Source organism: Parasteatoda tepidariorum, chromosome 1, assembly GCF_043381705.1.
Source record: "Parasteatoda tepidariorum isolate YZ-2023 chromosome 1, CAS_Ptep_4.0, whole genome shotgun sequence".
Taxonomy (NCBI): domain Eukaryota; kingdom Metazoa; phylum Arthropoda; class Arachnida; order Araneae; family Theridiidae; genus Parasteatoda; species Parasteatoda tepidariorum.
The window spans coordinates 25,910,550-25,982,638 of NC_092204.1; the positions used below are offsets into that span (position 1 = coordinate 25,910,550).

Below are 72,089 nucleotides of genomic sequence, written 5' to 3' on the forward strand. Positions count from 1 at the left end.
TGTCAATACGGCGGGATTCATTCCTTGTAGGACAATTCGTGGTGCACTTATTTGTCGTTGGACAATTCACTGCGTACAATTCGCTAGTGCGACAGCTCATCGTGGAGAGTGGACGCAATTCATTGTGGGCCCAATTCTTCGCGAATTTATTGCAGTGGCATGTGTATGTGACGTCAGTTTATTTACTCTTTTCGGTTTTGCTGATGTTTTTATTCTTTTGCAGTCTCAAAAATACTTACAGAATATCCCCTTTGACGTCATCGTGAAGCTTTTCTTAAAGTTTTTGTTCGCTCAACATGTCACAGAGCCCCCTAAAAACGCTGAAAAGTAACGGTTAGTTGATACTATAAATTAGAATAGTTGAATTTCTTCAACTTATAATTTAGAGTTTCTATCATATTTTTGCTCTCTTCATTACGATTATATAGAGATAAATAAATAAGGGGATTCCACGCTATCTTCCATGTTTGTAAAAAGTCGATGCATTTTTTTCCCCCTTCAATTATGCGCAGCCAAATAGTATCACTATTCCAAACGGTCTTAGCACCACGGTTCGGCAACGAGCTAAACTACTATTTAGATTTATGAGTTTATTGTTTCATTTTATTACTTGGGTGATAAGCCCCCTTTTTGCAGTCGTTCTGCCGCTTACCACACCAGATGGCTGCTTCGCAATAATTGTTGGTCTTTTTTGGAGGGGTGGGGGGACATAAAACTGTTTTTCTTTGGCATAAAACTTGTCTTTTTTTCAATTGAAATTATAAACTTAAGTATATGTACTAAAAATAATTCCGTTTGTTTACGCTTGTTCCACTCCCACTTTCCATGTCAAAACATTTTCCTGGTAATTCTATTAAGATCTGTTAGTAAACATAAATAATTTTGCTTGTGAATAAATTTTTAAAATTACATTTAAAGTTAAAGGTGCATTGTTCTTACAAAGTAAGTGCACAACTATAATTTAATAATTTTGGTTCAAGAAATAGGCTGATAAATTAAATACTACTTGTGCATGCACTGCATTGAACATGAATCTTTTAACCATTTAAAGAATATTTTTAACTGTAATTTTTAATTCTATATTAACGTAATTTGCACCAAGAAATAATAGATGTAAAACGGTTAGTAAATTTAGACGCCGTTTTAAATAAATTTATCTTTTAAAAAAATCTCTTTTAGTTTTAAATTCGTTATTTAGAAAACAATCGAAATCAAAAACGTAAAAATAGCTGTGTATAATGAAAAAAAATATTAAAAAAAATAAAACGTCTTTAAATTAGGGATACAGAAATATTTGATAAGAAAATTATACCTTTATCAGATCCCGCGCTAAAGATTTCAAATTATATAGTATTCGCTAATTTTCGAAAGTCTTCGCCAAATGCAAATCTTAAAAAAAATTTTACCATTGAAAACTATTTTATGGCTGATTGTTTCAGGCTTACATTATTTGTACCCAATTCTAATTATTTATGCTTTCCATCTACCAAAAATTACTGTGATCGAATTAAAAATTCTGATAGAAAAAATCATTTTGACGCAATTTTGAGGATCCAGTTAAATATTTATTTCTCCTTTCAGTGGAAAAATCATTCGCCAAAACACAATTATATTCGCCAAATTTACGATTTTATCGCATTTGGCGAGGTGGCGAATGCTTAGCGCGGGCTCTGCTTTATGATTTACAATAATTTTATTTTTGATGACAAGGCCGGCCAGCCAGGTGGCCTAGTGGTTAGCGTGCCTGACTGCGAAGCCAATGGCTGCGGGTTCGANCAGAAATATTTGATAAGAAAATTATACCTTTATCAGATCCTGCGCTAAGGATTTCAAATTATATAGTATTCGCTAATTTTCGAAAGTCTTCGCCAAATGCAAATCTTAAAAAAAATTTTACCATTGAAAACTATTTTATGGCTGATTGTTTCAGGCTTACATTATTTGTACCCAATTCTAATTATTTATGCTTTCCATCTACCAAAAATTACTGTGATCGAATTAAAAATTCTGATAGAAAAAATCATTTTGACGCAATTTTGAGGATCCAGTTAAATATTTATTCCTCCTTTCAGTGGAAAAATCATTCGCCAAAACACAATTATTTTCGCCAAATTTACGATTTTATCGCATTTGGGGAGGTAGCGAATGCTTAGCGCGGGCTCTGCTTTATGATTTGCAATAATTTTATTTTTGATGACAAGGCCGGCCAGCCAGGTGGCCTAGTGGTTAGCGTGCCTGACTGCGAAGCCAATGGCTGCGGGTTCGAATCCCGCTCTGGGCATGGATATTTCTCTCTATGTGTTGTGCGTGATGTGTGAATGTGGCCCGCCATACAAACGGTTATCTGTGGCAGTGTAGCGTGGGTAATGTTGCTCTCCTCCATGACATAGGTTCACAGGTGCCCACTGGGTAACATTAAATGAGTAACACTACCGGCATCTTCCGAGGTGAGGAACTAACAGTTCAGAACCTGCAATAAGAAAAAAAATAATAATTTTGATGACAATCAAATATGTAAGGAAATTAAAGCTGAGAAAATTGGATCCTACCAGGTGATTTTCCGGCTAATACAATTGCACAAACAACAATAGAAAACTGTTTTAGACTATTTTGTTGTTATGTTATACAGAAATTTATACCTCGTATTTAAAACGATTCAAAATCAACAATTTTATTAAGTAACAAAAATAATAAATAAAAGATTTGGAGCAGATTATGAAATTTCATGTCTGTATATAAAAACATACTGTAAGAAATTTTTTTTAAAAGCTAACATTAATTCACACAATCCTATCTTCATTCAATAATTTTTACTAGAAAGAAACGGAAACATAATTTTAAAACTAATCACATTTAACGAAGTATTTTATTTCTTTTATGCTATAAATATAATTATAGTTCATAAGATAATATGTCCCCAAATATGTCTAAAGGGGCCGTTCAAAAAGTACTTACATCCGAAAGGGGGGGGAAAGGGGTTTGCTATTTTGTACGGTTTTGTACGAAGGGGAGGGGGCGGTATTATACAAAGTACGTACATTATAAGCATACACCAAATTTTTGACTTTTTCCTACACACTCCTTAAATAAATATTTAATTTTATTTAAAACACAATTATTTTAATTTTTATGAAAAAGGGGGTAGACTAATAAAATGTACGTACTCTAAACGGGGGGAATAAGACCTTAGGTACGGTAATGTACGAAGGGGGGGAGGGGTTAAAATTTCTCCATTTTTGTGTACGTACTTTTTGAACGGCCCCTGAGACACAAAATTATAACCGTAGAATAAGAATATCCCATTTAAATCTCAACTTGAAATGCAACGTTGTGGCGACTAAAGTTGACAACGTTGTGGCGACTCGTCAGGATCGACCCGTCGAGTCACTTCATTTCATATTCGCCAAGAGTTTTAGATTTTACAACTTCTTATACCGTCGCGAGGGATACCGTCCTGCTGACCAATTTGCGACTTTTATTAAAAGAGGTTCAAATACTGTGGATGGAAACAGACCGCTATATGTAATTGGACCCTCTCCCCGTATGCCTTATACAGAAAGGTATTGTAAGCCGGATGTATGGAATGTTTAGCAAATGCAATTTTTCAGAAATGGTATATAAGTTGGATAGGATATATGTTGCAGAGTTCAAACTATCATCCACTACAATTGGGTGAGGATGGGCAAGGAGTTGATTGAAACAATTTATATATAATTCAACAAAATCAATCTGTGGACACTTTTTACATTGCAATGCATGGTTACAAGAGACTAAGACATGCTCGTATTGTAGAGAAATTCTGATTTGAGTTGGAAAAAATTGCTCAGTTTTTGCTCATTTTATTAACTTGTGCTTTTTATTGACGATCGCAGCTCTCGAATATGGGGAGAGACCGGTTTCATGCCTTTAGCCCTTCTCCGTTCCCTCTCCTCCTCTTTTCATTTGTATAGGAATGTACTACGCTATTTTCCCTTTTCTTAATATTTTTCCTTTTTATTTAATAAAAATATTTTTCAAAACTTCCGTGATACTTTTCTTTAGAGCTATGTTTAATGTAGTTTTCAGTTCCATATAGTTTTTCAAGTTAAAAGATTTTAATCTATATGAAAATCAAGAGAGAAACTAATGTACTTCCTTCCTCTATGACTTTCCACACGCTTATGGTGAAAGCATGTGAAGTGTTGCCATGTTCTGCTCTACGCCACCTGCAGCCCATTTCGATCACCAGATTAGCGATCGAAATGGCTAAATTAGCTTCATCTCCCTCAGAATCGTTGAGGGCAATTAGGATCATTTACCTCTTTGAGTGAGACGACCGGTCTGTGTAGGGGTTAGGGAACTGCCCTTGCATCAGAAAGGTACTGGGCTCAAATCCCGGGTAAGGCATGAATGTTCTTTCCTTCTCTGTTGTACTGTCTGTCCTTACTGTGGGAGCAACGCTGGCCCACCTAATATGGTGCCCCTGAAAGAGTGGCCAACAAATCTCCTTCAGATACCTGTATGACCTAGGTCATTCTCCAGGTGGGCACTGGAAGAAAAAAACCTCTTTGAGTGACACACGAACTTCTTATGGTGGGTTATTCAATTTAAGCCAGTCAATTTTGGGAAGGTCAATTTCAGTTTTGTGAAAATTTTTACAAGAGGCCCAATGCTCAACTATTAAATCGAGGGACTCTACTACAATATTGTCCCCTTTCTTATTGAATTGTAAAAACTATTTTTTTAAATTTCCACAACGCTTCCTTTTAGAACTTTGTTAAATGCAGTTTTCAGTTCCATATAAGCCTAACTTAAAAGTTTCTTAATCTATTTAAAAATAGAGATAGAAACTAACGAAGCTAATGGTGAAAGCACGCGAAGTGTCATAGGTAAAGAGTTCTGCTCTACTTCACCTTTAGTCCATTTCGATCGCCAAATTAAACATTCGGAATTAAACTTAAATTTCAACAAGAAACTAAAGAGTCATATAAATTTATAAGAAAATAGAATTTATAAAAAGATATGGAAAACAATTTAATTGCTTAGGTGTAAACTATGTCATATAGTTGAATTACACTATCGAAATCTGAAAGCTTTATTCAAGAAGTAACAATAAGCAGACGAGAACGTACTAAACAAATATTGAGGTTTAATTTCAATGGCGGTAATTTCTATGGATAATCAAGGGATATCAACTTTGGTAATATTATGTAATTTTATTACTTTTTCATGCTTGATTGCTTAAAATATATTCTAACCCCTTTTCTGTTTTCAGTTGTGCTGATTTTATATCCTTTTATTCTTCACTTCACATATTATACCACATTTTAATAGCCAGTGTGTTTATTTATTTATTTTTTAGGTTATTCCTGATAGCGGTCTTTGTCAGGGTTTACATGCTCAATTTTCATCTAGAAACAGTTTTTTAGTGTATGGCACGGGTAAAATAGCAGGTAAAATTATGTTTATTATGTAATTTAATAATAACAGCAATATCATTAACACATGTTTATCGTTAAACCGTCTTTCTCATTTATTCATATCTTCAAGGATATTCTGATTGACCTCTATTAATTTTATTTTGCATATGCATCGTTCTTTTTCGCTGCCAAAGTTTACTAAGTTGTATTATATAATACCCCAACTTAAACAAAATGAAAAACTTTCTGCAAGCAATTTATTTACTCTTATAAATAGTTTCAACCCTTTCGCCATTTAATGCAAACAAAATTCGTTTGAAAATCACAGATTTCTTTTTCAATGTTTTAATTTTTATCAAACTCTATATTTATTTTTACATATGCCAGCTTATATTTCTTTAAATTTTGCTGTTTTTTAAAGATTTAAAACTAGTTATTTGTTTACCAAATTTTCTATTGTATCCAAATTCTATAAAGTTGACTGCAGGTTTCTATTTCTATTCTTTTTTTCATTTTTTTGAAATAATGATTTGTTTAAAAAAAGTTTCGTCGATGGTGACAAATTTTACTAATTACTAGTTACTACTTGACCATAGTATGGCATAACACCATATTATGGATATGCCGCTCAGGACAGATAGTAATATGGGTACTTATCCAGTTATAGAACCATGTGTTTGTGACTGTTTTTCTGAGTCGTCAGTACAGACAATTGGTTCTTATAACAAATTTTATAATAAATTTTAATATCTCATTGTATTATCAAATATATCAACATTTAGTATAAATCATAATATTTTTCCACTTTTGCTAATTTTTGTTAGTTTTACATTGGTCAAGATTTTCTTTACATAAATGAAAATCATCAAGACTCACAATAATATTGTATAAAAGGTAAATAATATGACTACTCATAACTTTATAAACTTATGATAAATTGATGTTTGTTTTCCATCTTTTATCTCTTGATTTTTGTAGTTGTTATGTAACTCTAACTTTTATTGAGAATGATTGTTCAATAAATTTTTCTATGCATTTAAAATTCAAACATCAGGTTTTTTTTTTTCTAGTTAGTTGTTTCCTGATTACATTTTACTTCATCTAAGAATTTTTTTTTTTTAAAAACTAGCAATTCCCAGCGATATAAGTTCCCTATTTCTGTATTGAAGCTAAAAATGAATGAAAATCTCTTCCGTTTTGCTATTTTTTATGTAATATTGTTTATCTATATAGCCTAAATTTTTTTTTCAGAAAAAAAAAAATTAACAACTGGTAACTGGCTGGTAATTTTCAGCTTAATGTTCAGATTTTTTTCCTTTCTTATTTTTCAGATGTCAATGCAACTCAATATCTTCATGAAGTTACTCCCATACCATCTGTATTTAATGATTACGTTCGTAAACTTGTAAACGAAACTCACAGTAAGTATTTGTTCTTGTATAAACTTAAGGTAAAGTTGATCATTCTTTCTGGAGAAAGGACACAATACCCAAAATAACCATTAAAAAATTCCTTAAAATTTATAATATTTGTCCGAACAAAATTCTAAAACAAGTTAAATTACAACATACAGTAAAATCTTTTTTTTTTTAACAGTGAATTTTCCCCCCCTCTAAAATCCTGTTCTTTTCTTACATATTATTACGATTTTAATACCGCATTTGATAACTGACTTTTTAAAGTTACAATTCCACCGTTTTTATGTTAGATTTTTCGATATGAATGTTGATTTGCATGTGATGTTTAAAATGCTGATTTATTTCATATGATGTCAATATGACACATAAAATATGAATTATACATTTAAGTAATCACTTTTTGCCTCAGTTACTGGTTTTATTTGCACCAATTCCAAGAAAAACCCATGTGGTGATTTGATGTTTTTTTTCAGCTGTTTTTGATTTTTCTATTGATTTTTATTTTGGATTCTTTCTTATTGATTTTTTCGAGCTGTTAGTGATTGTTAAATTTTCATTCGCAAGCAGAACTATTTAACCACTAAGTTTTTAAAAGAAATTTCAGATTTTCTGTTTCTAAAAATTGCATGTCTGCACAATCGGAATGTCCAGTTCTCCAGATTATTCCATGTTCCTTCAATTCATAAAGCTTCAAACCTTTTAAAACATTATAAAAATATCATTTTACTAGGATTTCACCAGGATCTCATTTACTATAAGAACTTCTTTTGTCATTGCAGAAGGAGGAAGAAAAATTGTCATTTATGGCTTATAAATCTACATTTATTTTAAACTACTTGTGAATGAATGCATAACCAGAATGTTCAGTTCCATAGATAGTTCTGTGACAGTGAACGTCCAATTTATAAATCTTTTGTTGATCAGAAATTGTTATTCAAAAGTTGCCTCTAATGTAAATATTATGGAAAATGCTCTGTTCGTAGTATTTTCCTGATAAAAAATATTTTGTCTTGATTTTAAGCTTTTTGTCCTGTTTTTACCTGTTTTTTTTTCTGTTTAGAAGATCCAATTTTCTACTAATACATATAGGTTTTAAATTAATAGATTTAAAGATTTGGATTTCAGATCCATCTTTTTATTTTAATTAATGTTTGTAAAATCGCAAAATGCAATAGTTCAGCGATACGATAGGGATCATCTACTAATTATTTAAATGGTTCAGGGGTATAGCATTGTGGGTAGGATTCGTTATTGTACACTTTAGCTGTGTTTTGTCATTTAATGAAAACAATATTCATTTAACAATTTTACTTAATAAATGATGATGATGATAATATTAACTGGTTGTTTTATTAATGTAACTGTACTATTAAAAATTTTCTATATATTGATAGCTAACTATTATGAGTGCTCCATTAGTAAAATTACTAGAACAAACAGAACTAAACAAAGCAATTCCAAAATTAAAAATAGTGTATTTTTTTATTTTTTGGCAATGAAATTTACGGTTACGGCTGATATATTTTTTTTTTTATTCCTTAAAAATTTTTGTTATAAATTTCAGCAATACAATTACAATAATTCCTTTTATAGCTTAAAAATTGATTTATGAAAAATTTATCAATTAAAAATTTATTTTAGCAAGAATTCTGTGTAATTTAATAATGTTAGGTTAGCCAGTAAATAGGTTATTGCATCATTAAAAATAATAATAAGATTTTTCAAAGTAAAATTCATCTGTTATGAAATATTTTTTTATGATATCAAAATTTAGTTCAAATAATTTTCTTCATTGTTAAATGCTTTTGCTGGTCCTCTTAAATTCCTTGTTATGAGATTCTATTTTGATAGTTTTGTTTCTTAGTTATTGGGTTGTAACTGCTGGAATATTGATATCCTCATGAAGTGCTCAATTTTTCTTTCTTATTTAGCTGATTTTGATCCAATTGTATTTTTCTAGGTATCTTCTTGTCTTTTAATTCAAGAATTGGTAAATTTTCTGAAGATCAAAGGCGATTAGAGTATGTTAAATTTTTATTTTGCAGAATTTTTATAATTCTTTTTACTGTGTTTTTAATTGCTTGTGTGTGTTTTTCTGTTTTTAGAATTGTAAGAATTAGCCAACAGTACCGTTCTGTGATTTTAGCCTGTGTTGAGGATTTACATCATGCTTCACGTATGTTTTGCTCACATATTTTCTTTTACATAAGAAAATCACTCTTTTTTAAAAAAACAAAAAACAATTCATGATTTTTTTTATTTTTTTTTTATAGAAACATCTCAGGATGAAGAATTGCTTGATCTTGTAAGTTTAGTTTATTTCTTTAGTTTAAATTTTCTATTATATTAGTTATCAGTAAGGATTTCTACAAAATGATCAAGAAAACTAAAATCTATTCACAATAAAACATACATAAGCATATAATTATACAAAAATAATAAACATGTAATTATTGTAAATACACTATATGTCTGACTTTTCTTTTTTTTAATTTTTATTATTTGGCTCAAACCTTCAAAACCTTCATGTTAGTCTGTTTGTCATTGAAGTTTTTTAATGTTATTTCTGATTATTAGTTTTTGATGATATTTCTGCTATGTCAAAAAACCTGTGACATAAATTTCAAAAGTTGCTTTTTTGTTTTGCTTTACAAGATAAAATATATATATAATATTAATGATATTTTAAATAGCAGATTGCTATGTAACATATTAATTTTTTAGATGAAAAAGAAAATGCTTTGGATTTAAAAAAAATTATAATAGTTTATTAACAATTATAATAAGCATTAACAATTATAATAAGCATTAACAATTATAATAAATATCATTAACAATTTTAAAATTATAATAGTTTTGCTGATATAAATTATAATTCTAAAATTATTATTGCACAGTGCACACAAAAAAGGACCAAACTGAATAATATTTGGTCTAATGATATGATCTTCACGTTCTAGGACCTAATCTTAATGTCTCAAGGGGGTAGCCTCAAATATGCTAATTAATAAGTATAGACAATATTTTAAGTTACGAAATCAGGCATAAACACATACTTTCTCCGAATAAACATAAATTTTGTTGTTGACGGATACAGATTTCTGAATCCCCCAAAATATATAGATCATTTATCAATACTTTCGCCAAAATACAATTTTTTTTCTTCCGAATTTGCCACTTTATTGCAATTGGCTAGGTGGTGAGTGCTTAGTGCGGGCCCTGTGTAGATTACTAAAATTGGTAAAAAAAGGTATAATTTCTGNATTATAATAAATATCATTAACAATTATAACAATATATAATAAACAATTATGTATAATAACAATTATAATAAATATCATTAACAATTATAAAAAACAATTATAATAGTTTTGCTGATATAAATTATAATTCTAAAATTAATTGTACAGTGCACCTAAAAAAGGATCAAACTGAATAATATTTGGTCTAATGATGGGATCTTCATGTTCTAGGACCTAATCTTAATATCTCAAGGGGGTAGCCTCAAATATGCTAATTAATAAGTATAGACAATATTTTAAGTTACGAAATCAGGCATAAACACATACTTTCTCTGAATAAACATAAATTTTTTTTTGACAGATACAGATTTCTGAATTCCCCTAAATATATGAATCATTTACCAATACTTTTGCCAAAATACAATTATTTTTTACCGAATTTACGATTTTATTGCAATTGGCTAGGTGGTGAGTGCTTAGTACGGGTCCTGCGTAGATTATTAAAATTGGGGAAAAAAAGGTATAATTTCTGTTTTAATATAATTGTTAATTATCCATTTCTATATTAGTATCATATATAGTGGAATATATTTTTATGTGTAACATTTTAAATATACTGTAATAACTCTACATACGTTATGATTTCCTGAGTATCCTCTTCAGTTTGAAATAATTTTTAATATCGCAAGCCTAACAGTGTCTCAAACTGATTAATTCAGCTACTGATTAATCTAGAATTTACTGTGTTAATAGATATATGATTTAAAAATGCTTCTATTTATGTCTTTTCCTCTGTTGAAAGTTTTTTTTATTTTCCTTTAGCTTCAAATGTTTTCAGATATTGAACTTCTGTGGAATCTACTTCACACCCTAATACTTGATACTCCAACTGGTAAAATAAAGTTTTATATGTATAAGATATGTATGTTTAAGTATCTTTTGTAGAATTATTTACATTTCTTATGAATCTTGTTCCATGCAGGTACACGTGTGCTATATAAATTGATAGATTGGATTAAATGGCATTTTGTAGATGCCCAAAAGAAACGTGAGGAACTTATGCAAACAGAGGAACCATCTTTACATCCAGATTACTGGGACACTGTTAGTAATATATGTCTCAATTTTGATTTTTACTATGCAATGCTATTTAATTTTAAATCTATTATCTTATTTTCAATTTTTTTGTAGGTCCAAATCGGGCTTAATATTTTCATAAATTTTTTTTTGTATTATAGGTGAATGTTTTTCTATTAGTTCACCTTAGATAATCAAGTTTATTATTTTTTTTCACAGATTATTCAGTTCCTACTTCAGGGGAATATACCAGTGGCCCGTTCATTGCTGTCTACCCATAAGAAGTACAACAGGGAAGATTATGCTTGCCTTGACGATTTGATGAGAAAAATGCCCATGTATAATGTGAGTTAATTTTATTTTGCTCATCTTTGTGAAATCTACATTATGTAATCTGAATCATTTGTTAAAAAAAAAAATTAATAAATTGTATTTATTCGGGTATGAAATTTTGCAGACTTTTGGAAGAAATGTTATACACATTAGTTTTATGTGCTAATTTCTCACTTATGTCTATTACTATCACAAATATATCACATTTTATCAAATGATCCTCTTAAAATTTTACTTTTTTTTGTGTCTAATCAAAGGACCTAAGGCCTTTAGATTTCCTTAGATTTCTTCCGAATTAGTGTGTGAATCGACAAATTGAGAGACTTGTGCACTCTTTGCATACAAATCGCAATATTTTTCACTTCCCCAGCTTACAAATTTCTAGTTCATGTGTATTTGATTTATCCTTTAATCTTTTATAAAATGTTTCAAAATTGTAAAGTATATGATAATAAAAAAAATGTAACTCTGTTATAAACAAAACATATGCTTTCTCTTAAAGTGATAAATATCTTAATTCATGCTGAAATAGCATATTTTCAAGCAAAAATTATTTTGTTGAGAGTTTTCTGCATTTGTTAATGTTATTTGTTACATAATGTTGGCGAGTGACTTCTTTCGTTTATTTATGTACATTAAACCGAATTTATGTTTTAGATTTTTTTGAAATGCTGTTATACACAGCAAATATTGATTGATAAAAGGTGTATCTTATATTTAATATAATTACAAAATTATAAACTGTGCAAACATGCTGAAAACCACATGTTACATTTATCTACATATTTTCCAAATTTCACATAGTTTTGTATTTTTCTACTAAGTGTCTTCTTTACCAGATAAATTAGTCTTTACCATCTTACTGTTTGTTCATAGATTTTGTATTTGCTTGATTTATAATGTCTCTTCAAATTTTAAATTTGTCTATTGTTCTAAATTTGCTATCCATAATGTTTAATTATTCATTATTTCAATTATATTTATATGAATGATAAAAAATATTAATATCTATTTAATTTTCTATCACTAATTATCTATTTTCTATCACTACATCATTTGATCACTAATAGACAAAATTTAATTCTTCAGATTCTCTTTTTATTCCTCTTGAAGTACAAATTTTATTTCATGATTTGTGATTATGATTATTATTTGCATAATTTATGCCTAATTTTATACCAGTTTTTCCCCCCTCTATTCTTATTGACTTGATTTATAAACTAATTTCATCTCAATTCATAAGCAACTCATGCTATCTTCAAGTTCTCATATCAACCTCATTTCAAGCCATTTAAAAATCAAGGATTTCGAACCTTATTCACACTATTTTTATATTAAACATCCCAATATATATATTTGCAATTTAAAAATTACCCAACATGATCAATATTTACTCGTTTTAAAATTCAAGCATCATGCATTATATTTACATGATTTAAAGATTTTACATTGCTATTCCTTTTCAAGTGTTTTAAAAGTCATTGATTGTGATTTGTATTCTTGTGATTTAAGAATTTCACATGATTCTTTTTGCCCGATTTATAATAAATTACACATCATGATTCACTTTCGCATGATTTAAAATTCAAACATTGTGATTTGTATTTACGCAATTTAAAAATCTCATATTACGATTCCTTTTCATGTGATTTAGGAATAGAGGATTGCTTTTGGTCACATGATTTTAAATCAAACATCACGGTTTTTACTCATGTAATTTTAAAGGTACGTAACGTGATTCTTAGTCATACTATTTAAGATCAGAAAACCTTGATTTACATTCTTGCAATAAAAGTTAGCAGACCACAATTCATGTTCACACAAATGAAAAATTGCGCATCGGGATTCCTGTTCACATGATTTAAAATCAAACTGCCTTTTTTGAATGGTAAATGAAACAAGTTAATTTAAAAGACCTGTGAATACTATGAAATTATTTATAATTCAAAACATTTTTATAACAATGTTGACACAGATAATCAAAAAGTAGTAATTTTAAATTTTTCTGTCATTTTTTGAATCTATTTTTAATTTTCTTAGCTTTTTTTTATTTATTACTTATGCAGCCTAATTCTCTGTCAAAAATTGAAATCTTTTAATATTATTATAAAAAGTAGTTATTTTTATTACTTTGAATAATGGATCTTATAATTTTGATGATATTTATTCATTTATACTGCATATAAATTTTAAAATTTCATAAAATAAGATTAGAAAGAAATGTATCAATTCCTTTTTGCTAAAAATTAAATTTGAAATTTATAATTTTTCAAAAGTATAAAATTACCACTTCTTTTTTCTTCCTGAAAACTTCAAGTATTTTTTTATGAATCATCCCTAATTATGCATTTTAAACCTTTCAAATATTTAGCATTGTGCTTGATCTTTTGTAAATTGGTTTAAAAAATTGCTAAGTATAAAGAATCCTCAATTGTTAAGGGTATCAAAAATTTTGGAAAAAATTTGATGAAGCAAGTACAAATGGAAGTTTAAATGGGTGAATTAATAAAGGGTTAATTGATTTTATAAGATCTCTGTGAAATTGAAAATTGGAAAATTGATATACTCATTTGAACTTATTTTTGAAAACAGAGCTCCTTTTAAAGATAAAGAAACAGATTCATCACTTTAATTTTCATGTGACTTAACTTACTTTTTTTAGGCAAATTGTATGATTTCTTTGAATGAATTTCGTGTTAGATGGAAACAATGGCAGGAAGAATGTAGAGTTAGACTCGAGAGAGAAGAGTTTTCTTCTGATGAGAATCTGGAAAAAATTTGCCAGGTAAAATTATTTGTGTGCTTTTTTTTTAAATTTTTATTTCTACTGATTACTGTTAAAATCAATGAGTTTTAGTACTTGTGTTAATACATTATAAATCCAGATAAAAAGGTTGTTTGCTATTATCTTATTTTGACTGTGATAGGAGTGGATTCAGGTTTTGTTTTATAGGTCCATTTTGGGAAAGTTATTATGAAAATGTAAATATTTTGATAATAATGAAAGAAAAAAAAAAGCATTTTATGAGACTCACACCCGAACTGTGCTTTAGGGGTGTGGGAGTGTCAAGTTTCATGTCATTAGGTAACCTTTTTTGAAATTTTAAATAGATTATTCTTATTTTTTTGATCGGACACATACTTCATTAACTAACTACAGTAATCTCTCGATTATATGCAGGCTGACTATTCGTGCTTCGCTTTTTTTCTTCTTTTTTTTGCAATGATAAACAACATAGTGTTTAGAATTGAAAATAAATAAATTCATAGAGATGGAACTATTTTAAGAGTTTTGAGAATGGCATACAACATTCATATTCATTGCCCAGGTGCATGCAATTAATCAAATAATGGGTCTATGTTTCATTATCGTAGTTTCAATTGCTATATCTAAGTAAAATGAAGCATTGAAGGGGTGGAAATGGTGAGGCATTCATAAAGAGCAAAGAAATGTGATTTACAGCTGTTGAACTACTAAGTCAGGATGGAGTTCAAATTTCAATGAATAGATTCGGCACGCATTAAAGCAGTTTCTTCTCCTGGATCGTATTGTTGTTATTCAAAGCAATGATATTGATAGCATTAAGGAAATTTAGTTTTCTCTGTCTTGCCTTTCTATGATGAATTGGAATTAATTATCCCCAATCATTTATTTAGTCAACATGTAACACATTCTTGGAATTCTTATCAGATTGATAACTAACGAATGAGGATGGTCCCCACACAACACTTATACCCCAAAGAAAAAAGGATGAAGCAGGACTTTGAATAATATGTGGGTCATATGCATGATTTCAAAATTGTTGTCAGTTGTTTTTTTTTCTTTTTCTGATAAGAGTTTCTAAAAATCGTATATGCACAGTAACTCTCAATAAGAACTAATTCACATATTTAGACCATCATTTTTTTTTTTTTATATCTTTCTTCTCTTTAAAAGATAAAATTTACAAGAAATTTCATTTTTGGTATTAAAATCACTATGTAGATCTATAATCAAACAAGTAAATAATTTTTTGTAGCTATTTCATTATAAAATATAGAGCATTAGATACTTACTAAAGCTTACAAAAATAAAAAAAAATACCCCTATCATACTGAACTTAACCATGTAACCACTTTATTTTACTCAGATAACTATTCATAATAAACTGAATTTTGAAATTATACCTAAATTTCCATATAGATCTGTTCTATAAAGATGTCCCTTTACGAGTTAGGACTAAAATTAATAGTTTTTAACAGTTTTTAATGATATTAAAATAAAGTTCATCAACAGTTTAAACTAACATATTTTATTAGTTCATCATAAACAGATAGTTTGTATACATTACATTTAATCAGTTTCTAAAACTTAAATAAAAATGCTTTCCACAATCTGAGTAAATGTTTCTAAAAATATCAAATAAATTATCACAAGTTAAATAATATTTAATGCTTGTTTTATATTTTGTTTTTACAAAGAAGAAAATAAAACAGAGCCAACCTTATTAATAAGATGGCATTTTTTAATAATTAATGTTGTATTAATCTCAAGAAGTCGAATATTTAGAGTGTAATAGAATAGTATAATATTATAGAGTATAGTAATCTAAAATATTTGTTATTATACATTCCAGCTTTTGTGTGGAGACTTGGAAGTGCTTAGTGAGAAAAGGTCTGTAAATTTTGTTTATAATATTTTTGAAATTTTAATATTTTGTTTTCTCTTTTTTTTTCTTGAGTGAAAAAAGAATTTTTTTTCTATTTATTTTAGTTATTTGTGTCGTAATTGGTACCATCTAATGGTTTCTGTACTTTTGTATACGAATCCATGTATAAATGTCTCAGAATTAGCTGATACAGCGAGAGTAAGTTTTTCTTTTTTGTATTATTTTCTTCGCACATTCCCATTTGTATAATGATAGAATTATATTTTCTGTTTCTCAACTTTCTTTTTTTAAAAAGGGGAAAAAAGTAGGCTCTGCAGACCATTCCCTATGGATTTTTCTCAGTCAGCATTTTTTTTTAATTTTTAAAGTTGATAAAAAAGATCATTTTGTTTGTGAAAGATGTAATTATTACAATTTTTTGTAAGAACATAATTTTGTTAATATATTAATCGTAAAGAAGTAAACAAATGCTTAGATTTGAAAAAGAATCAACTGTACTTGAAAACATTATGTTTAAAGTTGGAAACACAGAATCTGCAACAGAATAAGGAACAATAAATGAGAAGTAATTTTTCTACATAAATAAAAAATGACACAAATAAAAAAAGCTTTTTAGTAACACATCCAATTTCAATTCTGTAATTACGTTTCGGAGGCCTACAAGGTTGTTGTAGATCATTTGAAAAAGAATCAACTGTACTTGAAAACATTATGTTTAAAGTTGGAAACACAGAATCTGCAACTGAATAAGGAACAATAAATGAGAAGTAATTTTTCTACATAAATAAAAAATGACATGAGTAAAAAAAGCTTTTTAGCAACGCATCCAATTTCAATTCTGTAATTACATTTCGGTGGCCTACAAGGTCGTCCACATTGCATTTTTACTACAAGTTTAACAGTTTATAATTATTGAATATTTTTCAACTGCTAAATTTTTTTATTCCATTTTTAAAAAATGTGTAAATTTTTCTACACATTTTTCTAATTTCAAATTTCTAAGTCTTCTAGTTTTTACACAGCAGAATGTAATATAAGGTTGAACACCCAAAACAGCATCATGCGTATGACTTATTAATGTATAGAAAGAAAGCATCAATATTGAAATATAATTAAAAAAATTTCAGTTAGATTTTGAAATAATGATTTTTTTTTAATGCAGAGTTTCTGCTGTTCTGTTATTCTTGATAAGAAATATCTTGTCCTAATTTTCTGATTTTTCATTTATTTATTTGTATGTGTATGTTAGGAACATTCCTTTTTCTAAGAATACTAATGCAGTTTTTGAAATAAATGATTTTTCAAAGCAAAAAATTTGAATTTTTTATCCAACCTCTTTTATTTGAATTAATGCTAGTAAAAATCTAAAAATTCAAGCGATCATGCTTAGAGACAATCCAGTAATTATATACTTGGTTCATTGAATGCAGCCTTATCCGCACAATTCATTCTTTCAGGCTTTTCGAAAATAGAGTCATTTTATGAAAAAGAAACTCCATTTGCAATACCAAATTAACCTAATTCAGGGGTAATATGTTTATTTAGTAAATTCGTCAAATGCAATGACGAAGCGTGAAGGGCAGAGTTTTGTAGTTTCACAATTATTGATTTGTCTTTTCTAATTTGATTTTGAAAATGATCAATTCTAAATAAAAAATACAGTAATCATATCGCGGAATTCCAAAACGGTGAACAGAGGGATTATTCACTACATTACTTTTGTACAAAAATATTAAGTATTATATTCACCTTGTTTTTGTTTCGAGATTATTGAAACCGTACTTAAAAATTTTGTTTGAATTTTAGTTTTAATTCTTGAACTTGATAACAAGTTTTAATTATAAATCGGTATGAGAAAATAACTAATTTATCCTATTTTTACCCCCACTTTGCAATAGTTCTTCATAATAGTAAAATCGTTTGTATATGTATTAATCTCAAAGTATTATGAGTTCTTCACTGCTCCATCAATGAAATTATAATAGAAACTGTCAAATTCCTTTTATTACCAAACAAAGTAATTCTACATTTAAAAATATTATAGTTTATTATTATTTTTTATTATATTTAAGTAGATAAAATTACACTTATTTAGGGAAATGCTTAATCATTTTAGATTTTTCCTGTTGGTTTTGAGCATTGTAATAAACAGTGCCTGATTTTCCACTTTGCCAGTAACATAAAAAACAATTTCAGAAAATTAAATTTTTCATTATATAAAAAATTTTAAAAATGCTATTTACTTGTTTTAAAGATAATAAAACTTGTATGCAGATACTAATAAGTTTTTTTTCAATGATATGCCAAAATTTAATATATTGTGTACTAAAATCTGTGATAACACACCACTCAATAAGCCTCCGGTCTGACAAAAATAGCACCACTGCTAACAAAGCCATATAATTTCTGAGTAGTAGCAACTTTCAAACAATAATTGTCAAAATGTCATGACATCCTGATTATTAGTTTTGAGGTTACAAGTGGTTTTAGTGACCCTTGTTTTGTAATTTTTAAAAGAATGGATGAAAAAGAATGTGTTTTGATTAAGTATTATTTTTTGAAGGGAAAAAATACTGTTGAAGCAAAATAAAGGCTTGATAATTATTATGGTACTCTGCACCAGGAAAATCAACCATTATTGATTGGTATGCTGAATTTTAATGCAGCTGTAAAGACAGTGATGATGCTGAATGCTCTGGTTGCTCAAAATCAAATGTTTTAGACCGTAAAGTGAAGTTGCGTGAGATAGCTGTCACCTTAAGGATATCACAAGGTAGTTTGTTTACAATTTTACAAAAAAAGTTGAGCAGGCTTGTGTTGCTTTCAAAATGGCTGCTGCGTTTACTCACACCAAACTAAAAAGAACAATGTGTTGACGATTCAGAATGCTGTTTGGAACTTTTAAAGCAAAATAAAAAAAAAATCTTTTGTCTGCATATGACAATGGATGAAACATGGATCCAGTACAACACTCTTTAATAAAAAAAAACTTCAGTTGAGTGGATAACAGTCGGGTGAAAGTCATTCAAAGCGATCAAAAAGTCAAAAGTTGACTCGCAATATTGTGACCTCCGTACTTAGGGACATGCATGGTATTTTGTTCATCGATTATCTTGAAAAAGATGAAACTCTAGTTAGCGAATATTACATTATATTATTGGATTGAATAAGCTAGGAAATTAAGAAGAAGCAGCCTCACTTGCAAAGAAAAATAATTCTGTTTAACTTAGACAATGCCCCTTTGTCACATAATGGCTGAATTGTATGAATTATTTCCCCACTCACCATAGTTTCCAGATCTGTCCCATCGCGACCAATGGCTCTTATGAAATTTAAAAAAGATGCTCCAAGGGAAAAAATTTGGCTCAAATGAAGTTATTTTTAAAACTTGGGTCTATTTTGAGAGCAAAGAAATCGTTCTACAAAAAAGGCATAAAAAGAAATTCGAAGAGTGTTGGAATAAACGTATCTTTTATGAAGTCTAGTTTCTAAAAAAAGAATGCTGTTTTTCTTAGCTAAACCGGAGACTTATTGAGTGATGTGTTACACCCATATTTTTACTAATTATTATTTTATTCAAGTTGTCTATAATGCATGTAATATTTTTTTCTTCTTAGACTTACTACAACAATGTAACTTGTGACTCGTGGAATAAATCTAATACTGTAGATTCAGTGATATTAGCTGCTATGGAATTAGATCTAAAGAATGTCATTGCTTTGATATGGTAAATTAACCTATGTTGTGCATTATTGCCACTTTCTTCTAATGATTTAAATTTTTTAAAGATTAATGATATGCAATTTTGTGTTTTAAATAAATCACTTCATTCTAAAAAAAAAAAAAAAATTACTTTTTTAAAATAATCTCTTTTATTGTCAGAATGAATTCATACATTTATTCTGATTTAAATGAATACAATACAGAGCTGTTCTTAATTTCTTAAGGGCAGAAAACTATAGTAATAAACTTCATCAAATACTACAAATTATCGTTGCTTTATAATATCTACTCTTAAGTAACAAGTTATTTTTTGAAAAATCATATTTTTACTTTATAATTTGATAGTGCATACATTAAAAACATTTTTTCTAAATGCATATTTTGAACTTATCTTATTTCCATATATTTAAATTTATAACTTAGTTCTTCCTTTGACATCATTATATTTTTGTCAGCCAACAACTATTTGTCTATTGTTTTAGAAAATAACTCCTCTTTTAAAAAATCTTTATAATAAATTTTAAAAAAACTTATGAACTGAATTAATATAATTAAAAAGATGTTTTGTTTTTTTAAATTTTGTAAAGACTATTCAAACCCAAGTAAACAAATTACTTGTTGAGTAGCTGTAGAAAATAATTTTAGTACATTGAATTTTTTTTTTTCAAAAAAAAGCACAAATAATATCTAATGCGCTTGTATTCCATCTTACCTAAACTTTCATACTACTGTCAAATAATCAGAAAAAAATTTGAAAATTTTCTCTCTATATATATCTATATATACATATATGTATTCCTCTCTCTCTATTTATATATGTAGTGAAACCTCGGTTAAGTGGACGTTCTTGGGAACGAAATAATTGCCCCTTTACGAGAGTTGCCCGTTGACAGGAAGGGTACCCTAATAATAAAGTTTATCAGCATAAATTGTTTTTAGAATAGTACTTTCAATGATGTAGAAATAATTAAATGATCTACAATAACTATCTACAAGGATATTTATTCATAATTTGAAAAATATTTTTTTCTATACAAAAGAAATGTATAAAAAAAGTTTGATATAAATACATAATTCTAGATGCAGCTATGTAAAAATTAATATAATTTTCCTGTTAACACAGGTGTTCAAGTTAGTCATACAATACCGAATAGGAGCTTTAAGTCTTCAGTCGGTTTCACTCAATGAGAAATGTGTTTAATACCTCCTTGAAAGTAAGCCGCCCGCGATTCACAGAAAACAAAAGAAATCAATGCTGACCTATACAGTATGAGGACCTATGGAGTTGATATATTTACGATTAATCATCTATCAAGTGTCTGAATAAATGTTTCCTTTATATGAACGTTCTCTTTTTTGTTCTCTTTTTTTACCCCAGCTGTGTTAAATACAGTCTTCAAATTTATAAGAAAATGCAAGAATTCAGTGGAGAAGAAACATTTAAGAGGTTATTTCAGCTTGTGGGGTCTCATAACCTATGTTGTCCAGATGAAAAGATCAAAAGATGCCACTATCTCAAAAAGCAGTATTATTTTCTCACCTTTCTTTGCAAATATAAGGCAAGGTGACAGGAGAAAGATTAATTCTTTAGTAGTGAAATAGCTTAACAATATTTTTAGCTATGGATAAGAAGAAGAAAATTTACAAGCTTTGAAAATAAAATAGTGAAATATTGCTTTTTCCCCCCTCGCAATTTAAAGCAGAAATTTTTTTTTTTACAAATTTAGAAAATATAGTGTCCGGCTTGAAGAGATAGAAAAGAACGTTTCAGGGCAAAGATGACTGTCTATGTCCGGTTACAGTAGTGATCAACTTTGCGGAGAATGTACATAATGGTTTATTTATAGAAGATTCACGGGGAATTAATAATATGTACGTATTGAAAGGTGCCCGTTTCACAGGAGTGTCCATAACAGGAGGTTTCACTGTGTGTGTATATATATATATGCAGCACAAAAAAGACAAGTATAAAAAGAAAAACTTGATAAATTAATTATTTTTCTTCTCTTTTCATTAATCTTTATTATTTTCCATGTTTTCTCTATATTTTAGATATACAGTACAGAACCCGTTATCCGGAAATCAGAAAACCGGAAAACCAAAAAACCGGAACGAAATTTGCTAAATTTTCTCGCCATTTAAAAAAAAAATGTTTTTTTTTTCCTCATAAGATTTTACGATTTTTCTTTCTTTTTTTAAAGATGTTTACCTTACCATCATTTTGGAAATAATCATTAGTGTATTACTTCATCGTCTTTTTTAATTTTTAAGATTATTTCCAAATATTATTTTTTTTAGTTGGGTTTAACAATAAAAAAAACGGCTTTTTGTAGCAATTCAGAAAACCGGAAAAACCAGTTATTCGGAATAGCGATGGTCCCGACCGTTCCGGATAATCGGTTACTGTATTGTTCGGTTCTTTACTGTATTGTTCATCTATATTTTTCTAATGAAAGATATTTTCAGTACATTTAATGATGGATGGTGGTTTGCTACTCATCTCATGGATCTTTTTTCTCATGGGGATTTCATTGAAAATAGTGCTGGACAAAATGGGTAATAATTCTATTCTTGACAACAACAGTATTGTGTTTCCGAACTCTTAAATATTTTTTTTTTTTGTGTGTGTAAGCTTTTTATTTTTTGTACATTAATCATTTAATAACACACTAACATTACAGAGTAAGTGCCTGTAACTATAAGTGGTCACTTTGGCCACTTTACTGGAGGTTATACCTCAGAAGAAACACTTCATGGCAAATTCTCTTTTATTTATGTAGGCAATTTTAAGTATAGTAACAAATGTGTTTGTGTAAATCTAGATTTAGTGTTTAGGTTTCAAATGCTGAAAAAATTGTTCTAAACTATCAATTTCCAAGTAATTATGTCAGAATTACTTAGGATTAAGTTGTGGGAAAGTTATCTTGTGATAATTTTTTGTATTTTGATATTTTAAAAGCATTTTCCGGGCATTTGAAACTTTGTTTATTCTAGGCTTATTTTTCTCTAAATTTCAAATTACCAGTGGTAGGGAAACATAATTCCTCATGAAATGTTTCTCCCAGGGCATAGCATCCACTTAAAAGAAATGAGATGAAATGCTGATATCATGTATATTTAAAGTATGTAACCATATAATTTGCTTGTTGTAATGCTTTCCTTCAAAAGTTTTCGCTTCAGTTCTATGTATATAACTTCAGTCTGTTTAGAGGCAACCATTTTTGATAAATAATATACTGCAGAGAACTGTTAAGTCTAAGCAAAAATAAAATCAAGAAGAATGTGAATACTCTAAAATTAATGGCTTCCTGCAATACTTAAAAAAAAAAAATAAATAAATAATTTCAAACAAGATATTTTACGATTCATGAATTTATTAAATCCATTGAAAAGGAATTTACAAAGGTTATGAATGCATATAGGAAACTTCAAGAGTGATTCATCCTTGAGGAAGCACTATAAAAACTTTAAGTTCTCTTTAATGGAAAATAATTGATAATTTTTTACACAGAATGCACCCAAGACCCCCAAGGTTAAGAATAGATATGTTCTGTCACTTTTTCTTTATTCATAGTTGTTGTTAATTTACGTCGCACTAGAGCTGCAGAATGGGCTATTGGCGACGGATGAATTTTATTGAGCGGTAATACAAAAAAAAAATAATAATGGTTTGAATAATTTCTTCCAAACTTTTGTTTCCTATTGACTAACTCTCAATAGAAGGGGCAGGATAGCCTGGTCGGTAGGGCGCTGGGCCCATATCCAAGAGGTCGTGGGTTCGATCCTCGCCGGCCGAAGACTCCCCGTGTAGTAAATGGTGACTGATGCACGTTAAATCTGTCGAGTCTCAAAGTCCTCCATGTTCCCACAACAAATCAANAAAAATATTTTAAAACCTGCTGATTACCTATAGTATAATTAAATTTCAATATAATGCATGGCAAGTGTTGGTAGTTTTGAAGTTTATATATTCTCTTGGCAAACTTCAGTTTTTGACATTTTTGACGGGTTTTTGACGGTTTAAACCAGTATTATACCCTTGTCATGTCAAAAACCACTTTTTGACGTCAAAAACCCAACCCTGATATATATATATATATACTATTTGAATTGAGAATACTGAAATAAAAATTAGGTCACTTTATTGGAATGAACGGCTCAATTTGGAGTCTCTATTGGTTGTAGAAGCATTTTCTATAAAATGCATTTAATATTGTAATAAATATAATGTAGTTAAATTGGATTTCTGGAGAAAAAAAGGAAATGAGTTGTTGTTCCAAATGTGTTGCCTCATAAATTTTTCGGCTGGGATTTAAAATATTTGAAATTATATTTATGTTTTTTTTATTTTAGACAAAGTGCAAATTTTAGAAAGTACCTATTGAGAAATTATGGAGAAAATCTTATGTGCCATCCAAGGTAAGTTTAATTTTAAATGCAAATAAATGAAATGGATTATTATTCCTTGTATTTTTTTCTGTGTTCTTTAATTTCCAGTAGTTTTTTTAAAACATCTACATGCTTACAATCCTTATGACTTTAAAGTTAATTAGGAATATTCTGGGTTGTTTTTGTTGACGTTACTTTTGTTAATACTTCAATTATAATGTGTAATATTCCTGATAATTAATACTATGTGTCTCCTGAAATAAAATAAAAAGTGTGAAAGATATTGCCTACAACAATAACAGATTTCGCATTATCAATCTCACAATATTTACTCTTACCATTACATATATGGCAACTTAAACGCATTACTCCTAAAATGTGTGTATTTTCAGTCATCTCCTATTTAAAAACTTAAATGAAAAAGAACATACAAATTTAAAGGAATTTTTTTTCCAGCTTTGAAAAAAATGTTGCCATATTAGAAAGTTGTTTTCTAGTTATTTTTTTAGGGTCATCATGCTCTTTTATCCAGTTATTCTCTTAGTTCAAGCCAGAACTTAATTTTAGCCTTTTTTTTTTTATCAAGGGCTATGAGAAAAATTTGTTACTCACTATGCATACATGTTACTACAGTTATATGTTACTTTCAATGATGATCTAAACACACCTTACTATTTTACCTTCCTCATAATGGTTTCTCATTTTATAGTTTTTGTAATGTGCTATCACACAAAAAAGAGTTTTGTATCCCTATAATTAAAAGTGATTCATGCAAGATTAGTTTATTAATAAACTGTATCTGGTAAAAATTATAGCTAGGAGAAGTCAATGTGTAGACCAGTGATTTTCAACCACTGTGCCGCGGCACTTTTGTGTGCCGCCAAATTCTTAAAATGTGCTGCCAAATATTGGAAACGATACAATAAAAATTATAATGCTTTTTTTTTATTATGAGTAAAGTTTAAACTAAAGAAAAGTGTATATATATATATATACTTATACTTATATATATACTTACAAACAGAAATAAAAGCTCATCATTAAAGTAAGCTATGAAATTAATAAACAAATTAACAAAGGATAACTAAAAAAAATTAAGCTAACAATTAATAATTAGCAAAAAAACAAGTTAACAAGAAATCACAAAAAAATAACAGTTAATGTAAAAAAACTAAAAGTTAATAACTGTAGAAAACAAGCTAACAATTAATAACTAGCAAAAAAAAATAACTGTTACTAACTAATCAGAAAAATAAGTCGAACGAAATAATTAATCCCTTAATAAACGTGCTTTTGTAGTACATATTATTTTATGTCACATTCAAAATTATTATCACAAACTATTTGATACAGTGTATAATAGGTAAGTAAGCAACTTTTAATTTAATGTTTTTCATTGTGTGCATCAAATTTCGAAATCGTTAAAAGTGTGCCGCAACAAAAAAAAAAGGTTGAGAATCACTAGTGTAGACCTTTAGCATTTCTTATTTTTGGCTTCTCTTTTTACAACCGTGAATTTTACAAATGGCCGGTTTTTATATTCTTAATTTTTTCCAAGCCTTTGAATGGGGAACCTACTGTAATTAAATACTTGACAGTGACATCACGTGTGGTTAAATCCGTCAAGTTCGACACACACGTGACATCGCTTTCAGGTATCCAATTAAATCTCGTCCAAAAATGGATTCAGCCTGATAATAAACCCAAGCCTGAAAGCTGTAAAATTAATAAACCATGCACAACAACATGATTAGTTGCAAGTAACCAAATAAAGTTTCTTTTTTCTTTTCTTAAATAACCAGTTAAGCAAGATTTTTCTTTGTTGGTAAAAAGATGAATATCATTGAAATCAATGACTTAGTCTCAATTTTCGCACATTTTTATACCAGATCAAACAATGCAGCATTGCAATAACTAGTTAATTATTAAATTATTAGATGATAAAACTCGTTTCGCAAAACTATGGATTTCCTTCGTAATTAGCATAGAACCTATTATCTAATTTTGAATCTGTGTAAAACTAGAATCCCTATCTTTCATTGAAGTTTGATAGTTTGAAAAAATATGTCTGCTTTTTTATGTATTTATCAGAACCATTTGTAAATTTTCTTTTAAATTGCTATAAATACAATAATTTATTCATCTTGATTTCAGTTTGTGGCAAATTGGAATTGACTATATTGATCACAGTGATATAAGTTGGTAAGAATACTTATTTATTTGTTGAAGTATTTAAAATGTATTTAACTCCTGTTAATGATTGTTATTATTATGTTTTTTTTTTTTTTAGTGAAGTATATCTTGAAAGAATACCATTGAAAACTGAAGCTCAGGCTCGTAAAGTATTGTATTTGGCAAAAAAACGAAATTTGACCAGTCTAGGTATGCATTACTAATTTATAAATTAAAAATAATTAATTAGAATTTTTTTTGACTTTGATTTTTTTTAAAAAAGTTTTTGTGCGTTTTATGTTAGCAAAAGATATATTTTAGATATTTAACTTGTTTAATTCTTTGTTTCCTATCTTTTTTTTAAAAAGAATTTTCTGAATTTTATTCATTTAAAATATGAGTTTCAATCAAAAATGAAAAGTTTGATGGAAGATATATGTCTAATAAAATGCTTAAAACGTTCAACTGAAAAAATTATAAAAATATATTATTAGTTGCTGGTGCAGAACATTAGATTATACTAGTTGGTCTATTGATTAGGAAATATTTAGTGGAAGAAGGTTTTGTTAATCATTTTCTGTTTTTTCTATACATTCTAAGGTTGTCATTTTTGTTCATATGCTAAATTATAACTTCACATATATTCTTCCACTTAGTTCTTCAATTCAAGAGCTTAGTGGAAAGATGTACCTAGTGGCATTTTTAAAAAGTGCGAAATTTTGGGTTTTAAAATATAATGAGCTCAGCTGTATGTATAAAACTTAAATGTTGTTTCCCTGATCAATCAATATGACGATTTTTATTGAATGGAAATTTGTGTTTTATAGACAGCTTTATTTCTTTTCTTTACGAAAAAAAAAATTTAAAAACTGTTGCTTCTAAATTTACTAAAATGTTATTTAGAACTTAAGCTCACACTGGAAATTTATCGGTCCAAAAGAATTACATAGATATTTATTTAGTGGTTCTAAAAATTTAACATAGTACTGTACTGAAAAGAAAAGTTTAAGCTTTCAAAGTGTATGAAAATGATTGAACCTAATTGAGCAAAGAGCTGTACAACATTCCCAAATATTCTAGATGCTACACATTTTTTAATCTGTGGTGAACACAAGAATTTTTCGAGGTGGTGTCACAACTAACAATATGCATATAATAATAGATTTTTTATTATGTTTTCATTTGCTCCCTATTGCATCTGTGGGGGAAGAATTTTATCTGCGGATCACTGGAACACAATTTCTATCGAAGCTTTTTGCTTGATAACAATTCAAGTTTCAATCGAATTTCCAAAAATTATTCTGTAATTCCTAAATAGATGTGTGGCTTTGTTGCTAAAAATTTTCATTCTATTCAGCTCTTTACTTGTTTTTTTGTTATATATATATATATAGGTTGTCATTTGAAAAATTTGAGTNATATATTAATCTATTTTGCTTTTTCAGCAATTAGTGCAACAGATCTTCATGTAGATATTAGGTAATGGATTTTTTAATGTGGCATTATTAGAATCGCCAAAATTTAATAAATAGATGAATTCCCAAAAATTTGCATCAAAACTGATTTATGAAGTGTTTGAATTTCCCATGGTAATTACTTTTGGATTAAAGAGAAAAAAAAGTGCGTGGAGTCCCACCGTGCGGAAGAAGTTAAACTTTGTAACCTGCGACGTTAATTGTAGAAGAATCGGCAGTTGTAGAAGGATCACTAGTTCTAATAAATTATATGTGTATCAAAACAAACTAAAATAATATTTATAGAAAAGCAAAAGTTTTAGGACTTTTATTATTTTAATGCTAGTGAGAACCGAAACAATATGGAAATGAATGAGGGAAAACTGGATCCTACCACGTGATTTCCCGGTCAAAAAAAATGTAGCGTTAAACGTTTAACGCAACCTTGTTGGAAGTCGCATAAGAAGTATAACTNATATATTAATCTATTTTGCTTTTTCAGCAATTAGTGCAACAGATCTTCATGTAGATATTAGGTAATGGATTTTTTAATGTGGCATTATTAGAATCGCCAAAATTTAATAAATAGATGAATTCCCAAAATTTTGAAAATGTAAAAAATTTGCATCAAAACTGATTTATGAAGTGTTTAAATTTCTCATGGTAATTACTTTTGGATTAAAGAAAAAAAATGAACAGGCAAGCTTCTTGTGCTGTAAATGGTGGAAAAATAAGTTTATAAAAAATAGTTCACGCAACAAATTTGCCATCCATGCTTTTGATTTTGTCAACATTTATTGATGACTTGACCAAATTGTCCCCATGCTGGTGTAAACCTTATTCAGAGCATTCTTCCTATAAATTCTTTGATTATACATATTTTTTGAAGGCAAAAATAAAAGTTATAGTCTGTCTATCTAAAGAATTTCTCTTGCCACTCATTTGGAGAATTATTGGTGACAATGGTTATACGTTTGAACTATTCCTTATAGAGGTATGGGTGCTTCCAAGCAGTGCACTTTACCCTTCAGGGATTTTTTTAAAAACATGAATGGTGCTCAACATGTTAACAAAAACCTACTAAAATATTTCTTTATGATTTTTAAAATTCAAGAAACTGAACATTAATGAAAGAAATTTTTGTTAACCATGTTATTAATAGTTTGAAATTATTATTTTTTTCAGTGAAAACAGTTTCTAATGTTATGACTTCTAAGGCAATGGCAAAAGGAAAACTTGGAACTGCTTTAACATGGGTTATGTATTCTAAGGTCAATTATCCTTTCTTTTTTTAAAGTTAAATTAATTAATAAAAATATTTGTCTGTACGTTAGAGATGTGGCAAGCTCACTTTAAGAGGTCTGAACCCGGTAAATAATACATAATTACTTAGCCCTAGGTATACGTCAGTTAAAGATCGAATTTAGCACTCTCGCAAAAGTACTGGACAGAACTAGCAGATTGCTGTTATTTTTTTATATCGTATAAGTTGTATTTTTTTGTACTTAATGCTCGCTCGAACCAAACGTTTCTTAATAGTTTCTCTTAAAAAAGTTCATGAAAATTTTATCATGAGCCTGAAACATTTTTTCAGTAAGCAAGCCATGCCGGGCTTGGGCATCTCTACCGTACACATGCATTTATAAATAATTTGTTTTTGTTTCTAAACTGCATTTTTTTACACATATTTCTATTTTTGTTCTTTTACAGAATGTCCGGTACGCAGATGAAATAGCTGATAGGTTTGTATTTTATTATAGCTATATTGTTCAAAAATGTGCTATATGGGTGTTATTTTTCCATAATTATTACAATTTCATTGTCAAAATTAGCAATATAAATTACAGTTATTGCAAAAAATAAGCTTTTAAATAATTTTTTATGCTTTTTATTTGCACTGTTTAAAGTAAGCTCCCCCCTCTTGAACTACTAAGAGTTAAGAAACTTTAACATTAACTTCTCATCTACGATCAGTTCTATAAACGATAAATGAGAAACAAAAGTGATTCGATAGAAACAAAAAATACAATAAAAACAAACAAATTAATCTGAAATACTGTGAACAAAAATGTTTAGTGTAGATTTAGTTACTTTAGTTTTAAAGCAATAACGGCTAGATCTAATTATTCCAAAAAACTAGAACATTGTTTACAGGCAAGCAATTTAATTTTACTCCTTAAAATTGCTCTAATTTGAATTTTGTAAACGCTAATTGTTTATATTTCTGTATTATTCAACTTTTGATTACTGAGAGCTAGTATAGAAAGTTGGTACCTCTGCGTACATATAGAATAGAATTCTTGAAAAAAAAATTAAATAAACATTTTTGCACATTAAGGGTCGTAATTAGTATTAATCTATTTTTATCTCTGATTTTGTAATATTTTATTAGCTTTTAATTTTATTGGTTATTAATTAATCTAAATGCTGATGTGTAAAATTGAAAAAGTTAAACTGTATGAATTATGTAGAAATAGAATTCCAATTAAAAAACTTTTTTTTTATCTATTAATAATTTATATGTAAGCAAATTTGTATTCATTACAAAAAAAAACAATGTATTTTAACTTAATAGGTGGCTGAAAGATTATGCTGATCGTGGAAAAGGTGAAGGCTTTGAAATTTTTAGAAACATGGGCTCTTGTATGCTGGTCAGTGATAAGTTGACATTTGTTGGTAAGAACTAAACTATAATTTATCCATATCAGTTAACTGATTTTTAAATCAGTTGATTTTTTTTAAAAATATGACCCATTTTACTATATGCAGGTCCCTATTTAAAATATGAATTCTCTACCTTTTTACACCTTCAGTTATTAATAAAGACGAAAGAGAGAATTCTTTTATAGTAAAGTTTGGCTATAATTTTGCTTACATAAATCTTCGAGTGCTATTTTTTTGCTGCTCTAAAAAATTACTGGTCTCGGTTAATGTGTTGTAAGTTTTTATCATGTCCGCAATTTTTGATGTGTCAGTGTGCAAACAAAATTGCTGAGATTAATGTTACTAATTCTTTTACTAATCTATTTATTACATTTTGTCCAATTAGAAACTATTAGTTATAGTATTTTGCATGTTTTTGTTTTTATATGAATTTTGTGGTTCTCTTTCAAATAAAAAATAATAATAATTTCAGGAAAATATTGTGAATTCCATAAATTGTATGAAGACCAAGATTTAAAGGCAGCTGCAACGTTACTGATTTCTTTGATAGCATCAGGATTAGCTCCACCTAAGTAAAAAGAAATTATTTTATATTCGTTTTTTTTTTTCATTTACCATGAATTTTTTTTTTTTAACTTTGCTAGTTATTCAAGAATATACTACAATTATTTAAAATGAATTTATATCTTTTACTATTCAAAGCTATAAACTTAGGATTATAATTAAAACTTATTTTAAAATGTCCATTAAATATTGCTGACTTGAAATATGTATTTTTCAGTGAATGTAATATTGTTCTTGTGTTTTTTTTCCTTTAGTTTATTCAATGTTAAAAAATCTCTAAAATTATATGTGGGGCTATATCTTACGTATTCAGAGATGATTGTGCTCCGGAAAAAATCCGGACTTCCGGATCTTTTATTAACAGTGATCTGCACGTTTTCGGAGTTCCAAAGTACAGAAGTTTCAAGTTATGTTTCATTGCAAGTTATATTAAAAATTTAATATTGGCAAACAAAATTTTTTATTTAAATTTTATTTTGTTTTTTTATTTATTTATTTATCTTTGATATTTTCTCAGGAAGGCTTTCTCATTCTTTGTTGGCAAGCTGAGAGCAGTATAAACAGATCCCTCTTTAATTAATAATTTTTATTTTTTTTTGTTCTCTAGAATATCGTTGATCACTAAATTTCTCATTTCAATTAGAATTTGTTCACGCAGTTTGTTTATTTATACTATTACTAGTGCATTTAAAGGTATGACTGCACCTCATAAATATGGAATCAAACATGCAATTTATTTGTCGATGAAGTATACTTTATTCAATTAATTCATTGTTTTTTATTATTATTAATTTATTTCTTTATTTACTTATTGTGTTCATCTGGCCATCCTAATTGATACTAAATAAACTAATTTGAATAGGAAACTTTATCTTAATTCAGAATTTTTTCTAAGTTCTTAACTGGTCAACTTATCAATATCAGATTTTTATTTCGACACTATCACAAGTGCTGTGATAAGCGATGACTCTGTAATATGTCCAGACATTGCAAATGATATAATTAAATCAATAAATTTAAATGTGAAACCTTTCTTTATTTGCTATTATTAAATTTATTTATAACTGTGCGCTTCTACCTCAAAAATATTGGAATGTTTTTTTTTTTTTAAAGAGACAACGTGTGTTATTCACACATTTGTTGCATTGTAAATACAGTGGAAAGTTGCGTATCCGGAATCGGCGGGACTTTCCGAAGTCCGTATATTTGATTTTTCCGTATAATTGACCTCCAAGGTAAACAAAGCTTAAAATGATCTGAATCTAAGAAGCAGAAAATAAACATTATTTTTCGGGCAATAATGTTTTAGTATTAGAATGATATCTAATCAATCATAAACAAAATATTAGAAAAAAAATAATTATTGCTATTTTAAAAATAAATATAGAAAACGAAAAAAATTCACAGTTATGAAAACATTAATTGCTCTCTCCGGCATTTTGAACTAGAACGATTCAAGCAAGAAGGGGAAATTCCCGTCATTCAATAAGGTGGGTAGGTGGAGAAGAAAAATTCATTTCCTCCTTACTTGTCATTCAAGTTGAGGGCGGGGTAGTGACAAATTCTTATTTTCTCTCCCATCATTGGCTATCAATCAAGCATAAAGGCGTGGCATGCTNTCAACTTCCCTCAATAGTCGAACATATTTCTCTACAGAAAATAAAAATGATCGGTATTTGCGGACATTTCTGTTCGTATCTTTGGCATTTCCACATTTAAAACTTTACTCTTTTCTGAAAAAAAGAGAAATGCATGTGGTGAGTTACCGAAATGCAAGTATGCATTTCAATGACTCACCACATGTTATATGTTTCCAGACATGCCTCCACATGTTATGCGTTTATAAGTCACTAAAATGCAAGTATACATCAAGATTAATACGTTTCTGCCGGTTTCATTAAAAATGTTTGTACCAAAAGTCAGCATAATATGAAACGTTACGGTGACTGTTTCAAAATCTGCTAATTTTCACTATATTCACTCCTTGTATAAAAAACTTTGCTTCAAATTGCGATATAAAGCAGAGATGCCAACTGTTCCGGACACACCAAGATAATTAAAAAAACGGTAAATAACTACAAAGTAAATTTTGCAAATATTTGACTATTTTTGCTTGCTTTTTAAAAGTTATAACATGACATAAGTACTATAAAATGGTAAATTATGTAAGCCCTTATTTAGAAATACTGGTGTATAAAAATCTGCTAAATTGAATTTATTAAACCAAGAATCACAATTGATAAACTACCACTTTAAAATATATATTTGCTGTCCGGAGCAAGTTGGCGTTTCTGCTTAAGTACAATTTAATTTTGATTCATTACAGATTATTGTGTAATATTTTTATTAAATAAAATTGTTTTAGGATCACTTAGTTTTTGAAAAGTTGTTCTTTTATTTCTTTGTTTATTTATTTTTATTAATAAGTTTTCCATTTACTTTTTCGTATCTTGCAGCTTTGTTTCATATTTTAGGATAATTTATTTATTTTTTAGCTAAGACTAAAACACTGTGATTTTATCCTTTATTTATTTATTTTTTTGTTAGTCTGTTGATTTATGTTGATAAAGCTTGTCTGTTGATTTGTTAATTTCTTTTTAGTATGGTTCGTTATTTGATGTTATAAATATGCTTTTTTAATTTTTTTTACATAAATTTTTATTTATTATTTCAATTAGTATTTTTACAATTTTATTGTAATATTATTTTTTTTAAATTTTATTTTGTCTAATTAATATTTTAAGCGTTGCTTATGTATTGGGTATTTTAATTGTTTATTGTGTTTTTGTTTTCAAAAAAGTTCTTACATTAATTAAAATTTTAATTTTACACAGATTATTTATATATTTTTATTATTTTTTTAAATAACTTTGAAGATATAAACAAATAGTTTTTTATTGTTGCACTGTAAATTCCCCTAGTCTTATTTTCCCTTTTATTGATTCATTGCAATTATCAGATCTGATGTACCGTATAAGTTAAAGCTGAATGTATAGTTTAGGTTTGATATTAATGCTGCAACTGAATTCAAGTATAAAAATTCCTGTATGATTTATTTAAAATTATTAGAAGTATGAATTTTATTATGCAACTTTCTTTTCTGTAAATATTTTCTCCGGTAGATACTTCAGAACTCCATTTTCAACTGTGGAACTAAAAATACAGTTTATTTTATTTTTTATACGGTTTTTTATACTTAAAGTTTATTTTCAAGATTAATTTGCATTTTTTATCTGTAAATGGTTATTCTGATCATCGACTCGAGAACGAAAGACATATTTATAAGTTTTATTAATTGTTTCTCCAGGTCTTTCATAGGTATATGTAAAATTTTAAGTATGTTTTAAGAAAAATAAGAAATATTAAGAAGAAAGAGAAAAAAAGCTGGTAAATTTTTTTTTCTAATTGTTCAATTCAAACTCTTGCTTTTTTCTTTTTTAGGAAAATTATAGTTATGTGTATAATAATAATAAATATCATTTGTGACAAAAGTAAATTAATACATAATTATTCATTTAAATTATGCTGCATATAATTTATTTAAAATTTCATGTTATGAAAATATTAGTAATTTCATTTTATAAAGACATAAATGTTTTGAAATGCGTCATTAATTACTCAAGCAATTTGATTTTTACTCATGCGATTTTCAGGATTTTTTAGCTGGGCTCACAATTATTTCTGTGTATTGCGTGAAAAAAAATTAGGAGAATGATTGTTAATTTTTGAATAAAATCTACTTTATTTTATGATTGGGTTTTGGTTTTATATTAATAACGTTTCTGCAAGTCATGTTATCTGTTCTAAGAATATCCTTAATTTATTATTATCATTGTGTTTGCTATAAAAACAAAATTCAAACTATTTCTTTCTTTCTAGTTTTCAATTGATTCTGCTTCTGGATGCACTTCCTTTATTGGAAGCTCCAGTTTCAATATTCTCTCAGAAAGATACCTATCGCCTCATGGAATGTTTAGAAGAATCTAAGAAAAATTCAGTAAGTTTAACCTTTATGTAAAAAGTTGAGTCTTAGTCTTAAAGTTACCCAATTTTGCATTCTAATGACTTTTCCCCCCCTTTAAATAAAGTGATTACAAAATAAATTCTTGCATTTCAACAACTAACAAACCCCAAGTTTATGAAAAATAAATATTACACTTTTTTATATCTATTAACTTGTCTCCAAAGGTAAAAAAGAAAATAATTATTTTATTAATTATCTGAATACCTGTTCTTGTTAAGAGATAATAAATGAAAAGAAAATTAATTAATCTGTATTAATCAACATTGTGAAATTAATCACAAAACTAATAAAAAATATTTAGTAACATCAACCTAAATTTTGATGGTGTGTTTGAATCCAACTATATAATTAATGATAATAAAAAACAATGTTTCATTCCAATCTGTAAATAAGTTTACCACAAAAGCAAGACACCACTAGTGATCAACATAGACAGGTTTCATTTTTTTTTTTATCGCCAAATAGAGTTTATCAGCTATTTTAATTCTGACTATCCTCCTACTATTTGATGTGTTTAAATGTAATTTGGAGCTTTGTTCTTGATAAGAGTACAAGTTTCAATTATTGTCTGACCCCCTACAATCAGTATTTTGTGCCAAAGGGTCAATCAAAATATTTTCTACTTTCCGACTTGTCAGATTGTCTAATTTTTTACCAAAGTTCTAGGTTGAATTGCAATATAAATTGCAATCTTTTTCTGACCCTTAATTGCAGAATTTACTTTTTTTGTGTGAATTTTTGACCACTAGAATGAATTAGAATGTTGAAAAATTTAAACTGGATTGTGTTTCATCCATTATACCAGTTGCAGTTAATTGTTGGAAAGCATCTCTAGCAACAATTTTACTTTGATCCCAGTTCAATTCAAAATTGGCTCAGTATAGGTCCTACATGAACATTGCACCCAGGGACCCATATTGGGATGTCTAGATTTTTCAATATTGTTCCTATATCACGCCAATATCGACCTATATACTATATAGGGCTGATGCTGGTTGTTAAGTTGCTGTAAAATATAAGGTAAATCAGACAATTCTATCAGGGTGCGTAGCGTTTTTAAAAAGTGCTTAAAGGTGCTTATTTTTTATTTACGTTTCTTAAAAGCCCTTAAAGGTATTTTTTTTTTTATTCAGGGTTTATAAAAAGTGCTTAATTTTCTACCTTTTAAAAAGAGATTTTTTATTTGCCGCGTCAATTGTCGTTCTAAATTACAAAAAATGCATGATTTTCTCTGAATATTTATCAGGAACTAGTTATTTTATTATGATTAATTAATGTTTTAGAAAATGTTTTGGAATTTTATTGATTTCATGTTTATAAATTGAGAAATTTTAACAATAGAAAAAAATAATTTTTATTACTGTACAGATCCTAATTATGATTTTTTTTTTTTTGGAAAGTGATTAAAAATATTTTTTGAGTGCTTAAAAAGTACTTAAAACAGGGCTGATTGTGCTCCGGAAAAAATCCGGATTTCCGGAATTTTTGCTAACAGTGATCCGGAAGTTTCCGGAGATNCAAACACCCTAAAAAAATTTGAGAATACAAACATTAAAATCTTTTAATAATATTGAAAACTCATTGGATTGCATTTTTTCAAGGGAAACAATTTATTAATAACCACTTATAAAACACTTGTTATTCTTCAAATTTCTTTTTCAATACCTTCAATCTTAAAGATAAAACATCATTATTTTTTATTTTAAAAATCATACGTAGGAAACTGATTTGATGAGCTTTTATATAACTGAGCATCATTACAAGGATGCCATATAACGATACTAAACAAAGACTTCTAAAGATTCAAATTATTTAACAAGGAATCTTACCTTGTTTCAGTTCCAAGCTGTCTTCACCCAGTATTCTCTTCCGGTTCTTTGGTTGTAGATAACTAAATTAACACTTATGCTGAAAAATACTTTGCACAAAGATGTTTAAGAATTGTATTTAATAATTAATCATAATGAAAAAGAGGGAAAGCTATTTACAGATGAAAAGAGTTGTAGGTTGTTCACCACAAATTCTAAGATACACTATGCTGGTGGAGAAAAAGTTCGTAATTGAATGTTTCTGTATTTGTCCACTAGGGGGGGGGATCGAAACATTCTCAACAGTCGTTACTACTTTTGGTAGCTACTAAATTTCAGTAGAATTTCTGAATGATAAACAGAAGAATCCTCTAGTTTTAAAAATGATCTAAACAGGCATTATTAACATCATAAAACTAGCATTTGTGATTGTACTTGTAAAGGAAGACAATGCATATGGGAAAAGGAAAGATGTAGGAGTGATGTTAATTCCTAAGTTAAACTGTATTTACTACCATTTATTTATTTACTATTATTTATTGCTACGTAATCATTCACGCGGACTTCATGTCGTACCCACGTTATGACTTGCGCATGCACGCACACTTGAAACCGAGTGCTCCAATTCGGATGGAGAATCCTTATGAAATGTTTTTCTTTTTAATTTATTTTAATTTTATTATTGTTTATTTTATTTTACTTCTAACACTTTTTTGACGTAGGGGGTACGGGTACTTTTGTTCTGAGTTCAAGGTCAAGTTGAATTCAGTCGATGATGTGGGAAAGTACTGATTGTTTCGATTTACACCTGTTTCTTTTTGGGTTTTTTTTAACGCTAAAACTGTTTATAAAAAGTTTTTTGTTTTTCAATGATATCACTGATTGAATATGAATTTTTTGAGCGCTTGAAAATTTTTTTAAAGTGCTTGAAAAGTTTTTAAAAAGTGCTTATTTTTGTTTCAAAGATTTGGCTACGCACCCTGTGTGATTTTAATTTGGAATGTCTTATTTCAATTTTTGAACAACTTTAGATGGTGGTTAGTGCCTGTTATATTTTCGAATAATGTCTTACTGAGGATGGACCTTTAACATGAGCTGTCTGTTTTGAGAATCATTATTTTTTATTAGATTCAGAGTATTTAAACGTGTAAACTGTTTATATATTATACAGTCATATATTATACAGTTATATATTATACAGTTATATATTATACAGTTATATATTATACAGTCATATATTATACATTATACAGTCAAACCCCGCTGTAGTGAACGAAATGTTCGGTCCCGTGCCTTGCTATACACGTATAATGTTATTTTTTATGGATATAGTGAACCAAAAATGTGAGGAAGTTGGATATAATGAATTTTTTTCTGTCTTTGACTGATTTTTTTCGTCATTTTTTTGTAATAATTTTGAAATTTCTACTTCAAAATAAATACATACACCGATTTTTAAAACCATCTATAGAGGGGAATGTAGCGATAAGCATTTTTTCTTGTTTGCTTATTTTGTCTCACTTTCCCATCCCTAAACAAACCAAGCAAATGTTTCCAACCCAGGCAGATGATGGTGCAACTGTAAGATGTCAGGGGGATCAATATGCATTTTTTGTCATAGGGAATGAGTCATTATTGGTCAAATGGTTGAACACTAATATGTGTTGATAAGGCCCTCATTTCAACTCCTTTTTGCTCTCAGTTCAGTTTAAAAAAGCCTGCAAACAAGTGTCTCAAATTTAACTATGGCGAGCAATAATCGTAAAACGTTCTTCATTGATGATAAAATGGGCATAATCAGAAAAATTGAAGATGGATGCAATCAAGCTAATATTTGCAGAGAATATAAACTATCCAAATCTGTAGTTTGTAACAGATGAAAAAATTGGCTGTTAATAATTTCTGCTCATGAAAAAGATGCCAAAAAAAGTTGAGAAAAGCAGATCACAAGGATGTTGAAGAAACATTACTGAAGTGGTTCAGCTTTAGAAGAAGCCGCAGTATCTTAACAAATGTCAGTTAATTTGTTAAGCGATTTTATGATACTACTTTTATGTCCTAAAATATGTTAGGTTAGACAGGTTTAAAAAGCGGAATAACAGAAATTCAGGAAGAATTATCGGGAAGTGTTTCCATATCTTATGTTGAGGTTTGCTCATCAGCTAAAGATTACTAATTTTTTTTTGTACACAAGAAGAAGAGAAATTAAAAAATAACATATTTTTTACTACTACATAATATTTTTCAGTCATTTATTTGAATAATGTGTAATAAAAGGGAGGATTTAAGGAACCATTAATTAAATTGCCTGCGTAACGGATATAGTGAACTCCCGGTTATAGTGAACCGAATGTCGGTCCCTTGAAGGTTCACTATAGTGGGGTTTGACTGTATATACATATATATATGGGTGTAGACTTGTCATCTGAAGTTTGCTAGATAGTATTTTGTATGTTTTGGTTAGTTTTGCAAAGTTTTTTGTCCTAAACATTTTATTATTGTATATTACGGTACTATCAATAATAATGAATTGAAAATTTTAGCAAATTTAATTACAATAATAGTTTTATTTGAACTTTTAAATGAAATCAAACTTGGCTTACTAAGAAATTTTTTCATCTGGACTTTGCTGGATAGTATTTTGTATTTGGGATTTTTGTGATTTTCCTAAACATTTTAGTTTTATATTTAGGTACTATCAATTATAATAAATTGAATAATTTAGCAATTTTAATTGCAGTAATGATTTTATTTCAATTTTTAAATGAAATTAGACTTGACTTTACAAGAAAAATTGCTCGGTCTTTTTTTATTGGAAGTATGTGGGTCTGTGAAAGCGCTTCATTCTCGTTTCATCAGATCTGAACCCATTAAAATAAATTTATTGAAGTATTTAAAATTTTTTTTTTTAATGATTACTCAAATAATTTTGCTTTGAATTGCAGATTAAGGATCCGAGTGAACAAGAAAACATAATTAGACTAGCATTGATTAGAAACTTAGCTCGTTGCTTCCTGGTAGAGACTGTTGATTCTGAATCAGAAGAAGAATTTTAACAACAGCTTTTTTTTTCTTCTTACTTTGTAAATTTTATATGTTTTTATACTTTTGTATTAAATTATTTATGGAGAATTTTTGTAGTCTGTTACTTGAAAACTTGGATCGCTCTAAAAAAAAAAAAGAACACTCACTCCTTGTAACAATTTCACAACCCCCTTCCCCACCATGTGTTATATCATTTGGGGATGGCTTCTGTCCTGACGAATTACCTTCAACAAGAATCAATTTGTAAAATTTTGCTTTATGCTTTGTATTTGAGTTTTATTTTCTGGGTATCCGCGCACCTGGAAAGTCATGAAAAATCATGGAAAGTCATGAATTTGTGTATTTAACAAAATTTGTCATGATTTTAACTTTTTTTAAAAGAAATCATGGAAAGTCATGGATTTAGGTCGCTGAAAAATTTTATTTTTAAAATGGAATTCCCCACTCAGCGTCATATTTTATAAAAATATGAAAAGTTTTTATGTTATGGTGTTCTTTCAAAAAATGAAAGAAAAAACATCATTTCTACAGCAGAGTATCTGTTAAACTTCTGTGATTTCAGTTGTGTATTATTATTTTTATTTTATGAATTTAAAATTCTAGCTGAAGCAACCCAGTCATTGGCAAATTTTTTTTATTCCGAAATGAGAACAGAAAAATCAGGAATATTTCTTTCCTTTCTGATGAACAAGAAAAGTATCTTTAGAATATAATTCAGAAAAAAAGAAAAACGAAGTTATTTACTCAGCTATTTTTTTTTAGCTATTTTATTGCTTAACTCTTTCTTTACTCTGTTTTTTAAATTTAAAATCAATAAATATCAAGATGCAGAGTATATCTGTTTTGGTTATACCTATCATTTTAATTAATGTTATTATAATGCTTTTTAAATATATTATTCTGTTTTTGTCGGAGAAAGTAGTAACTTCGTTAAGTCATGAATTTGAAAATCTAAAATGTAGCAGATACCCTGTATTTTGTACCCTGTATTTTGTAACAAGGGTTGAACGGCCGATTTGATTCTGAGTTTAGGACTACCAATGTTCAACTCTGTAGCCTTGTAAGTTTGAACCCGATCCGGAAGATAAGGGATATCCTTGATTAAGAATTGGGATAAATTTGCCTTGGAGGAGAATTTTTTGTTAGAACAAAACCACATTTACACTACAGGAGAAGAAAACCTTTTACGGTTAGCAAGACACTAAAGGAACTCCAACAACATCAGCATCTTTTACATCAGCAGTTTTTACGCATAACAGTTTTTACAGTNACTAGCATTGATTAGAAACTTAGCTCGTTGCTTCCTGGTAGAGACTGTTGATTCTGAATCAGAAGAAGAATTTTAACAACAGCTTTTTTTTTCTTCTTACTTTGTAAATTTTATATGTTTTTATACTTTTGTATTAAATTATTTATGGAGAATTTTTGTAGTCTGTTACTTGAAAACTTGGATCGCTCTAAAAAAAAAAAAGAACACTCACTCCTTGTAACAATTTCACAACCCCCTTCCCCACCATGTGTTATATCATTTGGGGATGGCTTCTGTCCTGACGAATTACCTTCAACAAGAATCAATTTGTAAAATTTTGCTTTATGCTTTGTATTTGAATTTTATTTTCAGGGTATCCGCGCACCTGGAAAGTCATGAAAAATCATGGAAAGTCATGAATTTGTGTATTTAACAAAATTTGTCATGATTTTAACTTTTTTTAAAAGAAATCATGGAAAGTCATGGATTTATGTCGCCGAAAAATTTTATTTTTAAAATGGAATTCCCCACTCAGCGTCATATTTTATAAAATTATGAAAAGTTTTTATATTATGGTGTTCTTTCAAAAAATGAAAGAAAAAACATCATTTCTACAGCAGAGTATCTGTTAAACTTCTGTGATTTCAGATGTATTATTATTTTTATTTTTTTATTTTATGAATTTAAAATTCTTGCTGAAGCAACCCAGTCATTGGCAAATTTTTTTTATTCCAAAATGAGAACAGAAAAATCAGGAGTATTTCTTTCTTTTCTGATGAACAAGAAAAGTATCTTTAGAATGTAATTCAGAAAAAAAGAAAAACAAAGTTATTTACTCAGCTATTTTTTTTATAGCTATTTTATTGCTTAACTCTTTCTTTACTCTGTTTTTTAAATTTAAAATCAATAAATATGAAGATGCAGAGTATATCAGTTTTGGTTATACCTATCATTTTAATTAATGTTATTATAATGCTTTTCAAATATATTATTCTGTTTTTGTCGGAGAAAGTAGTAACTTCGTTTAGTCATGAATTTGAAAATCTAAAATGTAGCAGATACCCTGTATTTTGTAACTAAGTTTGAACAGCCGATTTGATTCTGAGTTTAGGACAACCAATATTCAACTCTGTGGCCTTGTAAGTTTGAACCTGATCCGGAAGATAAGGGATATCCTTGATTAAGTATTGGGATAAATTTGCCTTGGAGGAGAATTTTTTGTTAGAACAAACCCACATTTACATTACAGGAGAAGAAAACCTTTTACGGTTAGCAAGACACTAAAGGGACTCTAACAACATTAGCATCTTTTACATCAGCAGTTTTTACGCATAACAGTTTTTACAGTGTAAACCCTTTGATAAAAAGCTGCAGCATAATTTGCTCTTGAGGTAAAAAATTTCCAAAAATGTCTGTTTAATAAAGTTTTTACTTTGATATAATTAAATAGTATAATATGTATAATTTAATGAAAAAGCGAGGATTTTGAAAATTTTATTTCACAAAATTGCATATCGGTAAGTTTNTTATTCACTTTACTTTTTGGGATTTTATGAACTGAGAAATGACAGTTTTCGTGAGAATGACCCATATAATTAAATAGTATAATATGTATAATTTAATGAAAAAGCGAGGATTTTGAAAATTTTATTTCACAAAATTGCATATCGGTAAGTTTATTTCTAATGGATAATTCATTTCTAAACGTGTCTCTCTACAAAATGTTGCCACACGATGTTTATTTACATCTGCTTTGTAATGTTTTTTTCTTCTTTTTATAAAAAAAAGATAGTCAAATACAGTTTTACTTTGATGGGATGGAATAGTTTCTGCAGCGACCTTGTCCCTGTATCTAGGCCCCCAAGTATAGGGATTGATTATACCCAACAATCGACCGACATCCGTCAATCTCTGCATGAGACTTTCATTCAAAGCTACAAGGGCAGCAACAGTATTCTCAGAGCCGTGCTTGAGTTGAAACCACATGATTCAAAAAGAGGACTATCGTAAAGTAGACAAGGTTCATGCAAAGATCAAAGCAGCCTTGAGTAAAAGCACAGAGTCAAGAGCATATATATATATATAAACAGTCGGATGAAACGGGATGTTTTGTTTCTTAAGTGTTGAATAAGGATAAACAAATCTTGGTGCATTACACTTTACTAAAAAATAGAGAAACCTCACAAGAAGTCTCCCCATTTTTGCTTCATCTAAGAACTGCAATACATGAAACAATACATATATACAATATATTTATGCAGTTTTAATGTGGAACACTAATGGAATATGTGACACCTCACAATAACTACCCATCACAACTTTAAAGCGGTGGCACTGCTTGGAACAAAACACACATTCCTAAAGGCTTTTTAACAACCAGTTTTAATTATCACTTTTAAATGTTTCATAGTGTCCAGTTTTGCGACCATAGATTTCCATGTGTTGTGGGTGTCCGGTGTCCTCATCTACAGTCCCACTTTTGAATAAATGTCACCTCCAAACAAGTACTGAGGATCCACTTTACCATCCCACGAGATGGTTTTGACACCACTCGTTAAACTAAATACACTTCCTGGATACACAATGCATCCAAACACTTTTCATGCATATTTTACCTGTCGTCCAAAAGAACAGTTAGAAAAAAAAATGGTTTTGGTCAGGAAACACTGGTTTGTGGAAACAGTTTGCTTTTCAGGTGCATTGGTGACAGGGGGATCTTTTTCCACAGTCAAATTTAAACGATGTCGGGAAACAGTTTGTGAAGCACCAATGACACGGGGATTGTTTTTCACAGTCTCTTTCAAATTCAAACGATGCCGTGCATCTTTTGCAGAGACCATATGCACACGAGTCCAGTGATCGTGTTGGTACATCTGTCACAATGATAGACTTAATACTATTTCTAACTCGCAACAATGGTTTGTCCCCAGGCGACGCAGTAGGTGATATGGTGCAAACAATGGTTTATCCAATAGATGATATGGGATGAAAAAGTGGCTTAACCAGGGGCTCCAACGGTGGTGCTGGAACTGGGAGGTCAAATCATATTATCAGGATTTTTCATCTCTGGTCCCACAGGAGTCGGAAGTGGTAGATAGATCCAATTCAAACTCGAGAACAACTTCATCCATCACGAACTGCCGCTAGAAAGAAGACTGCCGTTTGCAAACGATGTGTTGATTCGACGTGTAAGCATGTGAAACGATGTGAACAAAGTGTTGATTTCAAAAGGTATGCACAGTGGTTGCCAAAATCATAGTCTATAGATGTCTTCAACTTTCTGGAACTAAACTTATATAAGCAAAAAAAAAGAAGAAATTATTTTAATTTTTTATAATCATGCTTGGGGTTTGCGTTGAGTTGTGTTTTATCATGTTTTGGGCTTGTGTTAAACTGTGTTTGCTGGAATTGTGTTGTATCATGTTTGGGGTTTTGCAGAATTGTGTTTCTTGGGGCATGTGTTGCATCCTATTCGGGACTTTTGTTGCATCATGTTTAAGTTTTGTGTTGTATTATTTTTGAGTAGAGTTGTGTTTGTGAAGGCTAGTTTTAAAGCTTGTTTGTGAGGGCTTGCATGGTATTGTGCTTCTTCGAGATTGTATTGTGTTAGAAAATTGTGTTGTATAATGTTCGGGACAAGAGATGTGCTAAATATTGTTTGTTGAAGCTTGTGCTGTTTTGATTTGAGGCCTGTGTTGCGTTTGGAGTTAGCATTACGTTTAGAGTTTGCATTGTATGTGTTTAGGGCTTGTGTTAAAGTTAAGAGTTTCTGTTCTATTTATTGCAGAATTGTATTTTTTTTTAACTAAATACAATTCATATCAAGTTGAATACAGCTCGGAAACACTTACGCGGTACAAACACCATCAAAATTCTAAACACTTTACCCATACCGAAAGTTTCCCCTTTACCTCGATCCCGATTCAGTACACCTTTCTGGAACACAAATTGTGACGTAGAGAAAAATTAAAAAGGATGGGTAGGAAAGAGGACAAGCTCAAATTAAAGAAAAAAAAGCTGTTATCATGTCTCCATACTAGAGTCTCTCTTTTTCTGAAGTAAGCAACCAAAATGGGGAGTAAAATATAATTCTTACCTGGTCACAGTCTTCGTCATATTAACACATATCCAAGCATAAAAGCTCTAGGAGTCAGTTACCGAGGTATCTTCAGTAACCATAAAAGAACGTTGGATGTGTTGCAATATCCTGTAAAGGACTATCACGTTGGACTGCTTCACTTGGAACCAGTCTCACACTCGGCTGCTATGGACCCGTAAAGGAACCCACAAGTGGAGTCAATGGTACCAGTCTTATATCTAAAATTTATTTATTTGCTTGTTTGCAAATGCTGGCACTGAACTCACACCCTGCTGTTATGGACCCGTAAAGAAATCTACAAGTTGAGCCAGTAGTACCAGACTTTTATTTTAAATTTAATTATTTGTTTCTATATGTTATATTAGCCCTGTTGTCAAAGAAACGTTTTTCGACTTACTCAAGAGGTAGGTGTAACAGAGAAAAGAAGCACCGAAAATTTCTTTTTCACCTCGATCCCGATTCAGCACTCCTTTCTGGAACCTTTTTAAGAGTTCCTTCAGGCCTTCCGATTGGCAGCATAAAACTGCATGTTCACGATCCAGGTTACTAAGGCACAATCGGAGAACCTACTTTAAGACACTGAAAGCATAAGAAAAGCTTCGATAGGAAAGAGGAGAAACGCAAAAGCTATATCTCTCTTTGAATCAGCTTATTATCCCTGTTGCCAATGAAATGTTTTTCGGCTTTCCCAAGTTTCAGAAAAAAGAAGCACCGAAAGTTTCCCTTTCACCTCGACCCCGATTCAGCACTCCTTTCTGGGACACAAATTGTGACATAGAAAAAAATTAAAAAGGATGGGTAGGAAAGAGGACAAGCTCAAATTAAAAAAAAGCTGTTATCATGTCTCCTTACTTAAGGGTCTCTCTTTCTGAAGTAAGCAACCAAAATGGGGAGTAAAATATTATTCTTACCTTTTCGCAGTCTTCGTCATATTAACACATATCGAAGCATAAAGCTGTAAAGCTCCAGGAGTCAGTTTCCGAGATATCTTCAGTCACCATAAAAGAACGGTGGATGTGTTGCAATATTCTGTAAAGTACTACCACGTTGAACTGCTTCACTTGGTACCAGTCTCACACTCTGCTGCTATGGACCCGTAAAGGAATCTACAAGTGGAGCCAATGGTACCAGACTTTTATTTAAAATTTATTTATTTGCTAGCTTCTAAATGCTGGCATTGGACTCACACCCTGCTACTATGAACCCGTAAAGGAATCCACTAATGGAGCCAATGGTATCAGACATTTATTTAAAACTAGCCGCTTAAGGCGGTCAGCTGTCCGCCACGCTAAAGGTTTTCACAAATAAAGTTTTTTAAAACATAGCAGGAAATCTGAAGATTAGTGGACAATTAAAGTGTTCCTGTCCTGCAATTTTGTCTTCATATCCAGTTCTGCTGCAGATGTGTTATAGCTCTTGAGGATGTTTGAATTTTAAAATGTAACTTTGCTATGGTAACCTAACCTATAATATAACTATCAGGTTGAGACTTGTTTTTTTTTTTTTTTTTTGAAAAAAAAGGCCTCAGAAATTGTAAAAGCATTCAAAAGTTGCTTTCGAAATCATCATTGGCCAGTAGCTGAAAATTAAAACTCAGTTGATAACATATTTAAGAAACAGCAATAAAATAAAACTTGCGTCAGTCAGCATACAGATAGTATATAATTCTTCCTATTCTTGTAAAACTTCTTTATAAACAATATTTTTAGTTTTTCCATTTGGTGCCAATAAATATAAGTTCTTTTCATCACCAACTCTTGAGCAGTCAACACAAAGCTGTCCATGTGAAAAGCAAGGCTTCTGCAAGTCAAGACCAACGACTTTTAAAGATTGTCCCTGAGATTTATTTGTACTCATCGCAAAACTAAGTCGAACAGGAAACTGAAGTCGTTTAAACTGAAACGGATTGTCTGAAGATATGATGGGGTGCGAGGAATAAGCCCACTATTTCCTGTAGAATGTCCTGTTATAATCATAGCTTCAATAACATTAGGCATCAATTTTTTCACAATCAATCTTGTTCCATTATACAATGCAGGTGGATCAAAATTTCTTAAAAGCATAATTGGTGCTCCAATTTTCAATTCTAATTTATGTGCCGGCACTCCAGGTCGTTCCAATGAGTTCAAAAATTCTGTTGGATAGTTGACAACTTGATCTATTTCCATGACAGCGTCGATAGACTTGTAAATTTCCAGAGCACCAGGTAATTTCTTTAAAAGTTTGTTATTTATCACGTTAACAATATCATTTGTTGGAGAAAGGATAGCTCTTTCACATAGCCATTGAGGGTTGCAGTAATTTTCATGAATATTTGGAAAAACCATTTCTTTGAGTTCGTCGGTTGTGGCAGCACGATTTCCAATATTTTCCACAGCTTTAAGCCCTTCTTCATCGCCACTAATATCATCATTTCCAAGTCTTAGAAGATTGTTGGCAAATTCCTGTGCAAAGACTTGTCCTGTTAAATGAACTCGCATATTTGTTTTCAGCCGCAGTCTTTGAACATTTGCCCAAATGTAAGATGACTTTATACATGCATGTATTTCATCTGTCTTTGTCCCACGTTGTATTACAGGAAGTGTTTGTCGAAAATCACCAGATAAAACTAAAGTTACACCTCCCATACACTTGTTGTTTTTTAAAAGGTCTTGCATAGTGATATCCAGGGCTTCTAAAGCAGCTTTATGTGACATAGTGCACTCATCCCAAACTATTAGTTTACATCTTCTAAGAACATCAGCTTTGTGTTAGCTACTGGAAATATTGCAGGTAGGATGCTCGACGGTTGATAAATTTAAAGGAAATTTAAACACTGAATGAGCTGTTCGTCCACCAGACAAAAGAGTTGCAGCAATACCAGAGGATGCAACAGAAAGTGCAATCTTATTTCTTTGTCTCACTCTTGCTAAAATCAGATTTATGAGATAAGTTTTTCCTGTTCCAACAGGTGCATCCACAAAAAATATTCCACCGACGTCATTAAACACAGCAAATAAGATTTCCTCCAAAGCTTCCTTCTGGTCTTGAACCAGATTTGGCTCATTCGAATCAATGTATGATGTCATTTCATCTGTATTGTAATTTGTTGCCCTCAAAATTTCTCTGTTTAAGTCAATGGTATCTGTTTGTTGTGGCAAAGGAAGTCCATAAGTTTTTAAACCAGAACCACCCAATTCTTTTACCTTGTTTTCAAGAAGAATTAATGCCTGATTGAAGATGGCATAATCATAATTTAAATCCATGTCAGTACTTCTAATCCTGGCTTGGTGCAAAACATCTTAAATTCCACAATTCCAGAGGGTTTGCAATAGAACATGTTTGCAACATAATTGCAAACAAATAACGCAGCATTTCAGGTGATCGAACAACAGCAGCTTCTTCTAACGTGCTTTTCCAATGCGAGTCATCTTCAAGAAGTCCTCTTTCCTGGCAAGCCTGCTTAAATGTTTCGCATTTTATTTCTCCAAAAGTCTTTAAGTCATTGAAAGATGTAGGTCCGTGCACCTCATGAAGCAGCAGTCGAAGATGAAAACATTCGGAATTGTTAGGATGAATAGTGTAGATGCGACCAAGTACATCACTTGATTTAATTCCTGGCTCTTCAGATACTATCTGACCAGATTTCCGCCGAACCCACTTTTTGCTGCTTGCAGACCATGTATAGTACTTCGGCAACTGATTATACAACAAAGTGCGAGCAAAATCATCGTTTTGGCATAAGTTAAAAAAAGAAGTAAGTGTTGTGACTGGTGCAACTTGAGCTCTTTCCCGTGAATTTTCTGATGTGAAGTAAACTCGCTGGCCATTCTCTAAGTGTACACTTAAATGAACAACTGTTGGATGCCTTTCATGTATAGGGAAATCCAAAATACACCACACTGCCTCATTGCTACTGATTTATCGTCCTATTTCATTATGCTGTACATCTTCATCATGCACACTTTCGTCGTTGGCACTGTTAAACACAGCCATATCAGATCCTTTGTTTACATATTTGCAAACATATTTCATAGATTTTATCGATTTACAAAATTCCACAATAATATGGGCATTAAAAGTTTTTGACAACAATGGACAAAAAGGAACTACCCATCTATTATCAATAACAATATCAGAACTCCGTACTTTTTTAACTGCCGTATAACCACCATCCTCTGGACTTTGTGTTTCTTTCAAAAAATTTCGAGCGTACCTCTTTGTACATTTTCCTTCGTATATAATTGGTTTAAGTTGTCGAAAATTAATATTTCAATTGTAAGATTCGCATTAGCATACATTTATAAGAGTGGAGAAAAGTATATGCATCTTTTAATAGTTTTTTGAATATGGCTCTTTGAAGACGAAAAAGCAAAGATTTTCTTACAAAATGACTGATAACTAAAAAACTAATCCAAATTTTTGAAAAAGAAAAAAAATACTTCTTCATTATGTCAAAACACAATTATGTGCCGAGTTTCGTGCCTGGGCGAGGCATCTGGGGCGATATATTGTGATTACAGACACGCACACACAGCCGCGTTTATTATTATGTATAGATTTATTTATTTGCTTACATCCAAACACATGAACTAGACTCACACCCTGTTACTATGGACGCGTAAAGGAATCCACAAGTCGAGTTAGTGGTACCAGACATTTAATTTAAATTTATTTACTTATTTTTTTCCATCCGTTATATTAGCCCTGTTGCCAACGTTTCGGCGTTCCCAAGAGGCAGGTGTTACAGAGAAAAGATGCACCGAATGTTTCCCTTTCACCTCGATCCCGATTCAGCACTCCTTTCTGGAACCTTTTAGGAGTTCCTTCAGGCCTTCTGATTGGCAGCATAAAACTGCATGTTCACGATCCAGGCTACTAAGGCACAATCGGAGAACCTACTTTAAGACACTGAAAGCATAGGAAAAGCTTCGATAGGAAAGAGGACAAACGCAAAAGCTACATCTTTCTCTGAATCAGCTTATTAGCCCTGTTGCCAATGAAATGTTTTTTGGCGTTCCCAGAGAAAGGTGTTACAGATAAAAGAAGCACCGAAAGTTTCCCTTTCACCTCGATCCCGATTCAGCACTCCTTTCTGGAACCTTTTTAGGAGTTCCTTCAGGCCTTCTGATTGGCAGCATAAAACTGCATGTTCACGATCCAGGTTACTAAGGCACAATCGGAGAACTTACCTAAAAACACTGAAAGCATACGAAAAGCTTCGATAGGAAAGATGACAAATGCAAAAGCTATATCTCTCTCTGAGTCAGCTTAATAGCTCTGTTGCCAACGAAACGTTTTTTGGCGTTCCCAAGAGGCAGGTGTTACAGAGAAAAGAAGCATCGAAAGTTTCCCTTTCACCTCGATCCCGATTCAGCACTCCTTTCTGGAACCTTTTTAGGAGTTCCTTCAGGCCTTCTGATTAGCAGCATAAAACTGCATGTTCACGATCCAGGTTACTAAGGCACAATCGGAGAACTTACCTTAAAACACTGAAAGCATAAGAAAAGCTTCGATAGGAAAGAGGACAAACGCAAAAGCTATATCTCTCTCTTAGCTACATCTCTCTCTCTGAGTCAGCTTATTAGCCCTGTTGCGAATGAAATGTTTTTCGGCTTTCCCAAGAGGCAGGTGTAGCAGAGAAAAGTAGCACCGAAAGTTTCCTTTTTTCCTCGGTCCCGATTCAGTAAACCTTTATGGAACACAAATTGTGGCAGTGAGGAAAAATTCAAAAGGATGGGTAGGAAAGAGGACAAGCTCAAATTAAAAAAAAGCTATTATCATGTCTTCATACTTGAGAGTCTCTCTTTCTGAAGTAAGCAATGAAAATGGGGAGTAAAATATTACTCTTACCTTTTCGCAATCTTCGTCATATTAACACATATCCAAGCCTAAAGCTCCAGGAGTCAATTTCCGAGATATCTTCAGTCACCATAAAAGAACGTTGGATGTGTTGTAATATCCTGTAAAGGACTACCACGCTGGACTGCTTCACTTGGTACCAGTCTCACACTCTGCTGCTATGGACCCGTAAAGGAATCCACAAGTGGAGCCAATCGTACCAGACTTTTATTTTAAATTTATTTAATTGCTTGCCTCTAAATGCTGGCACTGAACTCACACTCTGCTGCTATGGACCCGTAAAGGAATCCACAAGTGGAGCCAATCGTACCAGACTTTTATTTATTTGCTTCTATCTGTTATATGAGCCCTGTTGCCAACGAAACGTTTTTCGGCGTTCCCAAAAGGCATGTGTTACAGAGAAAAGAAGCACCGAAAGTTTCCCTTTCATCTCGCTCCCGATTCAGCACTTCTTTCTGCAACACAAATTGTGACATAGAGAAAAATTAAAGAGGATGGGTAGGAAAGAGGACAAGCTCAAATTAAAGATGAAAAAAAAGCTGTTATTATGTTTCCTTACTTAAGGGTCTCTCTTTCTGAAGTAAGCAATCAAAATGGGGAGTAAAATATTATTCTTACCTTTTGGCAGTCTTCGTCATATTAACACATATCCAAGCATAAAGCTCTAAAGCTCCAGGAGTCAGTTTCCGGGATATCTTCAGTCACCATAAAAGAACGGTGGATGTGCTGCAATATCCTGTAAAGGACAACCACGTTGAACTGCTTCACTTGGTACCAGTCTCACACTCTGCTGCTATGGACCCGTAAAGGACTCTACAAGTGGAGCCAATGGTACCAGACTTTTATTTAAAATTTATTTATTTGCTTGCTACTAAATTCTGGCACTGGACTCACACCCTGCTGTTATGGACCCGTAAAGGAATCCACAAGTTGAGCCAGTGGTACCAGAAGTTTATTTTAAATTTATTTATTTGTTTCTATCTGTTATATTAGCCCTGTTGCCAATGAAAGTTTTTCGACTTTACCAAAAGGCATGTGTTACAAAGAAAAAAAAAGCACCGAAAGTTTCCCTTTCACCTCGATCCCGATTCAGCACTCCTTTCTGGAACCTTTTTAGGAGTTCCTTCAGGCCTTCTGATTGGCAGCATAAAACTGCATGTTCACGATCCAGGTTACTAAGGCACAATCGGAGAACTTACCTTAAGACACTGAAAGCATACGAAAAGCTTCGATAGGAAAGAGGACAAATGCAAAAGCTATATCTCTCTCTGAGTCAGCTTATTAGCCCTGTTGCCAACGAAACGCTTTTCGGCGCTCCCAAGAGGCAGGTGTTACAGAGAAAAGAAGCATCGAAAGTTTCCCTTTCACCTCGATCCCGATTCAGTACTCTTTTCTGGAACCTTTTTAAGAGTTCCTTCAGGCCTTCTGATTGGCAGCATAAAACTGCATGTTCACGATCCAGGCTACTAAGGCACAATCGGAGAACCTACATTAAGACACTGAAAGCATGAGAAAAGCTTCGATAGGAAAGAGGACAAACGCAAAAGCTATATCTCTCTTTGAATCAGCTTATTAGTCCTGTTGCCAACGAAACGTTTTTCGGCGTTTCCAAAAGGCAGGTGTTACAAGGAAAAGAAGCGCCGGAAGTTTCCCTTTTTCCTCGATCCCGATTCAGTACACCTTTCTGGAACACAAATTGTGGCAGTAGAGAAAAATTCAAAAGGATGGGTAGGAAAGAGGACAAGCTCAAATTAAAAAAAAGAAGCTATTATCATGTATCCATACTTGAGAGTCTCTATGTCTGAAGTAAGCATCGAAAATGGGGAGTAAAATATTACTCTTACCTTTTCGCAGTCTTCGTCATATTAACACATATCCAAGCCTAAAGCTCTAGGAGTCAGTTTCCGAGATATCTTCAGTCATCATAAAAGAACGTTGGATGTGTTGGACTGCTTCACCCTCTGCTGCTATGGACCCGTAAAGAAATCCACAAGTGGAGCCAATCGTACCAGACTTTTATTTTAAATTTATTTAATTGCTTGCTTCCAAATGCTGGCACTAGACTCACACTCTGCTGCTATGGACCCGTAAAGGAATCCACAAGTGGAGCCATTCGTACCAGACTTTTATATTAAATTTATTTAATTGCTTGCTTCCAAGTGCTGGCACTGGAGTCACACTCTGGTCCTATGGACCCGTAAAGGAATCCACAAGTGGAGCCAATCGTACCAGACTTTTATTTTAAATTTATTTAATTGCTTGCATCTAAATGCTGGCACTGGACTCACACTCTGCTGCTATGGACCGGTAAAGGAATCCACAAGTGGAGCCAATCGTACCAGACTTTTATTTATTTGCTTCTATCTGTTATATGAGCCCTGTTGCCAACGAAACGTTTTTCGGCGTTCCCAAAAGGCATGTGTTACAGAGAAAAGAAGCACCGAAAGTTTCCCTTTCATCTCGCTCCCGATTCAGCACTTCTTTCTGCAACACAAATTGTGACATAGAGAAAAATTAAAGAGGATGGGTAGGAAAGAGGACAAGCTCAAATTAAAGATGAAAAAAAAGCTGTTATTATGTTTCCTTACTTAAGGGTCTCTCTTTCTGAAGTAAGCAATCAAAATGGGGAGTAAAATATTATTCTTACCTTTTGGCAGTCTTCGTCATATTAACACATATCCAAGCATAAAGCTCTAAAGCTCCAGGAGTCAGTTTCCGGGATATCTTCAGTCACCATAAAAGAACGGTGGATGTGCTGCAATATCCTGTAAAGGACAACCACGTTGAACTGCTTCACTTGGTACCAGTCTCACACTCTGCTGCTATGGACCCGTAAAGGACTCTACAAGTGGAGCCAATGGTACCAGACTTTTATTTAAAATTTATTTATTTGCTTGCTACTAAATTCTGGCACTGGACTCACACCCTGCTGTTATGGACCCGTAAAGGAATCCACAAGTTGAGCCAGTGGTACCAGAAGTTTATTTTAAATTTATTTATTTGTTTCTATCTGTTATATTAGCCCTGTTGCCAATGAAAGTTTTTCGACTTTACCAAAAGGCATGTGTTACAAAGAAAAAAAAAGCACCGAAAGTTTCCCTTTCACCTCGATCCCGATTCAGCACTCCTTTCTGGAACCTTTTTAGGAGTTCCTTCAGGCCTTCTGATTGGCAGCATAAAACTGCATGTTCACGATCCAGGTTACTAAGGCACAATCGGAGAACTTACCTTAAGACACTGAAAGCATACGAAAAGCTTCGATAGGAAAGAGGACAAATGCAAAAGCTATATCTCTCTCTGAGTCAGCTTATTAGCCCTGTTGCCAACGAAACGCTTTTCGGCGCTCCCAAGAGGCAGGTGTTACAGAGAAAAGAAGCATCGAAAGTTTCCCTTTCACCTCGATCCCGATTCAGTACTCTTTTCTGGAACCTTTTTAAGAGTTCCTTCAGGCCTTCTGATTGGCAGCATAAAACTGCATGTTCACGATCCAGGCTACTAAGGCACAATCGGAGAACCTACATTAAGACACTGAAAGCATGAGAAAAGCTTCGATAGGAAAGAGGACAAACGCAAAAGCTATATCTCTCTTTGAATCAGCTTATTAGTCCTGTTGCCAACGAAACGTTTTTCGGCGTTTCCAAAAGGCAGGTGTTACAAGGAAAAGAAGCGCCGGAAGTTTCCCTTTTTCCTCGATCCCGATTCAGTACACCTTTCTGGAACACAAATTGTGGCAGTAGAGAAAAATTCAAAAGGATGGGTAGGAAAGAGGACAAGCTCAAATTAAAAAAAAGAAGCTATTATCATGTATCCATACTTGAGAGTCTCTATGTCTGAAGTAAGCATCGAAAATGGGGAGTAAAATATTACTCTTACCTTTTCGCAGTCTTCGTCATATTAACACATATCCAAGCCTAAAGCTCTAGGAGTCAGTTTCCGAGATATCTTCAGTCATCATAAAAGAACGTTGGATGTGTTGGACGGCTTCACCCTCTGCTGCTATGGACCCGTAAAGAAATCCACAAGTGGAGCCAATCGTACCAGACTTTTATTTTAAATTTATTTAATTGCTTGCTTCCAAATGCTGGCACTAGACTCACACTCTGCTGCTATGGACCCGTAAAGGAATCCGCAAGTGGAGCCAATCGTACCAGACTTTTATTTTAAATTTTTTTATTTGCCTGCATCCAAATACTGGCACTAGACTTTCACCTTGCTACTATAGACCCGTAAAGGAATCCACAAGTTGAGCCAACGGTACGAGCCTTTTTTTATTTGTTTCTATCTGTTATATTAGCCCTGTTGCCAATGAAACGTTTTTTGATTTTCCTAAGAGGCAGGTGTTGCAGAGAAAAGAAGCACCGAAAGTTTCCCTTTCACCTCGATCCCGATTCAGCATTCCTTTCTGGAACACAAATTGTGACATAGAGAAAAATTAAAGAGGATGGGTAGGAAAGAGGGCAAGCTCAAATTAAAGAAAAAAAAAGCTGTTATCATGTCTCCTTACTTAAGGGGCTCTCTTTCTGAAGTAAGCAATCAAAATGGGGAGTAAAATATTATTCTTTCCTTTTCGCAGTCTTCGTCATATTAACACATATCCAAGCATAAAGCTCTAGGAGTCAGTTTCCGGGATATCATCAAGGACAAACGCAAGAGGACCGAGGAAACGTTGCCAAGGAAACGTTTGTTGGTTTTCCCAAGAGGCAGTTGTTACAGAGAAAAGAAGCACCGAAAGTTTCCCTTTTACTTGCACTAGTTTCTCACCATGCTACTATGGACCAGTAATGGTTCTCTTCGATCATATGCATTATCTTTTCTAATGTTCTTATATCTTTCAGACACAACTCTATGAGTTCTACATTTATCAAACTTCGTAAAATTTCTGCGATATGCTGATAGACATGATAACACCTTTAGCTTTGTAGTAATACTTCTAAGGTCGTTTGATTTTATCGTTTTCTTACGTCATCAAATTCTTTTAACTTTCCAGCAAGTTCTACTGGGGATGTAATGTTACTCCATTTATCCAAAGAGTACTCTTTAAATTGTTGAGGAGCTCGTTTCTTCATGTGACCAGTTATTATCAAATCGTTTAACTTTTCAAAAGTGTCTACTTCTAATCCCGTTATGCACAGATTAAAATAATTAGAAAGTCCATGATAGAACTCTGGCCAACTTCCACCAGTAGATTTTCGATGCTTCATGAAAAGCTAACGAAATTTTTTAGGAGTAAGCTTGAACCTCTTCAGTAAAAGTCTTTTAACGTGTTTATAATCTTCGGCTTTATCATCAGGTTCACGGGCAATAATTTGTGTTATTTCATAAGGAAGTAAACCCAACAAATGTGTTATCTGCAACTCTTTTCCTATTCAGCCCTCCGTGCTTGTAGCTCAAATAACACCAAATACAAACTAATATCTTCTTTAGTATCATAATTATGAATTAATTTGTGTATATTTTTTGAATTTCGCTCACCTTTTACTTGAGGAGTATCAGTCATCCTTAGCTTAACTTCAAGTTTCATTCGCTCCAACTCAAAAACTCAAATTCTCTCTCTTCATTTCGCTGCATTGCCCCTGCTTCAGCTTCCTTCAACTGAATCTTCTTCTCCTCTTCCTTTCGCCCTCCGTGCTTGTAATTCAAATAACACCAAACGCAAACTAATATCTTTATTAATATCATAATTATGAACTAATGTGTGCATATTTTTTGAATTTCGCTCACCTTTTACTTGAGGAGTATCAGTCATCCTTAGCTTAACTTCAAGTTTCATTCGCTCCACCTCACATTCTTTGTCTTCATTTCGCTGCACTGCCTCTGCTTCAGCTTCCTCCTTCAACTGAATCTTCTTCTTCTCTTCCTTTCCTGAATAATTGTAAAAAAAATAATTCTTTAGCGAACTCCTCTTCATATTTATTATCTTCTGATGGCTTTTTTCAGGGAGATCGTTGTCATACTTGGATTAACTTCGATCTCTAACTCTGATGCCAACGCTAATAAATCTTATTTTAATCCCTTGCTCAAGAATGCCACGGTTAAGAATAAATAACAAATCAAAAATTTAAACTAATGAATTTTAATTTAAATGTGAACTAAAATTTTACGTTAAATGTGTAGATATTCTACCAAAGAAGAAATTATACCCTTGTTAACTCAATGCAAATAATCATATTTAGAAAAATTAAATGCTTAGCTGAATATTAAAATAATCATAAGATTTAAATTGAAATAAAACTATAAATTTTATGACATTGTAATTTTATATTTAGTAGGTTATTTAATAACAATGAGCAGCAATGATGAGAACCAAACCAAAAACAATAAGAAAAATATTATTCATCTGAAACAAAATTTTTCATGAATAAATCCAATTAATGAATAATGTATCTCATAAAAATATTATTACAAAATATAAATCGCTATTCAAAACCTTCATTAAGTTAAAAGAAATGTCTAAAGATAGACGTGTGAATCAAAACGAAATATATATGCTTCTACTCATGACATTCATTAACCCAAATACAAATTTTCAAAAAATATATATATAATGGCAATCACAATCTGTAGAGAAAATATTTATGAAAAGATTAAATAACAGCTCTTTCAAAAGCAATAATTTCTATTTTTATCAAAACCGCAATGATGAGTATAAACTCATTTCCCCCTTACTTCCCTATTTCTTATGTTTCGTTATTAATTTTCATCTACTTGCAGAATCACTGATTAATACACTCGATACACAGAGAGCTATACAGGGTGTCCCAAAACGACCGCATAAGCTCTGCACAGCTAGATTCCTCGTTGGGAGTACATAAAAACTGTCCAAAGAAGCGTTCCTGTACGGTCCGTAGTTTACAAGAAAAATACGAAAAACAAAGTATGACGTCACTGCCGGTGCAAGAAAAAAACACTACATAGGACATATCAGCAACAGTATTTGCATATCTTTCCAGACGACAATGTTTAAAACGTTCGCCGCGCATATCCCGTCATGCATGTGTGTGAGCGCCATGGAATGACATTAAGCCGCCGTTGAACTGGTATTTAAAAGGCTGCATCTTGCAGCTACCGGTAGTTTTCGTATGGTGGCCATGTATTCCGTTCGTGACTACTGCGACACGTACTTGATGTACGGCCGATGTAATGGAAATGCCTTACGAACTGCTAGGGAGTATGACCGTCGATATCCGTCCTCCCGATGTCAACGTCATCCGTAGGCTGGACGGCAGACTGCAAAATACGGGAAGCGTCTTGCCAACAGCCAGTCTTCACGATACTGGAAGACAGCGGAGTGGCCTGACTGTAGCACCGGCGGAGGCAATACTGCAGCGGGTAGAAGAGACGCCCGAGGTAAGCACACGCGCATTAGCCAGTGAGATGACTTACGGTCTGAGAGGCTACACCCATTTTGGTACACAATCGTGCAAGGTCTGAAACCAGATGACTTTCAGAATTGCATGGCCTTCTGTAGATGGCTGTTGCAGCAACAGAACACAAATAATGGTTTCATTGCACAGATCCTATAGACTGATGAATCATGTTTCACTCGTGATGGGGTACTCAACCATCACAACAGCCATATGTGGTTCTAGGTCAATCCGCGTGCAATCCGACCCGCAGAATCATCAGGAACGTTGGTCTCTTAACGTGTGGACCGGCATGATCAGGAATCGCTTGCTTGGACCATATCTGTTGCTGAACGGCTCTTGGGAGAGTCGTACTTGGTGTTTCTCAATGAGGTCTTAACCTAGTTCCTCGATGACGTGCTCCGTCGCTGGATCGGACGTGGGGGTCCGATTCTATGGCCACCACGTTCACCACATCTTACAACGTTGGATTTTTCCTGTGGGACCATCTAAAGAAACTGGTGTATCGACACGTAGTGACAACACCAATGGACTTAGTTGCTCGTCTGCATGCTGCTTGTACTTCGGTGGACCCCGCGATGCTGCAACGTGTGATGACAGCCATTCCACGGAGTGCTCAAACCTGCCTCAATATGAGCGGCGCACACTTTGAACATCTGCTTTAAATTGTGCATAGTATACTGCTGTTGATATGTTCAATAAAGTATTTTTTCTTGCACCGGCAGTGACGCCATACTTTGTTTTTCGTATTTTTCTCGTAAACTATGGATCGTACAGGAACGCTTATTTGAGCAGAGCAGTTTTTATGTACTCCCAACGAGGAATCTAGCTGTGTAGAGTTTATGGGGTCGTTTTGGGACACCCTATATAAATAAACATATGCACTTTTCTAAGAAAAAGGAAAACAAATAATTTTCTTCAATATTATTAGAAAAAAATAATGATTAGATATATACAGTAACTGTTTTACACTAATAAATATTTTTAGACTCTTCTACTATATACTACCACGACTAAATCAAAATCAGCATACCTATTGTTCCAATCACATAAAAAAAATTCATCAAGCGAAAAATATTTGTAGAACACTTCAAACAGTAACTGGTTAGACCACAAAAACAAAACTACGAGTCTTAAGATCAGGATTATAATTTTTGTTATCTGGACGATATATTTTCACTTTTTATATCTGGACGAGATAATTTCGCATTTTATATCTGGACGATATTGTATCTAGATAATATTGGTATAGGTTAACCATTGAATTATTTTAAATATCATAAGGAAAGGTACCTCTTTTACAAATCGGAACAACACTTGCCTTCAGGATGAATACTGCTTTGTAAATAAATCGAAATTGGAGCACAAATCGCAAACAAAATTGCACATTCCTTACTGTTCGGTGAAGATTTTCTATGTTAAAAATTTAAAAAATATTTAGATAAATGAAAATTTCTTCACATTTTATAACTGGATGATATTATATCTAGATAATATTGGTATAGGTTAACCATTGAATTATTTTAAATATCATAAGGAAAGGTGCCTCTTTTGCAAATCGGAACACTTGCCTTCAGGATGAATACTGCTTTGTAAATAAATCGAAATTGGAGCACAAATCGCAAACCAAATAGCACATTCCTTACTGTTCGATGAAGATTTTCTATGTTAAAAATTTCTAATGCGCCCTTGTAAAATTATTTTTACATTATAAGAAATTATTGGCAATTTTTATATTATTAGATGCTTTCCTGGTTTCACTCACTGGAGAAAAAAAAATTTATGGTACGTTTGTGCTTAATTTAAGGTACGTAAAATTTTAAATATTAAAAGAATAAAGTTACGTTAGTATTTCTGCGTTTAGTTTCAGTGAAAAAGAAAGTGGTTGAAAACTTATGGAAGTAAGTAATTTAATTATTTTTAAATACTTTATTGTCTTAATTAAGCAAAAATAAAAAATTAAAAATTCAATAAAAAATTTTTCTGGATTTTCAGAAGAAAAAAATTTTAAGTCAAAATTTCAACTTAATTCAAATGTAAATATAACTTTATAATTAGATAATATGGCTTTTATTATATAATTTTTGAATTTAAATAATGTATGATAATTGTGAAATTACAAATGGCTAAAATAAAACGGGAGATGACTAGAAAAAATAAAATTAGCACATTTCTAAAAAAAAAAAAGAAGAAAAAACGAAATGTATTTAAAATTAAAAACAGACTTGAAAATTATTAAACATATAAAATTTATCAGAAAAATTATTGCAGGAAAGACAAAAAAATATAAATAAAAGCTCAGCTACTCAATTATTATTTCTTAATAAAATTTAAAATACTTATTCAAAAAAATCCAATGGGCACAAATTATACTTTCAAATGGATGGTAGCAGAATTTGGTAATATAATTTTATTTTGTATTTCTGTATTGCTCATTAATTAATACATAGAAGGACATTATAAAACTATGTTTCCATGTTTTACTGCTGCACAACAATAATGAAAAATTAAGTAAAATTACATCCCCGAAATATTCTACCACCATCATATCTGTCCCTTTCTTCTTCCAAAAATTTAAAAAAAAAAAAAAAACATTATAAGATAATAACAGAAAATATATAATCTAACATTATGTAGCATCAAAAGCAATATAAGATAATTTTACAGTGAAAGCTAGATAATATTAGTTTGCTTGAGAATCTAACTTTATATAATGCTGAGAAAACAGCGACCTTTTGTATCTTTCTAATATTCTCTAATTATGCTAGACATTCTAGACAACGTTAGATTCTTCCGTTCTCTGCTACGTGGGTCAGCTAATCCTTTATCTGGTTCGGTGAAATACACGATCCCAGGCATTTTGAAGGTGGTAGATTTCGTACCACATGCTCATAATCTGAGTTACTAAAGCACACAGATTCTCCAGCCAGGCTATTGAATACTTTTTTAGTTTTATAATATAAAAGCAAGGTAGTGTTTCCTTTTCACAAAGATTATGCTTCAGCTATCCCTTAGTTTGGATCGGTGAAATACACGATCCCAGGCATTCTGAAGATGATAGATTTGGTACCACATGCTCATAATCTGAGTTACTAAAGCACACAGATTCTCCAGCCAGGCTATTGAATGCTTTTTTAATTTTATATTTAAGAAGCAAACAAGTGTTTCCTTTTCACAAAGATTATGCTCCAGCTATCCCTTAATTGGGATCGGTGAAATACACGATCCCAGGCATTCTGAAGATGGTAGATTTCGTACCACATGCTCATAATCTGAGTTACTAAAGCACACAGATTCTCCAGCCAGGCTATTGAATACTTTTTTAGTTTTATTATATAAAAGCAAGCAAGTGTTTCCTTTTCACAAAGATTATGCTTCAGCTATCCCTTAATTTGGATCGGTGAAATACACGATCCCAGGCCTTCTGAAGATGGTAGATTTGGTACCACATGCTCATAATCTGAGTTACTAAAGCACACAGATTCTCTAGCCAAGCTATTGAATACTTCTTAATTTTATTTCTTTTCAAAGCAAATAACTGTGAAGCACACAGATAAAATAATCTAGACAAAATTTGTAAATAAATAAAACATCTGTTTATATCTCCCAAGTAATTAAAAATTAATAACCCTCTAATCTAACAGGGTGTTTTAAATTATTACTTTTTTAAAACGATTTATAATTATTAAAATGATTTTATAAATATTTTTAAGTCCTTTTAAAGGATAGTTTTAGTTTTTAAAAGAAAATTCCGCAGAGTAGAATTTTTGCATTTCCCATTTATTACAGATATCCCTTTGATATTTGCTTGCTTATTGCTTTTATTATGCAAAAAAGGAATTTATTGCACGTTCTTAGGTATTTAATATTTTTTTTAATTGTTAATCACGTAAAATCGATGAGGAACTTGACTATGGCAGCAAAGGCGGACTGCGTCACCAAATTATTATTATGTAATCTGAAGTCATAAGATTATTTTATTTTTATAATTATGCCTTTGAAACAGATTTTGATAAAACTAAATAATTTAAAATCAACGGTAACTGAAATTTAAAAAAAAAATGCTATGTGCTGAAAAGCAAAATTAATGGATATGTGATATTAATACATTCAGTAGAAGCTTAGTAAATCGCTATACTATTATTGATGTATATGATACATTATTAATTTTGGTAATAAATACTAACTGTAATAAAAAATGAGCTTAAAAAATTCATTAATAGAGAAATTGTATTAATTTAGGAAAAATATAAAAAACTAACCATACGCCAGTGATGCTTAAATAATTCTGATAATAGCTACTAACTGCAGCAAAAAAACAAACTTAAAAGAGGGAAATTAGTGGAGAAATGGTATTAATTCTTTTAGGAGGAAAGTAAAAAAAAAAAATTACCGTGTATTATTAATGTCAATGATGATTAATTAATTTTGATAATATGTACTGCTGGTATCATGATAATTGGTGCAATTTCAATTAACACCAAATGGTTAAAGTAATATATTTGGTACCTATTAAAACTGCATCAATACTATTCAGTTTTTATGTGAATACTCTAGAAAGAGGCTTTTACAGGCCTTTAAACGGGATATGTACCAGAGAAAATCGATAAATTGTGATAAAGTTTGATCATTATGACTCGGCCTCGAGTAATAACATCATATCAAAGGATACTTAATACAGTTAATCTATATTTTAATAAGATGAACTACGAAAAACGTGTTTTAACGTAAAGCCATCTGCAAGAACAAAATAGAATATTAAATAAAAATAAAATAGAATTATTTTAGCTTTATTAATACTGTTTTAATATGTTTTGTGCGTTATTTTGTAATTTTGTTCAGTACAGATTTATTGATTTATTGGAGAACAGGTAATCACATCTAGTTGTATAAAATAAAATGACGAAAAATGCAGATTGATGAATTTTTAATTCGTTATTATACTTTGTTCTAGCTAAAACGTAAACTTAATTGACGTTAAATTTCAACTTTAAGTATGTGCCTTCATGGAACTATTGAGTCACCGTCACCCTGCTGTGATTAGTCCCTGTTGTGTGTTTACGCGTGGTGCATATAGTATTAACTGTTGCTAATCATTTCATAAAATCTATCAAAAAAAGTATTTAAAGATTCCAAGATTGCTCAGAAGTTACAAGCAAACAAATATTTGAAATTGATGGAATAAATAACTCCAAACTGTATAAAATGGTTGTAAGATCATGGAAAGCTTTTTTAAACATAATTATAAGAATGAATAAAGTAAAAGCATTTGATACAACAGTTTATTTTCTTGCATTAAGAATAACACTTATTTCATTTAATAATAAATGTGTAATTTTTCTAGTGTTTTAATAAAATATTTCCGAAATGTTTAGATTAAACAATGAAGGTAAGTAATATTTGGATAATGTTTTCACAATAGGATGAAGTTTATTTTATAACGTGTTTTGTTTAAAAATAAAATAATTACGTAGTGGAAGAATCGTAATGTTTGTCATGATCTCTTGATTTTTAATAAATGTAGACTCCCGTCACAATTTGAAAATTCAGAAAAAAAATATTATGCATTTCATTTAATTTATTGTGCAACTTTGTAGTTTATCGTTAGAATTTCCAAAAATAGGGTTTGGTAGGTATGATAATAAATACATTATTAGAACGCTATGCCATATTTTAAACGAACATTTTATTGTACTAAACTCGTAGTTTGTTCTCTTGAGAATATATATAGATATAGATAATATTCTATATGTACTGGAGTTAAATTTTGAGTTTTTGAAAGAAACTGGAATTAAATTTTACGTTTATTGAAAATGAATAATTGAGAATGAAAAGCCTGGTGACTAAAGGAGGGGAGAATCAGTACGATTATTATTATTGTTATTTTTTTTTGTTAAATTGACGAGGTCCAAAAACGTATCACTTGGATACTAGGGTTGATAAAAGCATAAAGAAGCAGACATTGATATTTAACTCAAACATTGTTGTGATAAAACATATATGGTACATCGGGTTGTTCAGACAATGACAAAAAAACATAAAAAACTAGGATATATATAAATGTCAACCCACATAAACGGCATCGATGGATGCCTGGTTGAGCATATAATTACCGAAAGGGTAATAAAAATCAAACTTTGAATGTAAACAATAATCATTCAAATGATGTGATAACGGCCTGAATATATATACACTACCGGTCAAAAGTTTGCGAAAATTTTGAAATCTACAAAGAAAAGGTCTAAATTCAAATGTTCATAGAACTGCGAAAAATCATTCAAATTGCATGAAAATTCGATATGTTCTAAAGTGAAACCTCTACTGTTAGTTACATATGATCAAATTGCAATACTTTGTTTTTTGTGAACTGAATCCAGCTTTTCATCACGGATTGTTTTTATGGTGAAAAAATTTGTTAAGTTTGAACACTTGCCAAACTTGCAAAAAATATTTTTTGTACTTTCTGTTAATAGAAAATAGTTATTTGAACAGTTCTATGTAAGCCCTCAAAATTTCAAATCGATTCGATTTTTTTTGACGAAGTTATAGAATTTTGAAAAACATGTGTACTTCTCTCGATTTTTGAGCATTCCACATATGCAGTCTTCTGGTCTATACATCTTCTATCAAAGAACTTTTTAATTTTTATGTTTCTATATTTTCAAATAATTAATATTTATCATAAAACAAATACTCTTATTCATTATTGTAATTATTATTGTTTATATTTATTGTTTATATTTATTGCTTACCTGTATTAGTTTTGTTGTGATATTTTTACTTTATATTAAATTAAATTAAAAAGTTATAACAATAATTACATAAATAATTCTAAAAAAATAATAACAATAGTATAAAAAATTTGCATTTTTATTAAACTATTTTATTTACAACAGGTCAAATATTTAACATATTCTTATTCGTATTTTGTAATTAAATAAATTAACATTTAAATCTTAGATTCCTCGAACCATCCACCTTTTGCTTTTATTATAGCCTTACATATGCGTGGCATTCGTTCTAACAAACCATTAATCACTTCAAGTGATATAGAGTTCCATTCCTGTTGTAAAATGTCCCATAACTGATTTCGATTCGAAATATCAGAGCATCGTTTGCAAGAACAAACAAATTTTCGATGAAATGTAACATCTATGAGATATTGTTTTAATTATATTCATAATACATTCTTTGTAATAACAATAATTACAATAATGAATAAGAATATTTGTTTTATAATCAATATTAATTATTTGAAAATATAGAAAACATTAAAATTAAAAAGTTCTTTGGTTGAAGATGTATAGACCAAAAGACCGCATATGTGGAATGCTCAAAAATCGAGAAAAGTAGACATGTTTTTCAAAATTCTATAACTTCGTCAAAGAAAATCAAATAGATCTGAAATTTCGAGGGCTTACATAGAACGGTTCAAATAACTATTTTCCATTAACAGAAAGTACAAAAATATTTTTTTGCAAGTTTGGCAAGTGTTCAAACTTAATAACTTTTCTCCCCATAGAAACAACCCATGATGAAAAGCTGTATTCAGTTCGCAAAAAACAAAGTATTGCAATTTGATCATACGTAACTAACTTTAGAGGGTTCACTTCAGAACATATCAAATTTTCATGAAATTTGAATGATTTTTCGCAGTTCTATGAACATTTGAATTTAGACCTTTTCTTCGTAGATTTCAACATTTTCGCAAACTTTTTGAAGTGTATATAAAAAAATGAATAGTGGTAGTAATTGCCAGTTATGCCAGCTGATATAACCCACAACATTGGGTAGGCGTTAGATAAATCAAAAATAATGGAAATACACCCGTAAGACCTAAAACCATTGAAGATCAAATAATTAACAACACGTTAAACAAGTATGCATTTGCACGCGGAACCAAACACCGGCCAAAACCCGAATTAAAGGATTAAAATAAAAATGAGTTACTCACCCCACACTGGCTCCTTGGTTATATCCGGATGGCTGATGGACAAAACTTGACAGATGATAAATGAATGGAAATAATCTTCTTACATGGAACTATTTTATTCTTTCGAGTCTATCAAAACTGAGTGGGGAGGAGAGACTTGAGGTAGATAGCCATCGTATAAGACTACGAAAAGAGGTAGACATCATTTGGCAGATTAATAAAGCATTAACGACAGATTAGGCATTCACAGTGCAGACCTTCTCACACTGCGAGATTATCAGCAGCAATCAAACGTTCATTCAATTTTGAAGAAAAAAAAATGTCAGTGTCACTTCATCATGTAGATTTTTAAGGTTCCGGATGTCTCATTATTACAATGAGAAATGCAGAAGATGTGCTCCTCAAAGAAAATTTGCATTATTATCAGCTCCAAAAGACAGAGCTCCAAGAACATTCAGCCTCATCCGACAAGATTGGAGCAAGAAGTGGCCTCCGGAAACAGGGGGAAGGTGATTTGGAAAGGATTTTAATGAATCCAACCAATCAGGGTCACCGTTACCTAAAATCTTGCAAAATATGGTAAGGGGGAAAAAATCACCTTCATGTGAAGGCTGTGGAAAAGAGTAGAGGGGTAAAGAAACAATCTGGTTGAAATCGGTCAAGAATGCGTCATCAAGAACGGCAAGTAACCAAAGTCATGGAAACAAAGCAAATAAAAGAAAAAATAAACAAAAAGACCTTGTAAAAGGAGCAATGAAACAGCGGAAAAAGTCAACCACGCAAAAAAAAAAGGAAAGATGATTTGAGAGGAAGGAGAAAAGTTAATGAATCAAATCAATCTGGGTCACCGATATCTAAAATCTTACCAAATCTTACCTTCATGTGAAGGTTGTGGAAAAGAGTAGAGGGGAAACACGAAACAAACAATCTGGTTAAAACCGGCCAAGATTGCGTCATCAATGACAGCAAGCAACCCAATTCATGGGAACAAAGCAAATTAAAGAAAAAATAAAAAAAAAAGACCTTGTAAAAGAGATCTTGACTAAGTAAAAAAAATGAAATGATGAAGAAAAGGATTTCGAACAAAAATAGCCATCATAAGGCAAAGAGAAAAAAAAAAATGCGATAAAATTTAAAAGTGATTGGGAGCATTAAAAAATGGAAAACAAACTTTAAAAAAAAATTACAAATGATTAAAAAAATTAAATTAATGAAAAGGTCCTCTCAGGTCACTGTGACAATATATATATATACTTTTTATGATTTCCCCCCACTTTAACACCTTTGTGTTCGCTGACAATCTAAAATTTTTTCTCAAACTACTTATTAAATGAAATAGCCGAAAAAATTTTTTTTTATTTATTTCTTTTATGTGATAAAAAAAACTACACCTAAAAAATCATTTTAATGACATCGATATGAACCTCTTCCTTTTTCAAAAATATAAAATATTTGTTCTTCGCTCTCAAGCGACCGATACTCTGGACCCAAATATCCCTAAGTGTGGCATACCTGCAAAGTTAGCCGATTCCTTGTTGTCAGTGCTGGATTACCCACTAGGCCAGACTAGGCCATGGCCTGGGGCCTTAAAATGGATTTTTTGAAAATAAATTCAAAAAAATTAAGAAAAACAATGGTTTAAAAAAAAAATCAATTTCAAATATATATTAAAAGAATACGATAATTTTCTTACATAATGTATATTTATTTATTACTTATTTTAGTTATTATTTGTTAGTATTATTATAGTTTATGTATTATAAGATTTATCAATGCTTTTTAAGTTCAAATTTGTCATTTTGACTGCTCTTCGCATTTTTCTAACTCTTATGATTACAAATTGTTCTACGGAGCGTTCGTTTTCAAAATTGAAACGTATCAAGAGTGAGAAAAGAAGTGTCATGTTTCAAAAACGATTGGGCATACTAAATTTGTAGTTTATCGAATCAAATGTACTCCGTGAAATTAATTTTGATAACATTATAGATGAATTTATTGATCGCAAGAGCAGAAAAAGAAAAAAAAAGATTTTTGAATACCAATTTTATAGTAGTGTTGATGTTGTGAAATGTTAATAAATTTCAATTTTTTTTCAAAATGTTAAGATTATTTTTTAGTTCTGTGGCTGGGTGGCGCAGTTGGTTTGTCGTCGGTCTTCTGAGCCCAAATCTGCGGGTTCGATCCCCGGCCCAGACACCGGATTTTCGGGATGCAGAAAATCCTCAGCGGCCATGTCGTATGATTATGCGGCGTGTTCCCTGGAGTGCCTTATTGGCTCTTGGCATTTCCGGCAAAATTAAAAAAAAATCCTGGTGCACTTTAGCATCCAAATAGAGTCTCGGTGCTGCCATCTAGTGTGGCAGAAACTAGACGTCCAAATTAACGTGACCAACGGTATCTCACCTATTGTGGTGGTCCTGAAAGAGTGGATATCACCTCTGGAGAACGCACTAGGTCTGCTCATCGGCAAGACTGATTGTGCAGCCCATTGGAAATAAAAAACAAACTTTTAGTTCTAATTTAACAAAATAAAGTTAAATTTAATTTACTTTAATTTTAAATATGCTTTCTTAAATGAAAGGATATATAAATAGTTTAATATTTGAATAAATAAAAAATATGCGAGAAAAAAAAATTTAATCTAAGAGCTACAAAAATTTGAATGGCCTAGGGCCCCGCGTGCACTGCTGTTGTTCATAGCATTTGGTAACGAAGGGGGAAAAGTTAACAACTTCAAAATACTTTGCTTTATCTATTTATCTTAATAGCTATGGAATGGGTTTGTTTGAATCTGATTATAATTGCCTCCAATGGAAAAATTTTCCTAGAATTTTAGGGTCGTCTTTTTACGATTGAAATAAGATGTAACCAGTGGATGGATGGTGCTCCGAGTGGTCCTAACTTTTAGGCTGACTCTCAAATCAAACACTTTCTCTACATTCTGTCAGGAAACTTACTATGATGCGTTCAAATTTTGGGCAACTTTTCTGGCTGTCTTTAGAGCCTTTAGTATATTTTTAAGTACATTTTTATTTTAATTTTCTAGATTACTTCTTTACGTATATTATTGTATTTTCCTTTCATTCATATTTTATTCAATTTTTATTAATAATTTCTTTTCTAAATTTGAATCCTTAAACTTCTTTTTTAAAAAATGATTTATTTATTTCATTATTTCTAAATAGAGTTTTATAATCAGTTCAAAAAAACACCTTCAAAGATTTATATTCATTTGGAGGTAAGCTTATATTTCATTCAATTAATATTTGGTATGTAAAGGCTAAACCTGGATGAGATTTGAAAAACTATAGTTCATAAACTATAGTTCTCTCTATGGTTTGTGTAATCGTCACATTGTAATATTTATTATAAAATAACTGGTATAAAAAATAAAAGGAGATTAAATTTTGCAAAAGTAGTAACTTTAAAGTTTAAACATATAAATGTCAAAGAAAATTAAACAAAGTTTATTTTCGAACAACAAAGTAATAAGTATATAATAATTAAATGAAGATGCAGGTTGACAACTGAAAATCTGCTCTAATTTAAATACTTTAACGCAATACATAATATAAAATTAAAATATTTGAGTTAATTAAAAATGAAAATGAGGTTATTAAATACATAAAATGAAATAAGTTATTTTAAAGTCAGTATTAATACCATTGAAATTAGGTTGCGAAGAAATTTTACTTTAAGATAAAGTTTAAAAATAAAGTTTTTAGTAATTTAGACATAGCCCTACATTTAAAGCTTTTAAATTTGAATTTGAACAATGATAATAGTTCAAAAGTTTTAATTTGAAGAAACATATGTAATGATAGTAAGAAAAAATTTAATTAGTCACAAATGATTATTATTCTTTTGTTTCTAAAAAGGTAATCACTTTAAGAGAAATAGAAAAGTTATTTTCTGAAAAATCCAATGTTTCAAATTTCAAAACAATAATTCATCAATATTATCTTTGCTGGAAATTACGTATTTGAGAAAAATTAAATCTTAATTTTTTTTAAAAAAAAGAGCCTCATACAAGTCTGAGACTCACAATATATTATATTCTTCCTCTTTAAAATTCTTATAAAACTTTCATACTCCTATGTCTATATTTCAAAAATCATGATTTGGCTAAAAGTACAAATTAGTACAAGATGTTGAAAGTGGATACACTGCTCTAGACGCAAATATTATTAGGTACTCAATGCAAAGAAATCAAATAGTAGATATAGTGTTAAAATAGTAGAAAGAGCAAGCAAAACAAAAGGAAAAAACAGCCAAAGTTACATACGTAATGGAAACACGTATCTATCTGAAAGAGGTAAACCATAAAAAGAACAAAAATATTTCAATAAATATCGAATTATTTTAATAAAAGAAATCCAAGTTATTTACATCATAAAAATGATCTTTTTACAATATTTTACATTTAACGTTTATTCTTTACAACAATTTAGCTCACGGTATCTTTTTTTACACCACACACAATTAAAATTAAGTAACGAAATATAAACTAATACCAATTAAAGACATTAAAACGAATTTTTCATACAAATTTTCATTAAAACTGTTATCAGCTATTAAACAAGTTTTTATACCTATTTTAAAAGTTACTCATTTACAATTAGTCATATATTTTTAAAATAAATGTGTTCTACCTTATTCTAAAGCAATCGAATGAGTTAAGGTGATAGGGGATAAATATAGCATTTGCTTTACTACAAATTCTAATCCTTACTTGTTTTTTTTTATTATTTTTTTGTGCATGTAAATAGAAATATCAATCATATTTTATTGTCCTTTAAAAAAATTCACGTGTTATTTTGCCTAAAATTTTGTCAGAACATTTCATTTAATTTGAAAATATTTATTATAAAAGAAATTGTATAAGTAACTCAATGATTTGGAGCTAAATATATTCAGTTCTAAATATTCAGACCTAAAGATTCAACAGAAAATATTCATTATTTAGTATTGTTAGTAATGGATTGATTTCAATAATATCCGGGGGTGAATTTATCGTTAAAAAGAAATTGTGTTAAAAAGAAATGTGTTCTACCTTATTCTAAAGCAATCGAATGAGTTAAGGTGATAAGGGATAAATATAGCATTTGCTTTACTACAAATTCTAATCCTTACTTGTTTTTTTTTTATTTTTTTGTGCATGTAAATAGAAATATCAATCATATTTTATTGTCCTTTAAAAAAATTCACGTGTTATTTTGCCTAAAATTTTGTCAGAACATTTCATTTAATTTGAAAATATTTATTATAAAAGAAATTGTATAAGTAACTCAATGATTTGGAGCTAAATATATTCAGTTCTAAATATTCAGACCTAAAGATTCAACAGAAAATATTCATTATTTAGTATTGTTAGTAATGGATTGATTTCAATAATATCCGGGGGTGAATTTATCGTTAAAAAGAAATTGTGTTAAAAAGAAATGTGTTCTACCTTATTCTAAAGCAATCGAATGAGTTAAGGTGATAAGGGATAAATATAGCATTTGCTTTACTACAAATTCTAATCCTTACTTGTTTTTTTTTTATTTTTTTGTGCATGTAAATAGAAATATCAATCATATTTTATTGTCCTTTAAAAAAATTCACGTGTTATTTTGCCTAAAATTTTGTCAGAACATTTC

The 72,089-nt window shown here is 30.6% G+C and overlaps 2 protein-coding genes across 2 annotated transcripts; one reads left to right on the forward strand and one right to left on the reverse strand.

The window, feature by feature from the left end:
* The first annotated feature begins 4,896 nt into the window (after window positions 1-4,896).
* On the forward strand, window positions 4,897-40,048 carry LOC107438400 (nuclear pore complex protein Nup75). Its single transcript, XM_043052942.2, has 23 exons — window positions 4,897-5,179; window positions 5,342-5,432; window positions 6,731-6,820; window positions 8,778-8,838; window positions 8,923-8,993; window positions 9,091-9,122; window positions 10,882-10,951; window positions 11,042-11,163; window positions 11,356-11,481; window positions 14,132-14,254; window positions 16,086-16,123; window positions 16,223-16,316; window positions 19,736-19,845; window positions 22,308-22,397; window positions 24,195-24,260; window positions 26,385-26,432; window positions 26,521-26,612; window positions 29,042-29,127; window positions 29,567-29,598; window positions 30,432-30,532; window positions 30,993-31,092; window positions 34,964-35,081; window positions 39,862-40,048. Exons 1-23 carry the CDS (start codon window positions 5,138-5,140, stop codon window positions 39,970-39,972), a joined length of 1,914 nt encoding a protein of 637 aa, XP_042908876.1. The 5' UTR covers window positions 4,897-5,137; the 3' UTR covers window positions 39,973-40,048.
* A 2,794-nt stretch (window positions 40,049-42,842) lies between these two features.
* LOC107438391 (uncharacterized) lies at window positions 42,843-48,566 on the reverse strand. The gene is made up of 2 exons (XM_071177635.1): window positions 46,221-48,566; window positions 42,843-44,501 (listed from the first exon to the last, which is right to left on the reverse strand). Exon 1 carries the CDS (start codon window positions 48,003-48,005, stop codon window positions 47,163-47,165), a length of 843 nt encoding a protein of 280 aa, XP_071033736.1. The 5' UTR covers window positions 48,006-48,566; the 3' UTR covers window positions 42,843-44,501; window positions 46,221-47,162.
* Between the last annotated feature and the right edge of the window lie 23,523 nt (window positions 48,567-72,089).

Coding starts and splice junctions, on each gene's coding strand:
- LOC107438391 (XM_071177635.1), bottom strand. CDS start 48,005: ATGTCACATAAAGCTGCTTTAGAAGCCCTGGATATCACTATGCAAGAC.
- LOC107438400 (XM_043052942.2), top strand. CDS start 5,138: ATGGCGGTAATTTCTATGGATAATCAAGGGATATCAACTTTG. Junction 8,839..8,922: donor GAAGATCAAAGGCGATTAGA/GTATGTTAAATT, acceptor TTCTGTTTTTAG/AATTGTAAGAATTAGCCAAC. Junction 22,398..24,194: donor AATAGTGCTGGACAAAATGG/GTAATAATTCTA, acceptor TTTTTATTTTAG/ACAAAGTGCAAATTTTAGAA.